Raw genomic sequence first — 72,089 nt, 5'->3', positions numbered from 1 at the left:
AGGAATAAAAAAATTTACCTCAACTATTGATCCATGTGGTTGTACATAGTGACTCTCCTCCACATGAGTGTTATGAGGTGGAGGTAGAGGTGGAGGAGACTAAACCATGGAAGCATGCACTAGAGGAGGTTTCTCTGGCTGGTCAAATGTCCCCTCAGATGACCTCAAAAGCTCATCTATGTAGTTGGGTTGTGTATGCATGTTATCATGAACTTATTATTATAAATGCAATCTGATACGAAACTATTTATATAAATAATGTATAATTTGATGATAAGAGTAAAAAATTTTGTGTATATGTACCTAGTTAGTGTCACATGGGTCATGCACCCTCCAAGTGTTATAAATGGTATCGCAACATATACGTGCATATGACAAAAGTTGGTCACGCTCTAGACTCTCGATATATGAATCATCATGTAATGGAACTCGTGGGTCATGAGGAAATGGAGTTGGTTAGATCATCTCTCCATGCTATGCAACATGTGACATGACCCATGTCCTTTGCATGTTATCTACAATGGTATGTCTAGCATCAACACTGATCTGCGATGATTTCTCGAGCTCCATCAGAAATGCCACGCTCTAATATGGTTGTGGCAACAATCTCGAAGGTGGTGCTACATGCATAGGGTCCCTACAAGCCCCAGCACGATCATAGCTATGTCCCAAGTTGGGTCCATAAAACTTAGATCCGGTGCTGGTGTAATTCAGCCTCATATGTAGCACAATCTTCACATATATATGCTTTGCAAAATAAATGGGGACCTAGTCATGGTGGGGGAACTGGCCCCAAGCTCTAATGAATCAATCATAAACAAAAGGGGTCACATCAACATTCTTAAAATATTTTAGCGGGATTGGACCAGCATGTCTAGCAGAACAATTCGGAGGGATGTCAAACAACTCCCCAAAAAAATCAATGTTCTTGGTTGCATCTTTCACCACCTTCCAAGTATGTGGGCCTCTAACCTCCAACCTCCTAACCCTATTTATGGGATATAGGAAGTGGATTTGTGGGCCTGGCCTCTAGTATGTCTCGATCAACCTATTGATGATATCTAGCATCAAAGACAAATTATGCTTAGTAGGCGAACTAGCAGAGACTTTATTGAGCTCTAGTGTGATCCATGTATGTTAGGCCCTAACATCCTCAATTGTGATATTGTCTATAGTGTCGTTCCACGTAGGGATCAACATTGCACTATGATCCTCATCTTCACCCTACTGAGAGTTTGCAAATCATAAACATAATTTAACATATATAATAAATTAGAAGCATAATAACATATACATTAAATTCAAACACATCAATTGAGGACAATTTAATAATTAAAGACAATTTCAAGACATAAACATATAAATTTTAAAGAGGATTTAAAATGCAAGAGGTGTACCTGCAACAAGTGAAGAAGGTCCACTATTGGTAGCAAAATCATCAACATAGACAGAAACACTTCCTTTGACACTCCAACAAGTGCCAGAGGGAGGATCTATCAGTGGACCACACACTTTAGTTGGGCTACGTGATCTATCATGAGCCCAACCATGTATAGCAGATCCCCCAACACTCTGACGGGTTGCAGTTGGGGGGGTATATGGGAGATGGCTGTGCAAACTGCATATAATACATATAAATTAATCCAAGAAAAAAATGTTGATATAGAAATAATGTTGACAAGAAAACCATTTATAAATTCAAGTAGAATAATCTAGGTTAAAGTTCTAAACTTTAGAGTCTCCTTTTTGATAAATTATCAACCAAAGTATTGAGTTCCATGTAAACACAATCGAAAGAAGTAATCAAATCTAACTTACACTTTTTTCCATTTCTAAATAATGCATTTTATTCATAGAGCATAAATATGTAAATATATGTAAAAAATTGAAATAAACCTATTTGCAAAACTAATAAAATTTCATGCCAACCAAATACTCCATAAGGCAAGTTCTTATAATGTTTGACTTTGACACATGACATGTACTAGGTGCAAGCACATGAAGACAATGTTTCTAGTACAACACAACATAATGAAACAATATGGTATAAATTAGAAAATAGTAACAATGTTTATATTCACTTTAAATGCATTTTTCATCATGGATTTAATGTATGTATCAATGATGCATTGTTGAAACATGAACATATATGTATGTATGTATGTTATGTTATAGTTATGCTATGTTACGTTATATAGTTAAATAAAGATATAGATAGTGTAAGTTACAACATCATTACTCAACTAATAAATTTAATAAGGGTGGGAACTAATAGATATATAGTTTTCATATCATTAGATTAAAATAATTCTACAAATATGATTAGTGGAAATTTTAAGGAAAAATACAGTGTATAAATAAACTCAAGTCTTAAAAATTTGTTGAGCATCACCAATCTTATGATATTATAAAGAGCACGTTATTTTAAATAATTATAAAACTATGTTAAATATATAATAGTTATAGTTATGTTATGTAGTATGTTATATATAGTTATGTTAAATGTTATAATATATATATATATATATATATTAAAATTTAATTAAATAAAAAATATATATATTCTTTTGGGCTTTTAATTTAGTTAATATTTTATTGAAGTAAAATTAATTTTTTAAATCAATTTATTATATTTATTATAAAAATTATATTTAAAATATAAATTAATTTAAATTTAAAATAAAAAAATGAAATAATTTTTTTTATTTGATTTAATAGAGGTTTAACATGAGAAACCATATTAATCATGTTAATCTAAAACTCCTAATTTATTGGTTATAGTTTAGTTGTTTTCTGTTTTGGAACTCTTTTGGCATATTTCTGGTCAAATTTGTACGAATTTTGAAATACATTTTAAATAACAAGAAACCATTTTTTTAATTTATTTCACTAAATTCCTAAAAAAAAAACTTTAAAACATAAAATAATAAAAAATAAAATAAAAATAAAAATAAAAATAAAAATAAAATAAAAATTAAAAAATAAAAATAAAAATTACCATAAAAAAATATTCATAATAATATCCATTGCAGATAACTTATACAATGAAAAAAAAAATCTAAATTATAGTTTTTTTAGGTGGTTTTCAAGGGTTTTTTTGTGGTTTTCTAGATTTTTTGTGGTTTTCAAGTTTTTTCTTGGTGTTTTTCATGGTGGTTTTCGTGGGTTTTTTTTGTAGTTTTCATATGGTATGTATTTTTTTCCAAATTAATTTATTTATTTTGCAAGAAAAATTAAATAAAAGAAACAAAAAAGACTGAAAACCTACCTTGGCTTAAACCTCTCGGTCATTGGCGGGGTTGATGGGCAGCTCGATTGAGTTCCTCCATCTCAGTCAAGCTTAGAAATCTTTCATTGATCTGGGAAATTTTTGTGAGTGCTTTCAAACAAAAATCCCCATTATATAGGACCTTTCACTTACACTTACATTTGCTTTGTGAAATCATGAGCAATGCATATTCTAACAACTTTTTAGCAAACCATCAACATGGAACAAGAAACAAATAATCATGAACAACCATAACACAATTATATGATAACGGAATTCACTCAATGTGGGTTACGTCTCCAGGCCCAGTGTCAAGAGGGGGCAGGTCGCTTCATTAGTTGTTGCAAGAAGATGATGAGTACATGGTGTAATCTCTATCAACACAAGGATGAACCCCCTTATCTAGATTGGCATGTCTCTCCATGAGACATTCTCCTATAAGAACTCTCACTCATAAAAGCTCTCCTCTAGCATGGCAAAGTAACAATCTCTCACATAAAGTGGCATACAATGATTCTCTCACAAACTGGCATACATGGATCTCAAATTCAAATCATCATCTCAGCAAAAACCAAATGAACACATAGAAATAACGCACCTTATGCCTCCAAGTCTAGGGATGACCTAAAAATTTGATACTTGGATGAAGAAATAGCATGTGCCATCGTGTTCCCTGCGAACTATGAAATCTGAATATAAACTCGACCCGTTTCTGTCTCATTCAAATTTGGGCTCCCCGGGAATCTCAAAGATTCCTCAAAGATTCTATTTTGCGGGTTGACTAAAATTTGGTTGCTCAGATGAAGAAACTAATCACACCATTATGTTCCTTGCAAAAAATCAATTCAGATGAGTATAAAGTTGGTCTGGTTTTGAAACTGTCAATTTTGGGCCTCCAAGGAATCTTTCAAATTCCATGCAGATTCATGTGTCAAGGTTCCACCTTCATGGTTCCGCCCTCAACATTCTACTTCAGAAAAAATCACTGCTCAGATCAGAAAATCAATCACACCATCAAAATCCTGGTGAAATTATGGTTAATCCGAGTATAAACTTGGCAGAATTTTGTCTCTATCAAAAATCAGCACCAAGAGAATCTTAAAGATTCCCCAACATTCTACAAAGGGAATATTATGTGTAATATTCTAGGGAATATTCCCCTAGAATATACTCCTCTCAAAATGAGTGCCCACTCCTAGTTCTTTCGTGTGGTTCTCGGCTTCGCCTCCGTTCGAATGGCAAAGATTTAAAATTTAATAGCCCTTGTGGGTGGATTTTACAAAAGCCCAATGGGTTGGCATGTTGCTTAACAGGGTAAGAATAGGGCGCTTGTGGTTCCTATGGGTTAAAAGTTCAATACCCGCCCATGTCAATCCTTTGGTGTTTTGTGTTTTTGCATTTATTTAATTCGGGGGTGGCCCGTTGGGTCTAGCCGTTGGGTTGTATCATATATATATATGTGTGTGTGTGTGTGTGTGTGTGTGGAGGATTGGCCGGGGTGGTGGCCTGCCACCCTTGTTTGTATTTTTTTTACTCATTTTTATTTAAAAAAAACAAATCAACAAAACCATTTTGCTATATTTTTAGGGGTAATCGGAAAATTAAGTATCCGACAATTTCGCCATTTCTAACCGTTGATAAGTGCCAAATTTTCGCTCCGTTCATGGCCTCCAAATTTAGTCGTACATCCAGATTTAGCGAACCTCCACATTTAGTTATCGACCTGCTAAATTTAGCCAATGAGGCCTAGTTTGACCTCTAAAAATTAAAAGACTATAAATTAATAACTAACCACTAATAATTAATAAAGATATAATAGTTTATAAACCTTAAGACTTAAGAATATCATTAATAAAATATTTTAATAATTATTAATAAGGAAAATTATATATTTTTATAATTCTCAATTCTATTCTAACATAATTAAAAATTAATGATTTTATTCAATTGAAAATTTGATTCAATTTAATCAATTTTGAAATTAATAAAAATGCCCATAAGATTAAGAAAATTTATAAGCATTATTAAATATTAAGTTTTAATAATTATTTATTATTTTTAATCATCCAACATTTTAAATGTTTTGAAATTAATAAAAAATAAAAATTAATTAGTAATGTTTATAAGATTAGGTTAGTTTATGATCATTATTAAATATTACGTTTTAGTTATTATTTAATTTTTAATCATGCGACATTTTTTTGTCAATACTAAAATTTAATCATTAAAATTTTGAAATTAACAAATATTATTAATTATGCAGAAAATAATTAGTTAGTTCATAATCATTAGTAATATTAGGTTATAATCAATATTTAGTTTTAATCATTCAAAAAACTAAAAATATATTTGTCAAAAAAATTAATATTATAAGAAATCTAAAACTGAAAATCATTAACAAAATTAATAATTAAAACTAAATCTGAATCATATTATTATTAAACATGTCGGCTCTTTTCATTCCCTTCCCAACCCTCTCCTCTATTTATTAATCCCATTAAGTTTTGACTTATTCACTCATCTGATCCTGATGATGAACCACAGTGGGTTCGAAACATCGATTCCAAATAACATGAATGCGATCACTCCGGAAGATATCACCACACAAAATATAGATCACAGAAGCCTCAAATATATAATTTTTAATTGTATTTTATTTTTATTTTGGTTGTTATGTAATTTGAACAAGTCAAAATGTTTACATAACATAACATAACCTTACAACATCTCTTCCATACTAAGTTGAAGAGTGTCTCTTAGCGCAAATACATTTTGTCAAATAAGTAAGTCAATCAACAAAGGCCTTTCTCTAGAATGCCTACCAGAGTTTGTCCATTTTGTCAAGCATTTAATTTAATTTTTTATTTATATGGTTTTTGGGTGTTTCTATGTTCATTTCATAGCCAAATTTGATTATAAAAGAAGCATGATGATTATGATTCAGTGGTGAGCATTTTTGAAGGCATGAAAATCCTTAATCATATATTTTTTATGTCCAAGACCAATGTAATGTGTTTTGGGGGCTTATGAGAAATTTGCAGTTGTTATTGTGTATATGGCTATAACAAGTTTTGAGAACGGTTTTATGTGACCAAATTAATGAATAGGTTGTAACAAGGTATGAAAAAGATATGGCAGGTTGATAACAACAGTATGACAAGAGTAGCATGATCAGTTTTGAAGACCTATATTGAAGAACAAGTGGATCCAGTTTGAAATATTGTGAAAAGTGGTCCACATTGAGTTGAAGGAGGTGGGTGCCTCCACTGAGGTTGGTGCCTCAATCAAGTTGAAGCCTACAACAAGTCAAATCTTGCTCATTTTTGAGGTTGGTGCCTCAATCAAGTTGTAGCCTATTGCAAGTGGTTTCTTGCACATTTTCAAGGTTGGTGCCTCAATCAGGTTGTATCTTATCACAAGTAGTTGCTTGCACAAACTAGGGGTGGGTTCCTCTAATAGGTTGGTGCATACAAATCTATGTAATGAATTGAAGAAGAACAAAAAAAAATGGTTTTCTCCCACAAGGGTTTCCAAGTAAAATCTTATGTTCTCTTATGTTAATGTGATGATGGCTTCTTGATACATGATTGTATTTATTTGTTATGTTGCAAATGGTTATGGTACATTACTACATATTTGTTTATTTATGAAGTGTTTTGAAATAACAATTTTTCCACTACATTGATTGACCGTCCCCCCTACTCCTCTCAATGTGAGATTTGGTCTAAAACCTCCACCATATGAGCCTCCTATGATAATGGATCAAGATGAGAATGTTCAAGTTCCTTTTGTTGATAATTTTTCTCTTGAATATCTCAATGAGTTGTAGGAAGATGTTATTCTTGATAGGAAGGTGATGATTTTTCAAAGAGGTAATATGGAATATCCTCATGTGGGTCTAAAAGGAATGCATCCAAGTAAAGCATGATGTATGGAAATTAGAAAATTGAGTGAGGTGTACCCTCACTTGTTGAATAAAAAGAAACTTTTGGTGGTCCAAAAGCTTCTTAATAGTGAGTATTGCTCCAAAACGATTCCCACAACTAATCCAAATTGATGGTCTCAAATAATGATGAAAAGGTCTCCATGTCAAAGAGCTCGTCGAGATATTTCAAAGACAATTTGAAAGGGATCAAATGAACACCATATGCAAAAGTTATGGCCTTCGGAAGTTGAATAAATGACATAAAAAAGGAAGACACGTGTCACATCAGATGTTGACATGGCATGATGATAGGGTAACACGTGGCATGGCATAGTTTGACATGGCTCAATGGAAGGATGACAAGTGGGACCATGTGGACCAACCAGATACTACCACTTGGACCCTCTAGAAGGTCTACATGGACTAGATGTGTGGTGGGTCAAATTTTCATTTCAAGAATATAGCAATGGAAAGAATTAAACCCCTGACCTACTTAGGACAATTGTTGTGCCTTACCACAAGGCTAAGATATGCAACATGGTAAATTAGGGGAATATTTTATTATTTATGTCATTTATTGCAAAGTAAATCCCATAAAATTCAAACCATTGACCTCTTGTGTATTGGCCACTAGTCGCTACCACTACACCACAAACTGTAGACATATTAAGCTATCCACCGATTTGTTTAGAAAAAGAAGTAACAAAGGAAGTTAAACTTGCAACCTCAAGGATATAAGTTGTATGCCTTACCATTACACCATATCTTGAAGTTTTGATGTCTTATGTGCATAATTTATTTTAAGGTGTAATTTCCAGTAGAGTTTTGAAGAATAAAGGCCATTATCCTTTTTTTTAAATGAAACAGATGGGAAATGTGTTCCAACATTCCTATTGTCTTCCTAGAAGGGTCTTAAATGCATTTTTATTGTAAGTTAGAAATCAATGTTGATGTAAGAAAGCATTTGAAGTGTTTTGCATCATTTTAATGGATTGGTTGCTCATTTGAAGTGGACCTAGAGATGTAGCCTAGGAAGGGTGAACTCCATTATCAACTTGCTCTTATTAGTCTTTCTTATTGATGTTTATTCTACAACTACATCTTCTTAATTGTTCATTAAACTTTATTAATAAAATTGAAAGAAGCTACAATTAGCATACAAAAGTATATCAAGCATTAATTTAAGATGACGCTCATACATCATCCAATCTCTATCAATTTTGAATTTTTCATTACTTTCCATTAGACTTACATCCTGCTATATTTATAGGCACAAAAAATCCTAATTCCTAGTTTTTTGAATCTGTATAGGTGGTTGAAGATCACAAGCCAAGGTCTCAAGGATCTCAAGATTCCAAACTATTTTCTAACTAATTTTGACTATATTTTATTTTCCTCCAACCACCAATCTCATTCAACTTCATGTGTGCACCCAATTAAAATCCCTCCCACTACTCTAGTAGATTATCAGCTTCCATCAATTGCTCTACTATCCATTGAATTTAAGTGAGATAACTACTCTTGAATTGATCATTGACCTATTGAATCAACCATCGACATATCAACTCGACCATCAACTTGTTTTCTAATTAACATGACTTTAACCTTCCAGTCAACTTGATGTCCTAGTCGATTATCCCTGACTAGACTTATTTAGGTTCATTCTCAGTCATCTTGCTTGACTAGTTAGTCAACCACTTGAACTCCAATTGAATGATATTACCTGCAAAGACTACAACACCTCAATATTCACCCACTTGTTTTCTTCTTTGCATGAACTATTAATATCATGCTTCTCCTAGGGCACATAACCCCAACCCAATCCTACACATTGAGAATTTACTAATCTCACCGACTTTATCAGAAATTTTGTAACATTGTTCACCATGTCCACTATTACCAATACAAATTTATTGTTTTCCACCATGTCTCACGAACGTCTCTTTTTGAGAGGTCTACATCCATTATGTGGCATAGGGGTTATGTCACGTACAAAACTTAATAGCATGCTACTTCTACAAATGGTTCATAATTTGGGCTCTTTGTTAGAAAGATTGCACTCTAGCTATCACAACCTATCCTTATTGATTGTTGAGCAAACCCTATCTCTGAACTCAACTACAATAACCTAATTTCTTTCTTGCTAGCATGAGTGGTTAACAACGTAAACTTTGAAACGATAACTAATATGATTTCCCATTTTTTTGAGGTAGAAAAAAAATCATTTGATTTTGAAAAGCATTGATTCATAATACACTTTTTTTTTGGAGCATATTTGTGACACTTTAAATTTTCTTATGTATCAATATTAATATTTGTTTTTAAATGTTAGTGATTTTTATGTTGATTTTGAAACGTGTTGATGCAGCATCAACCCCTTTGTTTAGAGGGCTTATTTTTTACACTTTAAATTTTCTAGTGTATTAAGTGTGGATATTGTAGGAATTTAACTATTTCCTATGTGTCAGAATATCCTAACATCACCCCTTAAGAACAACTTAGGATAGGATTGAAGGATGTACAAAGACGACACAATAGGAGAAGGAAGGAGGCATTAGAGCCTATCCCCCCTTAGTGACAACTTCCTGAACTCCAACCATAAATCGAAGCTTAGTAAACTTTGCCTCTATGAGAGCCTTTGTAAAGATGTCTGCAACTTGATCATCGGTTGAACAATATTGCACTTCAAGGACATGGTCATGAATGAGGTTTCTGATGAAGTGCATGTGTAGTTCAATGTGTTTATTGCACTGATTTTGGACTGAATCTTTGCATAGTTGAATGGAACTTTGATTATCACACCAAAGTGTAGTCGGATGTTGTTGCTGGAAGCCAAACTCTGACAGGATCTGACGAAGCCACATGGCTTCCTTACTAACTTCTACAGTGCCACGATACTATACTTCTGCTGAAGAAAGATAAATGGCACTTTGTTTCTTGCAAGCCCATGTAATAGGTCCAGAACCAAAATTGAAGATATATCTTGCAATAGACTTTTGATCATCGGGGTCACCAGCCCAGTCGGAATCAGTGAAACCAACCAATAGAGGAGATGCTTATGCACTATAATGAATCCCAAACTGAACTGTAACTCGAACATAACGAAGTATTCTTTTAGTTTCTTTCCAATGAATTTCATGTGGGTTTTTCATAAACCGAGCAATAAGGCCAACAGTAAAGGAAAGGTCAAGACGGGTATGGGTCAAATACAAAAGTTTTCCTACAAGATGACGGTATAAGGTATCATCAACTTCAGGGGAAGTACAAGTGGTTGAAATTTTGGCTCCAGGCTTACAGTCTTCCATGTGAAAGTGGCGTAGAAGATCATAGGCATACTTGGACTGGGAAAGGGAAATATCTTCCTTGGATTGCAAGACTTGAAGACCAAGAAAATAATGCAAGTGTCCAAAGTTTGTCATTTCAAACTGCTTTTTATGGTTGGAGTTCACATGGTTTATAAGGTTGGGATCACTACCATGTAAGGATAAGATCATCAACACAAAGAACAAGAATGATAAGAAACTTACCCACTTTCTTGGTGTAGACACTATTTTCAGAATGACGCCCAGAAAAGCCACTATCTAAAAGAAAGTTATCCATTTTGGCATACCAAGCCCGAGGGGCTTGCTTGAGACCATAAAGGGATTTCTTAAGCCGGCATACAAGGCCGGAGTCTGTTTGTATAAAGCTAGGAGGTTGTTCCATATAGATTTCTTCATGCAATAAGGTAGATTTAACATCCATCTGATGCACTGCCCATTTGAAAGAGGCAGCAAGGGAAAGAACAAGGTAGATAGAATTCATTTTGGCAACAGGGGAGAAGGTTTTAGTATAGTCAATGCCTTCAACTTGTGAAAATCCCTTAGCAACAAGACAAGCTTTATGTTTATCAACTTTTCCATCTGGTCCAAACTTGGTTCTGTAAACCCATTTACATCTAACAATTTTTCTTCCCTTTGGAAGAGGAACAAGATCCCATGTATCATTTTCCAATAATGAATGATATTCTTCATTCATAGTTGTGTCCCAATCTAGATTTCCTGAAGCTTCTACAAAGGTGTCAGGATCATAATTCATTTAAGCTTGAGCCAGTAAAGAAGAGGCTCTATCGAACTAAGAACATGTACGTTGCTAATCTGTAGGATCACCTGCAAGAGAACATGTTGCATCCTGAGTAGCATGGACCCATTTTGGAAGCTGAGGAGCTGAAGCAGGATCCTAAGAAGGTGGGGGAGGATTTTCATCCTCGCTGTCATCATTTGAAGAAGAAATATTTTCAGAAGTAGAAGGGATAGAGAGAGGTGGCACATCTATTGAACTAGGTTCATAGGCCGATATATTTTCAGCAAACTTTACATCTCTTCTAATGATAGAATTTTTGGATTTAGGTGAAAGAAGTCTATATCCTTTGACATCTTCAGAATATCAAACAAAAATACATTTTTCACTCTTAGGTTCTAAGGCTTTATGTTTCTCAACGAAAATATGGGCCCATGCTTCACTTCAAAAAACACGAAAGTGACTTACATCTAATTTAATTGAGTTCCATGCTTCTTCTGGAGTGATATTCTTTAAAACCTTAGTAGGAGTATGATTTACTATGTAATTTGCACAGTTAATTGCTTCTACCCAAAAATAACACTAAGTCCTTCAGATTGAAGCATACAATTAGTCATTTCCTTTAAGGTGTGATTCTTCCTTTCAGCTACACCATTTTGTTGTGGAGTATATGGAACAGTATGTTGCATTTGAATTCCATGCTCAATGCAAAAGTTGATGAATTTGTTGTTAACATATTCTCCGCCATTATCAGATCTTAGCTTAAGAATTTGATGTCCAGATTGTTTCTCAACAAAGGCCTTAAAGGAAAAGAACATGTTAAATGCTTCACTTTTGAGTTTTAAGAAGTATACCCAAGTGCGTTTGGAGAAATCATCAATGAAATTTAAGAAATACTTGTAGCCAGAGAATGAAACAACTAGAAGTGGACCACATAAATCACTATGCACAAGCTGTAAAGGGGTTGAGGCATGCCAAGAGGCACATTTTTCAAAACTATCCCAATGATGTTTTCCGAGTACACATCCGGAACAAACACCATCTCTGCAAGATACCGTAGGAAGACCTGTCACCATATTTCCTTGACATAGATTTTGAAGGGAGCGATTGTTTAAGTGACCAAATCGCTCATGCCAATGTTTGCTCACTTCATCATTATGAGCAACAAATATCGAGGGAAGAGTTGATGACCCAAATTTGTTAAACTTATACAACCTTGTAGAATCATCAGCAATGCTAGTAGCTAAAATATGTCTAGGATCTCTTAGGTCCTTAATTACAACATCATGAGGCGAAAATTCAACGATATTACCTTCACCTGAATGAGTTATCTGATATACAGATAGAAGGTTGCATGATAAGGTTGGAACACATAATACATCATTAAATTGACCATTGTCTAGATGAATAGTTCCAGTCCCTACAACACTAAGAGATCTATCATCGCCAACATATATATTTTTGGTGTTACAATCATTTAAAGAAGAAAACATGGCTTTGTTTTTTGTCATGTGATGAGAAGCTCCAGAATAAATGAGCCACTCATGAGAATGAGAAGAAGAAGATACATTTATTGCATAAGCAGACCAAGATGCTTGACAACCACATGCAGAAAGTGTTATTCCTGAAGATGAAGTTGAATTTGAAGAGTGCTCCAAATGGATGTTATGTTTCTTCATTGATGCTTCCAAGGCTTCCATCTTCTTAAAGCATTTGGATTTTAAGTGGCCATCTCAATTACAAAAGTTGCAATGTCTATCAGTATTCTTCCCTTTGATTTTATTTGCCTTATCATTTTGTTGAATTGATTTTTCATTTTGAAACTGAAAATGCTTAGGACCCTTGGTTGGTTTAGGACCATTCTTTTTAGAATGTTGCTTCTTAGGATTCTTTGAACTTGGTTGTTGCTAGGTGGCTAAGGCTTTCTTAGAAGAGTTTCCAAGATTAAGAAGACTAAGATGTAAGAATTTTTCTTGTTCTCTTATTAAGGAATCACAAAAGGCATCAAAAGAGGGGGACTTGTAGGCTTGTTCTTGAGAAATAAAGGCTTCTCTAGTAGAATGGAAAATGGAAACAAACACAGAATACGCTGGTCCTAACTTAGTAAGAATGGAATAGATAAGGCTACCATCTTATTTCTTAACCTTAACACCTTCCAAGAGAAGTATAAGGGTCTTGAACTTGGACAAAAAATCTTCAATGGAAGAAAAATTATTGGAGTCCAACGTAAGAAACTCATTTTCGAGTTGATGGGCTCTAATTTCATTTTTAATTCCAAAAGCTTTATTGAGTTGTTTCATTGCTTCATCAGGGGTATCAAGTTCTACGATATGAAATCTAAGGTCCGGAGAAATAGACATCCCTATCAACCCAAGTGCTTGATCTAGTTTCTTTTCCCATTTTATTGTCTTATCTTCATCTTGAGGCTTAGATTCTTGGCTTGAGGCTATTCTATAAAGACCTTTACTTCTAAGTAAATCCTCCATGTAGGACACCCATTGGAAGTAGTTGGTGCTGTCAAGAATAACTTGGCATGGACTTTCTATTTTAACAAAAACTGAAGTTTTAGATGCTGAAACTAAATGTTTCAATGGAAAGATCTCGAAAAATTAGGCCGATTCAAAAAAATGTCTCTCAAAACGGCTTCCGGATGAAGAAGTTATGGCTTTTTGAAGAAAAGTTGTTGAAGATGCTGACTAAGTATGTGAATGTGCGGAAGTGAATGACAATGTTATATTTAAAAAAAAAATCCCCCCGCTTTTCAAACTTAATCTAATTAGCTCACTTTAAAGTCACTTTTACAATGGTACTTTATGAGCTACCCACTAAATTGTAACTTAAATAAAAGATAAAGAGGCTTGGAATTATAAGTGACTCACTTTTTATAATAGGTGAGAACACTTTTACATAAAGTAACTATAAAACATAAGTTACATGCGTTTTTTGAAAAAGTAACTCGACAAAAAGAAAGACTTGAACCCAAGACCTCTATTCTCATAAAGTAACTTTGGACCAAGTGAGCTAGTTTAAAAAGTTGGTAATTTTTAGAAAAGATGAAGTGTTTTTTTTAGTCACTGAAGCTTTGGAGTGCGTGCTTACTTGGAAAAACCCTTTTTGCGTACAAAACAAAAAAACACACAACCCAACACGGACATGCAAAAAAAACCAAACATTGTGCCTTGAAGTTAGCTTTCGCCGGAAACTAAATATTTTACTCAATGTTTCTGATTTTCTAAGATCACAATAACGTGTAGCATAAAAGAGAATACGCATGAGAAAAATCCTTCATTTATGTTTCCGATTTGCCTAGATCGCACAGAGTCGTGAGGCGAAGAGCATATGCAGAAATGGAAGGTATAGATCTGGTAATAAAAGCAGAGAGCTAAATAAACCAAAATAAACAGAGAGATGAATAACTAAAACTGCAAATAAAGACTATATACCTCCAGATCTTAAAAATGATGTAGCTAGGGCTACCAGAAACCTTTTCGCGTGAAACGAAAGGGGTTCCTCACTAGAACAGATGCTCCTAACACAATAGAGTAGTCCTCTCAGCCCGAAAGCAGTCAGAAACAGTAGATCTAGGAAATGACAGTCAGATGCAGTTGTACTGGCTTCGGATTTGGATCACCAACAGATGCGGCTCTCAAATAACTCTGATACAATGTAGGAATTTACAGGGTAGGTTCCTTAGATATAACACCAAAGGACACCGCTCACAAACAAATCACAGATCAATACACCAGTATTCTTGACTTGATTAAAACCCTCAAAGAGGGAAATAGTCCACGGCCTGAGCCAACGAGACCACTTCAAGCAATTTACTAATATAAAAGAAAGAAAATTTACATAAGCTTCTCTCATGAACGGTCACCTTACAAATGACCCTTCATTCTCTTTAAATAGAGATCATGGACCAATCGAGTTTTAACCACGTCAAGAATATTGGCGTATTGATCTGTGATCTGTTTGTGAGTGGTGTCCTTTGGTGTTCTATCTGAAGAACTTACCCTGTAAATTCCTACAGATATTTTTTTAAATGTTGGGCATTTTCATGCGGATTTTGAAAAACATCAACATTTTTTTAAAAGACATTTTTGACGCTTTAAAAAAATTTATGTCCTAATTATGCACAATTGTTTCTTAAAGGTTTAATACTTAACAAATTTTCTAATTTCCTTATTTCTCTTTTTTTAAATGTTGATTACTTAAAATATATATATATATATATATATATATGACCAAAAAAAAACATAAAAAATTAAACAAAAACAAAATTTTCTCGTACTAAAAAATAAATAAATAAATAAACAAAAATTAAAAAAAAAACTATAAAAATACAAAAATTTAATACATATATATATATATATATATATAACAGAGAGTAACCTCATTTAAAAAAGATTAACAAAAAAATTAAAACAATTTTAAATAATTAAAAAAAAATAAAACAAACCAAAAAAAACTAAAAACTATTAAAATTAAATTAAAAACATTAAAAAAATAAAAACCATAATTTTTAAAAAAAATTGAAAACATTAAAATTAAAAATATACTTAAAAAAAATTATTAAAAATATTTTTGAAAAAAAAATAAAAATAAATAAAAATCGAAGGCCCTAGGCTTGGTAGGTTGATTCTCGGAATCGGCCTCTGCCAAGCCCACAACAAGTCAGCCCAACGGTCGAGCCGCCCTGGGCATGCCTAGCCGATTCCTGAAATCAACCAAGACGGCCGACGACGGCCAAGTCGTGGGCTAGCCTACCAAGCCAAAGACCTCTGATTTTTAATTTATTTTTTTTATAAAGTCTTTTTAGTAAAAAAAAATTAGAAGTATGATTTTAATTTTAATGTTTTGTAATTTTTTAATTAATTATGGTTTTATTTAATTTGATTTTTTTTTTGTTATTTTTTAATATAATGTTTTGTGTTGCTTTTTAATGTTTTTATTTTAGTTTTAATGGTTTTTAATTTTTTTTTAATTATTTAAAATTGGTTTTATTTTTTTTATTTTTTTTTGTTAATCTCCTAATTTTTTATTTTTTTTAAATTAGGTTTGTTTTTAAATATATATTTTTTGTGTTTTCTTATAGCTTTCTTAATATTTTGTTTTTTCAATTTTTTTACTTAAATTTTTTCCGAGGCATTTTTTTATGTTTGATTTATTTTTTGTCTTTTTATATTTGAGTTTTTTTTTCCATGTTTTTTACATTCGTTTTTTTACCATGTTTTTATTGTTATAATATATATTGTTATTTGCTTATTATTATTTTTTCTAAATTTTGTTTTTATTTTTATGTTTCTCAATGTTTTATTTTTTCTTTTTTCTTTTTTGTCATGTTTTTTTTTTAAGATGTATATTTTTATTTACTTATTATTATATTTTTAACTTTTTATGTTTTTTTTTCTAATTTATTTTCAATGTTTTAATTTTTGTTTTCTTTTGTATTTTTCATTTTTATTTATTTATTATATTGTTTTATTTATTTTTCCTACAGGGTCCATGTTGATCCTCAACTAGCGACCTGATCTCATTCTGTGTCAATTTGATTGTTGCTTTTAAAGTTTTTGTTATACAGTATCGAGTCTGCCCTCACAATGTGTCAATTTCATGGTTTATATTTAAGTTTTCATTACAGTGGATTGATTTTGCCTACACTATGTCAATTTTATGCGTTGATTTTTAAACTTTTTTTGCAATGTGTTAAGTTGTCTTAGGCTAAGATTTTAAAGTCGTCATATTTTTAACATTTAAAAAGTAAACTACCCTTGGTATAATGACTATTTCATTCAGGTGTTCATTTTTAAATTTTTTTAGACACAAAATTTTTCCATAATGTCATGATTGAAAAATTGTCAAAATTGTAAGGTTTCACAGCATTTCAGTGTTCCAGCATCAACATTTTTCGTTTTTACGTTGTTTTTTTTTTTTTTTTTTTTGGCTAGAGTTCTTGTTTTGAGGTTATAGTTCTCGTTTCAAAGTTTATGTTGTTGTTTGACATGTATTTATCTTTTGTCATTAATAGTGCCATGACTAACTACCACTTACTCATCCAACTAATATCTTTGTCAAACAACTTGAATACATATCTTCTAGTCAACCTCCTTCTATTTAGAGTCAACATCGACAAGTCCCCATAAAATTACTTCACTATAATCCTCGGATATTCCATGGTAGCAAATCACATGCTCAGTTCCGCCACACAATTACCTAAATACTCTTTTCACAGCATAATAGTGCTCCTTACCATGTGTTTTCATGTACTAGTTCAATACTCTCTTTGCATCAGCAATATCCAGTGGACAAGACAAGTCTTATTGCAGTTACTTAAAACACATTTCCATAATATTATTTGTTGATTAACAAAAGAAAAAAGCATTGACTTGTCACAATTGAAATGTTCATGAAAAAGTATAATGTTTTTATGCATAGATAAATCTAATAATTTATTTTAATGTGTCATTCTAATTGAAGCATAGGAACAAGAATATATATGTCGATACAAATTTTGAAAAGAACTATCCCATAAGTAAAAGGAGAATTATTGCAATTAAAAAAGGTATACATAGATTGTATTGCATCTCAATCCTAAAGTACTTTAGTATTTGACTTGATACAAGAAACATTAAACAAATTTTAAATACAACACAAAAGAGATTGCATTGTCTTGCAACAAGAAGGCCATTAAATCTGTTGGTTAAAACTTAGAGGTAGAATGTATCAAAGAGGGTGAAAATGATGTTGTAAATATCTAACAAGAGAATAGACCACCACAACAATGTGTTGAACACTTCTATATGGAAAATAAAAGAGCACATGTTAGAAGAAATATGGAAATATCAAGTTTTAATCAACAAGCAACTTACTAAGAATTTCTTAGTATATAACGAACGGATTCAATACACAAGCATTAGAGGAAATTTTAGCCTAAAACTACCAATGAAATTTTCACGTAATTTCCATGTCATAATATGTAAATCAATCAAAATCCTTTAAATTTAAAAAGAGGTACATTTAAATATTTTGGATGGAAAAGAAGAAAAACTTCTTATTTTAATTGTATTTTTGGCTTATCTCCTTAAAGATTTACTCAAATTTCAAGTGTAGACAATCATTGGATGCATAATTTAATTCTGCATCCAACGAGCATCTACACTTCAAATTCGAGTAAAACTATAAGGAGATAGCCAGAAATACCATTAAAAAAAATAGTTTTATTCTTTTCTCTCCAAAATACATTACTCTTATTTGATTATTTTAACTATTATTTTATTATTTTTCCTTAAGAAGCCACTTTTAGACTGAAATTTCCTCCAATAAATATTTTGAAGAAAAATCTCTTCTTAATATTTATGTAAATTCAATTAAATCTATCACCATATAGATTAATAATAGTATATATTCAACAAATATAATCCTAAAACATACTTATAAATTGTGAAGCAATAAACCCCTCATTAACAAATGAGAATTAAAAATTAAATAAATATTTTAACTAATCAATTACATAAACCCAATAGAAAAATTACTTCTAATAAAAAAATATAATAATAATAAAACCTTACTACAAAGTGTGTGCGTGGGAAGTATTTAAACTAATGTCTACCAGAGGATTTACTAATAACTTTATATAAAAAAATATTAAAATAACACCACTTATTCATCCATAACCCAAATAAAACAATGCTACAATAATGTATCTTAAATAGTAACAACCTTTGATTTAAACAATTTGAAATGCTTTTTAGAGTTAGAAAACGTGTTCCCTATAAAACAAAATCAACCCAATAAGATAATTTTTTAATTTAACACTTTATAATAAATAATAAAAAAAATCACAATTAAATAATTTAAAGAGAAAAAACATAGACGATTTCATGCTCCAAATTAATGATATTTTTAAAGTGTAAATACAATTTAAATAAATTGGTGTTATTGTTCAATATAGCTAAACATGTGCTCTGTATAAATAGCTATTTTAAGTTTTATATTGAAAATCCAATATCTACATTGAAAATGTGAAAAATACATATTATTAAAATATATATATATATTTATTTAATTAATAAAATTCAATAAAAATACATTTTTTAATAAATTTACATTAATTTGTTGATTTTTTATAATAAAAATTATACATATATATTATTTAAATAGAATTATTTTTCTCTATTTTTTAAATTTCTTTAAACTTTCAAACCATATATATAATTTATTGTGTATTATAAATTTAAAAATATCTAAATATTTTTAGAATTAATGAATAATAATAATATTAAATCACACTTTTTAAAATTAAACAATAAAAATACAATTTATTATTTTTCTATAAAGCTAATATTAATTTATAAACTAATATTAAAAGAAACATTATAAAAACATACAACACATAATATTTTTATAAAAACGTACAATGTAAATATTTATTATTTTAAGGAAAACATTATAAAAACATACAATATATCATCTTTCCATATACTAAGACGCTATACTAACACATTGAATGTAATAAACATTTAAATATTACTACAATGATAATATTTTTTTATTAGGAATGAAATCCTCCCCTACAAGGTCAATAATTGAAAGTGATATGATAAATGTTGACAATATTAACAGTATCTCTATATTCTTTGTATGGAATAACAATATTTTTTTTTATTTCTAAATTATTATAATAATGTTTAAAATGTATAATGTTTATAAAATTATTATGTCATTGTTTTAGATATAGGATCCACGGTGTGGTATTAGTTTGTCTATACCTGCAAATTTTTTTGTGTTATAACAAAGTTAACCTTAGTTTTTTATATGTAATTGTGTCCGTGACTCCATTGCCCGATGACTTTTGTCACCTGCTTTCTATTGTGTACAAGAGATTTGTAGAATTAAACACATTATGAACATTGGTTGGTTACAGTTTGTGCGTGGAATTATAAACGCAAACGTTGGATCTTCTGAACCCCTAGCCAATCCGAGTGAAAATAGGGACATATCCACATCATAAACTCTCCAAAATCTCATAATTCTATAGGCTCTGCAATGATGGACGTATCCTTCGAAAGTGGTGGTCCTTGTGGGAAATCTTCCAAATAGGGAAGGTTAATGCCATCACTAATCTACCATCAACACACACAAACAAACAAAAACACCCTGATAGAAAAGAAAAATGTTGGAGAATTTAAATTTTTGTACAAAAAAAAAAATTGTTCATGCCTTTGATCTGTTAGACCTTGCCTAACCTCCCTTGTATTTTGTGCACACAAAGTAAGTATGTCGTGGCTTTGAAAGTTCTCTTCAAGAACCAACTCCAACAATCTCAGCTAGAGCACTAGTTGTGAAGAGCAATTGAAATCCAGAGTCATCTTTGGCATCCCAATATACTCGTATTGTTTATCCCCAATGGGGGTGGTATTAAGGTTAACAGTTTGATTCAAGAAACATGATTAACATGTCGATCATAGGAATGGCGCACAGGTTGGCGGAACTAGGATCAAGAATTATGCTCTCCACCTATCATCGCTTGGCCCTTGCGTGGCACCCACATTGTACACAAGCCTCAGATCACCTACCCCGTATTGTCGGCTTAAATGCGGGCTGGTGGTCGCATATGGATCTGAGTATGAAATTCCTTTTGACACCAAGTTCCATCACTTAGCAACTACAATGGGTAGGCTCTCTCATGGCAGATTGGTCGCGAGTGGGGGATATCTTGACACACAAGTTGTAGATCCCATTCATGAGTGTATGATTTTTGGATTTATTAGGCTTGTTAAAGGGCATGCCCCTTTGTACACCTATCTTGCCATGGATTTCGCACACACTAATTATTTCACTCAATGGTTCTGTCCTCTCATGTCTATGCCCTGTTATACATGCATGGGTAATCTCTCAAGGTGGCATCATTTCTATGTTTTTGGTTCTGTTTCTGAAGGGTTACATTCGTTGTGTTGCTCTTGGATGAGTAGGGTAGTCTCTTTTGGCCCTATGGGAGGTTTGTTTTCTTTTCATTCTCCCTCATATTCTTATTGTTGTTCATCGGCTAATCACTCAATGGTCGGGTACCTTCTCTATAGCTCTGTGACACAGGGGTCAATGTTTTATGTGCTCTTTCTCCATAATGTGGTGTCAAGTCCTTCTTTCAAACTAGTGGTCTTGTTTCCCACCTCGTCGCCTCAAGTCTCTGATTTTGTCAGAATTTCTTTCAGTTGTCTAATGTTGGTATGTCGATTTTGGTACCTTGGTGTCTTTTCCATTTGGTTTTGATATTGGCCATTGTTCACTTAATTTTACAGTAGCCCTAAAGTCTTTGGCCTCACTTTCTCTCTGTCCCTCGAAAATTCTGGTTTTTTGGGAGTTAGGCCAACCTTTGTTTTCAAGTTCCGTGGATTCGTTTTTCCCCTACATTAGAGAATTTTTTAGGTTTAAAATGGGTATCCTAAGGAATATTATAAAATAATAGTGAAATTGATAAAACAATATTATATTACATCATCAAATTTTAGAGGAAAAAAGGAAAATTTATTTTTTCAACTCATAGTTTCAACTTATCTCCATGCGTTTTTACTCAAATTTCAAGTGGGAGCACTCATTCGATGCGAAATTTAACTATTACAAGGAGTACCCATATTGAATAATTTTGATAGACCTCTGCTACAAAAAATGAGAAATAAATGAAAAACGTGACCGTAATCGTGTTTTTCATGTATTTCTCATTTTTTGTGTAGCAGGGTCCATTGAAAGTACACAACATGGATACTCCTTGGATGAGAAATTAAATTCTACATCCAACTAGTCTTCCTGCTCAAAATTTGAGTAAAATCGTAGGGAGAAAAAATTAAAATATGAGTTGAAAAAGTAGCTTTTTTATTTTTTAATCTTTTTTACTTTTTTACTCCAAAAACGATGAATCATCCCCCATATTTGACATCATCATCTTGAATCCTACTGGTTTTTATAAAGTTGATTTTGGTTGTACGGTTTTATTTTGAGGCCCATTTTGACCTCAAAATTTCTCTAATGCCACACAGTTCACTCTTCCTTTTTCCCATTGTTAGTGATGTTTTCCTTGCTCATAGTTCCTACACACCCTTGACATTGTGTGTCCCTATCTATTTGCTATCAGCCACGTCTTTTTCTTCCACTTCCCTAGTTTATATGTAACCATGGCCCCTCTGTAGAGATTGCCTAATCGTCATTGTGGATCACCAGGTTCATCTTCTTCTCGTCGACGGCACTTGTTTGGATGGGAGTCGTTGGCCAACCACTTCAACTCAATTCCTCCTGAAGTGAGGAAGGAAATTCTTCACCTAGAGGCAAAGGAGTTTGGAGATCGTATTTATTTTTTTTTATTCTAATATTGGAGGCAATCGCCTCAAGTGGGTTCTTGATCCAAGGAAATTCTGGAAGCGAAGGCTTCACTTCCTTCATTCTATTTATTTGCATCGTCGGTTGGAAACACTGCTAAGTATGGTCATTCGTGACAAGCAAGTCGACAATTACAAATTGTTTTTAGTTCGGGAGGAAATCAAGAGAATTCTACAGGATATTCGCTACAATTTGGATGACATCATGGCCAAGCTAATTAGGGTGGAGTATTTTGTGGTATCTAACTCAGAGACTGACTTGAATGAGCAGCATGAGATTCATGTAGTTATTAACGCTCCTACTGGGATCTCTCCTTAGAAAAACTCTTCTTCCCTCTCTCTGGTCATCATTTCAAACTAGAAATCCACCAAGGGTATCACACTTGTCTCTATAGTTGGTTATCCTTTGTTTTTGTACTAAGTTTTTACAGTGGGTTGACAATTTTTACTATGGATTGGCGGTATTCTATTGTGGAACACATTTTTTTTCCTTTTGTCTGGGTTTGTTTAGAGTAGAAAGAAGGAAACTTGATTATTAACATTTTTTTTGTACTTACCACCATGTTTTGCATAGCTCCATCATATCAATGTTATTTTCCTTATAGTGTAACAGCCTCGAGGTAGTCTAACATGGTACTTTTGGACCTCTGGTAGTAATGGTGTTTATGTGGTCACCTTTGATTGAAGAAATGGCCTCCAAGGGTGTTTTTTCTATGTATCAGGAGTTATCATTGTAATATTTTTTATCATTAATGGAAATCTATTGACGCAGATTACAAAAAAAAATTACTCTAATTGTTTGATTATTTGTATGACCAAGTTTGGCCTCTATCAGATACACAAATCCGCAAGATGTGATTCTTGCGCTTAAATTTTCCTGCTAATTTGTATTCATTTTTGTGATTTTTATTTATGTTCGGAGCCATGACTATATGTTTCTTGAATAAGTTGTAAAAGATGAGTTGTACAAAGAGCTTCAATGTTGTAAATGCTTCAACTAAAAGCGTGTGGCCACTGTAAGTGTTGTAGTTTGTGGCATCTTATTTTATTAGTTTCTATTTGGTAACTATTCTACTATTTAATCTAGTATTCTTTGGTTCCATTTGGTAATTGGTAACTCTATTTTACTATGCAGTGTATTGCATCATTGGAACGAGCCTTGATCTATTGTCATGAAAAACATGTGATACATTGGGACATCAAGCCAGAGAACTTGTTGGTTGGAATACAGGTATTTGTCTAGTATAGAACAAATTTAATATCCATATCGAATATGTTAGTAATGATATCTGACTCTGAAAATTACTCATCAGGGTGAACTCAAAATTGCAGATTTTGGATGGTTTGTGCACCAACCATGTGTGGAACCTTGGACTACTTACCTCCTGAAATGGGTATGTTCAAAATCAATGATTTTCATTTCATAATCTTACATAGTGTTCCTCTTTTAATCTATACACTATACATAATGAAGCTTCAATTTTCCTTTTTCTGCAATGTGTCTATTCCAGTGGAGAATGTTGTATCTTTGAAGACAGCTCTAGGTTGGGGAACTTTGTCAAAGCATATAAGTGAGGGATTTAATTTAAATGGATGACAAATGATTCAAACCATTTACACTTGTACAATCCAAAAACTTTTAAGATTTTGAAAGTGTTGATTTTCACTACTAACAACATATAATCCTTCAGTTGATTATGACAGAGGAAATACGAAGATATATGATAATTAAACATTCATACTTAATACTTAATTTATCATATATAGTAGAAGAATGTAGAGAAGTTTCTACAACCAACTTTCAAGAGATGACAGAAGGCAACAATTAAATGATGTAGAGGTACTAATTTAAATAACATGTTAATTAGCTACTTTCAGTGATGATTATAACTTTGCATTGGGTTGCCAAGGAATTTAATACTTAACTTAGCCTTACCCTAACTCTTATGTTACTTTGAACATTTCATGGAAAAACATAAATGAATACACCAGAAAAACTCACATGAACATTGTTGTCACTCACTGCATTGTGGGTTTCAATTGGTCAAGGTTGCCCGAGAGAAGTGAAGTTAAAGTCATTTGTATCTAGAAGTCATTAGAGCTTAACCAAACCCTCCCCATTTCCAAGTGCTCATAAAAATATTTCTAATAGTATATGGAAGTCCAAAAATGGACTCCTCGAGCAGAAGATAAAGCATTTTGAAGATTACCTTGGAAAAGCCCAGCTGATAGAGAAAAATGACTAAGTGTAGAAGACAAATCGCAATCAGAGGTCTGAGGCTGATCGCAATCACAAATCAGGCTTGCTGGTGGGTAAGGAGCACTGGCAGAAATATAAATAGCGATCCATCGATCGTCGATATTGCATATCGACAGTCGGCGGATCAAGGCTCAGTATTCATCGGTGATCGACAGGGTTTTAAGTCCCAAAACTGCGCCAGGGAGTCGATATTGCGATGCAGTGTTAAAGTTCTGAGGAAAGGCTGAAATTTTTTAAAAATGAAATGCTCGACAAAACCAAGGCAGGCAGCCCCTTTTCTCTCTCCTCCACGTGGCATCGGCAAGCAGCGATCGACAGATCAATGGGATTTCAACTTAAAAAGACCTACAAACCATCGATATTGCAAAAAAGCAGTGCATCGTCCAGGGGGGAGAAAACCGAATACAAAGGAAAGCATGAAAAAACAAGGCTTGGCGGGCCTCTTTCTCTCTCCTCCAGGGGGCCATGTGGCGGCCTCTGATTGGTCCACCAAGCTAACATGGTAGTTGATGTCAGCGATGACGTGGAAAGTATGGATGATAACACGGTGGATACGTGTCACTCGTTTTTGGCATTTTCAGGGGTCCAATGGGGCTTTTTCCAGGTCCCACGTGGCACCACTCACAAGGTGACATGTGGTAGTGATGACGTCACCCATCATAATTGGCGATCGCATAACGTAAAGCTTTCTCTTCCGCTGAATCTCCTTCTCGGCTACGATTGCGATAAGAAAAAGGCCCCCTCGAATGCGATGTTCCATAGGCTATATTCCATAAAGATCTCGTGTCCAGACTATCGTTCGGCACTAAGGAAAAAGGTAAAGGGGTCTCCCTCTCCGTGGTTGTGATTGCGATAATAAAGGAATAAGGCCCCCACGTAGATGTTGAGAGCCTTAGCGCTCAGAGGACTAAGCCCTTGGTTCCAGCCATTGGTCATATGCAGAAAGTTACAAAAGGGGCTGAAAGAATAGGGGCTAAGGGGAAAATTAAAAGTGCCTGCCTGTTTCGTCCATTTTTAGTGTTTAAGGGCCCGCGGCTAAGAGATTTGGTTGTCACACTTTAACGAGGCACTGATAGTGCAGGACAGAGAGAAAAAGGGCGTGATGGGTTGGCAGTTAAGACAAACCGTGACCAGGAACCGACCAAGAGAGGATTAACCATGAATTAGCATGAACACACCAGGACCAAAGGCAAGCAAAGAAGAGTGGCATGAAGATATTTCCAGAAACCATCATTTCAATTTCAATGGATTAATTATGTTTTTTTGTTTTGATCATTGTATTGTTATTTTGTTTCGCTTTCAAGAAAGGAATATCCTTGCTGTAATAGTTAGAGGATTCACGCTGAGACACCCATCCATACAGAAAACTGTAGCTTCAGCCTGAAAGATATTTTCAGTAACTGATTTTCTTTCCCTCCCTCTCATTATAAAATGGAGGAAGAAACATTGAAGAAAATTTCTGAATTCTAGGAAAAAATTGCATGTGCTTCTAAAGTTGTATGGATTCAAAATCTACATCTTTCTGAATATGAATGAAACAGTGGCGATTCCCATGTTCGATTATTACAGTATGTTGTTTCTTTGTTAAACTTACATTATGTTTGCACTTCCTCTCTGATTTCAAGCAATTTTAGCTACCATAAATATCTCTTATATTCTTACAAATTCATTCATATTAACTAGTTAATACATATGCCTATATGCAAGTTTGAGATTATATCTTTAAATATGCACTTCCTAAAATCATAGCATTCACTCTTCTTACATCCACTTATCTATATTTAGCTCAGATAAGTATAGAACTCTTGATATTTCAAGCTCTATGTGATGATCTAGTATTCTCCTTCTCTTCTTTCATTATTCTATAAAATATAATTAAATTGTAAGTCCTTGATTACTCGGCCTCCACTAGTTTTGTACCTTATTCTTGTGAGTTGTATATGTGAAAGGATACCAGAAATATATGGCTTATGTCCTTGGAGGAAGGAACCAACCCATGTTGTTATATGTATAGTTGTATATTTGTAATTACTATGTGTAGAATATGCATATGATGCCTCCAGTTTCTTGAGGATCATATGAGACACACTGAATTTTGATGTGCCTAGGCATTGGTCTTGTAAGGAATACAAGGGTGTCTCTGGGAGAGACAACATATTTTGGTGTCGTTGTCGGGGAACGGATTAGAATATTTTTCCCTGGGTATGACAAAATTTTACATTTCCCCTGTTAGGTGAGCTATGGAAGTGTGGGTTGAAGATCTCTTACCTTGGCAATTCCACTAATTAATTTTATGGTAAACATCCTAGCGACTCCATTGCCTAAATATTAATTGTAAACATTTTGGCGACTACATTTGTCAAGAAATGGAAGAGACGATGGAAGAGAAGGTTAGCTTAATAAAGAACTCCTTATATAGACTGATGAAACTAGAGTTAGAAAACAGAAGCCTTCGATGACAGTATTCCTCTTTCTCTGACAAAGAACAAGAAGCCAAGACGCATGAGGAAGAGGAGGATGAGCTTGATGCAAAGCTAAATGATGATGAGATCGATGATTGTTGCAAGAAGTTGTCTGATTTCATGATGGCTCGGTTGCACAAGAGAAGTGCTCTTCGGTTATCTAGAAAGACGTCAATGGGACATGACCCAAACGAAGGCACTTCCTCCGAGGAGCCTCCCAGGCTAGCTGACAAGGGAAAGGGACTTCTAGAATCAAATTTCCTTAAGCCCAAAGTCCTCAAAGAAGAGAAGTCACCCTCCCCTTCCTGGCCCATCTATGAAGAAGGAAAAGAGCCAAGTAGTGTTTGTGGCTACCATGGCCAACAGGATATTAGCCAGCAGGTTGTTCATGAAAAGGAGGCAGCTGCGGATTTTCTTTGTCAATACCATGACCCTGTGGCTGAGTACATGGGAATATTCTTTGATCAGCAATAGAGGTTATTTCAAGAGCATGTATCAGGTTCCTTGTTTGAAAAATTTTCATGGTGCGTGCTCATTTTAATTTTAATTTTTCATCGGTATGAAGGCAAGTGGTCCAGTACTCTGATGCGGGCCTGGCTCTATTGGAGATTTGAACATACTCAGCTAAATTAAGTATTGTGCATAAGTAGGATTGTACATATATAAGCTCACCAGTTGAGCATTTACTTTTCAATTGTTAGAGTTTTTATTTTCTACATGTAGATGGATAAAGAAAGGTCCCATAGAGATTTTGTTGATTATAAAGTACATATATTACTGACTCCATGCCCAATGGTGAAGGATGTTGTTTTGCAGGTTCTCAGCACCTTGCCAACAAGGCACTGTCCCCAGTAGGAGCCAATGTTGTAACTCACTACTTCTTCAGCCACCAGTGGCTTTAGAAGCCAAATAGCAGTGATTTCAGAGTCAAACCAAACCCTCTCCAATGCGTAGTGATCGGAAAGAGATTTTTGGTGGTATATAGAAGTCCAAAAAAGGGTTCATGTATCAAAAGTTAGGCCATGTTGAAGAATCCCTTTAGAAAGCTAAACCCAAAAAAATGGCTAAGTGTTGAAGAAAAATCGCAATCGGGACTTGGGACAGTTCGTCGCAATCACATATCGGTGTCGGTGGGTCTGGGTGCATCCCATATATCTCATTTTCGCATACCGGCGGGGTCCCGAGTCTAGGTAGAACAGATTATCGGCGCTGAAGGCCGATATTATGGTCCTACAACCCCGCATTATCACATTTCAGTCAGGTGGTGTATTTATCGCAATCGGCGGGTCAAGGCCCAACACTTATCGGCGATTGTGATGGTTTAAGTCCCAAAACAGGAAAGGGGGTTGATTTGCGATATAACACTAAAGTTCCGGAAAGGGGCCGATTCCAATTTACAAAGGAAAAGGCTGCCAAACCAAGGGTCAGGCCGCTCTTTCTCTCTCCTCCACGTGGTGCAATCCCGCATTATCGCATATCGGCAAGGTTTGAGTCCCGAAATAGCGAAGGGGGGCCAATATTGCAATATGGACCAAAATCGCCGGGGAGGGCCGATTTTTAAATACAAAGGAAAAGCATGCAAAACCAAGGCTCAGTTGGCCTCTTTCTCTCTCCTCCAGGGGGCCACGTGGTGGCTTCTGATTGGTCCTCATAGTTGATGTGGAGGATGATGTCAGCAATGATGTGGCAAGTACAGATGATGATGTGGAAAGTATGGATGATGATGTGGCAGTGAAAACATGTCACTGATTTTTGGCATTTTCAGGGGTCCAATGGGGTTGTTTATGGGTGCCACGTGGCACCACTCACAGTGTGACACATGGCAGTGATGATGTCAGCAATGACGTCAATAGGTTATCGGCGATCAGCGGTTCCTGGTTTTGGGCTTATCGGCGATTGCGATGCGATAAGGAAGGGCCCTGGATGCGATATTTCATAAGCTGCGATTTACAAATATTTTGGGTCTAGGAAATCGGCCGATGAGGGACTTATGCATTATAAAGAAAAAGGCCCCCGCACTGCAAGTCAAGGAGTTAAGCACCTTTAAGATAAGCCCCCGATATCTGCCTATGGCCCTATGAGGAAATTCATAAAAGGGGTTGTAATAAAGGGGGCCTAAGAGTTAATTAAACGCCCGCCTATTCGACTGTTTTAAATGAATTGAAATCATGCGTCATGATGCATTGATAGCGTTGTTGTAGAGATTAAATGGGCGGATGGGTCGGCAGCGATGATATTAAATAAGGCATGGCGCGACTACAGATCGGTATGGGGAGGATTCAGGAAGTCTTAATGGCATGGCATGGTGCTCCACTCCATCACTTCTCCACTGAACAGCTCACTCAGGCAGTTAAGGCAAAATGGACAGAAATGGGTTGAGCAGCAGTGAACCACCTCAATGGCATTGAGAAGCATGATGACAATAGGGATGTGGCTATATTAGGGGCTTCCACTGAAATAGCAAGGGGACACCTCCTCCTTCCCCTTTCCATTTTATTTCTCTGTGCATTTATCTCTGTTTATTTCCAAGAAAGGGATTCGATCCCGATTGTAATCTTTTTGGGGAAACAGAGCCTAACACTGACCGAGACAGCTAGTCTAGCATGACAACTGGGGCTCAAGCTCAGATATTTTGTAGACTGTAATTCTAGCTCCCCCTCCTCTTATAAATAGAGGGGAGTAATATTATACAGAGGTTCCATAATTTCTCACCCAAGTGGTCTGAACACTATGATACCAATTTGGCTCATAACTCTGTAAGTGAATGACTGTTATTTGAGATAGTATTTCTTTACCCATGTATTTCTTAGTATTACAATATGGTTTTCCTTCTGTTAATTCCATTATGTTTCATATTCCTCTCTGCATTGATGCTACAATAGCTGCTAGAAATTATTTCATGCTTCCTTATAGATCCATGTGTGTTGATTTATTAATGCATAATGCATGTATGAAGGGATGAAGTATATCTTTAAACTGCTCTATAATAATCATAGCACCCATCTTCTCTCCATTCCATTACTTCTGCTTGTAACTCAAACAAGTTTAGAATTTCCCATTGCTTGCAGCTCTATGTGTTTGTTGTGGCCACCAACAACCCCCCTCCTTATTTAGTATTAGCAATAAGACTATGTAAGTGGGGACCCTTAGTGAAAAAATTCAAAAAATCAATTAGTACTCATATATGTTACTCCTTAAGAAACATCGTATCGCGCAGAGAAAAATAGGGTATTTCCTTATGAGTCAAAATGATGAAATGCGAGATTGTGACGCGAACTCCATCGCATCGCATGCATTAAGAAAAACTCACGTTGGAAAACCTTAAAAAATCACCGATATGCGATATCACATATCGCATCTCGCAAACTTGCATAAAAGACACATAATGATTTAACGATTAAGCGATCTGTGATCTGCGCTCTTGCGATAGCGCGGTCAAGCAACCTTGCGATAGACGATGAAATTGCGGTAATGCGATACTGCGATGCAGATCGCAGAAACATTCCATCGCAGATTCTCTTGGCTCAATATTCAAGAAAAAATTTTCCATAAACTAAGAACTGGTTACGCGGTTTAAATGATAATTAATGTATTATATGTCAGTTGTTAATAAAATATGGTTTTGTGTTGTTCAAAGAGCCAGTTCACGTCAGGTGGCGTGTTTTTGCATATCCATAGCATTTAAAAATTTCCTGTCGTTATTTATTATCATTACTCTCTCCTCACCTGTGAATTGCAGGAACGAAAAACAAAAGTTGTACAAAGAAATGTGCAGGAAGCTATGAGGAAAAAGGGTAAAGCTCCAATGTTCAAAGACAGAGAAAAGACGCCCTCATAAACAAATACCGCATGAAACAGAGCCACAGATTCACAGAATGCTGCTGAGCCATCCATTACAGATCTTTCATATACAGCCATGGTTGAATAAGTACTGAAGTATGCTGATATCAACAGGCAGTTTAATGCTCAGGGTCAAGAGCTCACAAGGTCATTATTTTTACAAATTTTGAAGCTTTATACCCGATAAAGATGAAGAGGCGCAAAAGGAGAAAAACGCATCAGAGAAGCCTGGATCAAAGAACCGAGGCAGTTTCCGATGTTGAGAAAATTGTTCGAGAAGGAAACCCTCTAACTGCTCAGTCACCTATAAGCCCGAGAAGTGCAAGAAAGCAATGGTAAAAAACAAACTAGAAATAGAAAGTTAAAGAAAAGGGAGAAGCAATCCAAAGGGTTAATCAAGTGAAATGAGATTATTACTGGGCATACGCAGTAAATCCACATATTCAGAGGATGACTCTTGAGTATATCATCGACTTTGCTGAGAAGATGGTGCCAGCTCTTACCAATTCTGTTTTCTTAGCTCAATCAAAAGCGGAAGACAGTCAGCCGACTCTACCCAGGCAAATACTGAATGCTTGCAACATTAAGGAGCAAATGCAGAAATAGTTAGACATTAGATTTAATTTTTAGAAATAGTTTTGTTTTATTTTTGCTTATAAAAAGGGCAGTCATTTAAACCGTATCCTGAATCTGTGTAATTAAGTTATTTAGTTAGTAGTATTTAAACCCTTCTCATGCATTTAGAGAAGGGTCCAGAAATTTATCAAAAACTTTTCCTCAGAACATGCACTTTTGCACCCTCAGAGGAGGTTTTGGTGAATGAATGGATCAAGATTTGTTGATGTTTGCATTTGATGTCTGCTACTGATGTTGCACTTCTGTACTCTTAGTGGATGTTAGAGCAAGGAGAGATAAATCATTGTCGCTTGAAGCTTATGAGTAGGACTAGTCATAAATGGTACTTTTATTTCTTGACCATTTCTGCTTATATGTTAAAGTGATATACAGTTTTTAGTTGTTTATGTATTATTGCATGAATGCCTGAGTTATCATTTGGCATTTTTGTACGGTGATAGCTATTTATTTATGCTTAATGTATGAATAGCTTATTATGCGATATGTTTTTCACAACTGTTTCGTCTAACTTTTTATGCGAAGTGGTTCATCCTTATTGATTTCCTTTCTTATAATAGCTGAATGATATTTATTACCAGTTGTTATTTGAAATCTTTTTAGATCGCATAATAGAAGAATTACATCCCGGGTTAGTATAGACTTAGATGTTGCTGCTTATTAGATTACAATAGCATAGCATTAGATTACAATTAGAATTAGAATATCTTAAATTAGGAACTGTTAGACCAGGAACATCAAATTCTACACACACACACTCATAGATTGGGAAACTAGTCCCATATCCCTAGTCGGACCCGCTATACCAAACGGATAAGGAGCTGCCAACCAAGGTCCGGACCGGGCGGGTATCCCCCTTGTTGTAGACCCGATTTTCGGGGCTTCAACATATTTGGCGCTAGAAGGAGGGCCTGAACTATGAATGGAAAGTAAATCTAAATTTGAATACCATTCTGAGAGTAAATCGCCCTCACCATCTCCCCCGACTTCTCCATTACACTTAAATCCAGAGTTAGAAGTCGCTCGAGTATCAACCGCTGCTACAAACCCTGACATTTTAGAACAATCTACAGTTGAACTTCCTGAAGTCGAATCTCTGATTCACAAACTTCAGCGATTTTCCATTTCTCCTCAAAGTTCTGATAAATATCAAGGCAGCGTGACTTCGCATTATAACCATGCTCATCCCCTGACCAGGCTAAAGAGTGAAAAGTTTGGCATTCAGCCAACTGAATTACCTCTTCCCACCAGGAAAAGAGCAAGAACATTACCTAAAAAGTCCGACAGTGAGACTCTTTCGTCAACATCATCCATCTCAACTTCTTCACCGCGAAGTCAACCATCCACTCCACCACTTCAGATCATCATCCATCCATCCACTGGAACCCCCACAACTCTTCCTCAGTCATCTACAATCGTAGTATCCTCATCTTCCCAGCCACAGGGATCATCTTCTGCACTTTCCACTGTTAGTAGCACAGAAATGGCCCAGTCTCCATGGAATAACCCTGGGGCAGTCTTAATGCCTGCACCCTTGAGTCAAATACCGGCCCATCCTGAGAAATGGTTGCCTAAATTTAATCCCGAGGCAGGCATGCTAGCAGAGGAGCACATAAACAACTTTATGCTATCCATTAATCTCAATGGGGTTACTAATGAAGATGTTGTTGTTCGACTCTTTCCTTATACTTTGCAAGGAACAGTCGGATCATGGTATTTTTCATTACCCTCCGGATCTATCACTAGTTGGGATATCTTCCAGGAGCAATTCCTGACCAAGTTTGGTGATGATAGGTCTACGGCAACGTTAATCAACGACCTATCCAACCTTAGGGCCGAATCTAGAGAGCCTATCAAAGATTTCAATTTACGTTTCAATAAAATCCTAAACAAAATTCCTACTGCTTCCCAGCCCAGCGAAGAAGTACGAAGTGAATGGTATATCACCGCTCTACCATCAAACATAGCAATCTTCGTGGACAGGGCTAATAAAACAACCTTAGCCGAAAACATGAAATAAGCAATAGCAATAGAGAAACGTATAATAGCCCTAGAAAAGAAATCCGCGATAAAGGAACGTAAATCCAAGAAAGTCACCTTCAAGGAAGACTCCAAGAAGAAACAAGCAAAAGATCCATTCGATTTGGAAGGATTGCAGAAAGTTCTAAAGACCATGTCCAATGAAATGGTCGACATCAAAAAGCAAGTAGCAGAAACTTCTTCAAAAAAGCCCTACAGAGCTTTTAAAAGAGGCCCTTCAACAGATTCAAAGCCACCCAATGCTATTTCAAATGCTGAATCCGAAGAAGAGGAAGAGGAAATTGCCATTGAAGGGAAAACTGATGAAGAAGAGGTTGTGGAATTACAAGGAATGTGGGATTTCATCCTCCCACAAGAAGAAGATCAAGAAGTATTCCCAGTTAGCACACGAAGCAAAAATCAACTTGATCCTCCCCAAACTATCCCTAAGCCAAAGAGCGCAAGCTCGCAATAAAGGATAAAATCGTAACAAAGAAAACGACATCAAAAGCGACTCAAACCAGCCCAGTCCAAATAGATGAATCAACTCCATCTAAAACATTGATCATGTCGGATGAAATGGAGTACAATATTATAGAAGATATGAAAAAGACTAGGGCCAACATCACCCTTTACGAACTGAGCAAGTTAAAGCATCAACAGAAGATAATGATGAAAGAATTACATGCCGTGCCAGTTGCACCTTTGCCTGCCGCTGTACTTTCTCAAGCTTCTCATAACATGGGAAGACCTCCAACTAACGCGATCAATAAGATTGATTCAAAGGACATCGCTCTAATTGGAGGAAGATTGAGATCTCATACTCCCCCGTTTCTCCTTACTTATGAAATTTTCAATAAAAATGTGCACAATTGTTTGGTATATTCTGGTGCTTCATCCAATATTTTACCAAAGTCCATATGTGCCAAGCTAAACGTTCAGCCGTAGAAATTCGTTGTGCGCATAGTTCAGCTAGATCGATCTCAAGTTGAAGTGATTGGAAAACTAAATCAAGTAACCATAAGGTTGTCATCCAACCCAAAGGTATGTCAAGTTATTGACATTCTAGTTGCTGATATTCCATAATTCTATGGCTTAATTCTTAGCAGGGATTGGTCAGAAAAACTTCATGGGTACTTCACAACTGACTGGTCACACATGTGGCTGCCCTACAACGGTAAACCGAATCAAATAAAAGTTGAACGAGAACTACACCAAAAATACATAGTAACGGAGCTAGAGGGGGAAAATGAACCAGTAGCATACAACAGTAGCATTATTGGCAATTACTCAGTAGATTCTTTCCTCGGCAATTTCAATGCTCATGCATCACCCTATTTAGAACACTCTGTTTTGTCCCAAGTCGAAAATTTTTCTCGAACTGATAGTTCGAAATGTATCAATTTTTTAGATAGTCCTGTAAATAAATCTTTGTTTTGGAAATTATTTTTTGATGGTTCTAGATCTAACGAAGGAGCAGGAGCAGGATGCGTTCTGATTAGTCCAGAAGGAGATAAAATCATGCTAACATGCAGACTTGAATTTGATTGCACCAACAATACAGCAGAATATGAGGCTTTGGTCCAAGGGTTGTATAAAGCAATCGGGTTAGACATCAAGTATCTTCAAGTTTTCGAAGACTCTGAGATTGTGGTTAAACAGGTACGTAACACTATACATTGCTTATCAGGTCATTTAAAACATTATCAATCCTTAGTTCAAGATCTGACTGAGCATTTCATAGTATTTAATATCTCTTCAATTCCCAGACTCCAAAACGCAAGTGCAGACCTTTTGGCTAACGTAGCTTCTAAGCTTATTCCTTCAGAAGATTTTAGTCCAGATAGATTCTCAATAGAATTAATCTTTAGGCCATCCATTCCTGATAACAACACAAATTGGAGAGTATTCAATGATGATCCTGATATTGTAAATTTCCTCACATCTGAAGGATCCTACTCCAATCAAATAATTGACGAAGACCAACATGATCGACAATTGCAACAAGATAGCACTAACAATGCTATACCTAAGTCGGTAGTCAAGTTAGAAGACTTGTACGATTTGAAGGATCGGTTTAAAAGGTCTACCAATTCAAAACTCCAAAGTTCAACCTTGAACTACGAATTAGTAAACCTAGGAACCGATGCCAAACCACAAAACATTAATCTAGGTCTCGACCTAGCCCCTGAAGAAAAACTAGCGTATATTCGTCTTTTGAGACAATATAAAAATGTTTTTGCCTGAAATTATGATGAACTGAAAACATACGACACTTCCATCATCTAGCATACTATTCCCATGATCGATAATGAAAAACCTGTCCAACAAAAGCTGAGAAAGATCCATCCCAATTTAGAAAATCAGATAAAAACTGAGCTTAATAAGTTATTGAAAGCCAGAATAATCTTTCCCGTCAGACATTCCAAATGGGTCTCCAATATGGTACCTGTTAGAAAGAAAAACAGAGATATTAGGATCTGCATTGACTTTCGAAACCTTAACAAGGCCTGCCAAAAAGATAATTTTAATTTACCACCTATGGAACAGATATTGCAAGCAGTGGCGGGCTCAAAATTAATGTCTTTCTTGGATGGATTTTCAGGATATAATCAAGTGTTGGTACATCCTGATGATCAATTGAAAACCAAATTTAGAACTAAATGGGGCACATACGCATATCGAAAGATGCCATTTGGTTTGATTAATGCTAGTGCCACATTTCAGAGAGCCATGGACATCGCATTCAAACGTTTGGTCAATAAATCTGTAGTAATTTATTTGGATGATATAACAGTGTATTCAAAGAAACGAAGCGACCATCTTAGAGACTTGAAACAAATCTTCCAACGGTGTTTAAGGTATGGAATTTCACTTAATCCAAAGAAATCTTTTTTCGCATTAAGTGAAGGGAAACTTCTAGGATTCATAGTGTCAAAATCCGGTATTCACATCGATTCCGACAGAATCAAAGAGATTTCTGAAATATCCTTACCTCATAACAAAAAATCCATGCAATCTTTCCTTGGTCAAATCAACTTTGTAAAGAGATTCGTTCCAGATTTTTCACGAATCGTCTCTCATTTGCAAGCCATGATTAAAAAGGATTCAAATTTTAAATGGGGCTAAGATGAACACGAAGCATTCAACCTGATCAAACAAGCTATTATTAATGCTCCATCGTTAGCAACTCCGAATTTTTCAGAACCTTTTATTTTATATACATTTGCCTCAGATAGGTCATATGCTGCGATACTCACTCAAGCAAATCAAGAAAAAGCAGAAGCCCCAATTGTGTTTTTCAGTTCAAATTTACAGGGTGCTGAATTAAATTATTCAGACGTGGAGAAACAGGCTTATGTTGTTTTCAAAGCGGTCAAATACTTCAGACCTTTCTTACTCAAAACCCATACTAAAATTATAGTACCGTTTCCAGCGGTAAGAAACCTTCTAGTACAGAAGGATGTGGGTGAGAAAAGGGCCAATTGGGTTACTGCCTTACAGGAATATGACATTGAGATTAAACCAACAAACATTGTAAGAGGTCAAGGCTTCTGCAAAATGCTGGCTGGAGCATCGCAAATTTCTGAAATTCCATCTGCAGAGGTACAAATATGCGAGGTAAGCCTAAACGATGCAGAGTCATTATACGCTGATATCATTTATTATCTTAAGAACAAGTATGCTCCTTCACACCTCAATCATACTAAGAAAAGAGCTCTAAGGTTGAAAGCCAAACAATATCAGCTCATAAATGATATTCTTTTTAGAATAAATTATGATTCTGTTCTTCTTAGGTGTCTTGAGAAATCTGAAGCTGAAAAAGTTTTGCAGGAACTCCACGATGGGCCAGCAGGCGGACACTATGTTGGAGATGCTACTGCACATAAAATCTTGCGCGCAGGATATTACTGGCCCACGTTATTTAAAGACTCGCACAGTTACGTGAGGAGATGTCAAGTCTGCCAAACTACTGCTGGAAGACAAAAGAAGCCATCCTTGCCACTACAGCCGGTTAACATTGACCAACCTTTCAGTCAGTGGGGATTGGACATAATAGGTGAGATCGTTCCTCACTCTTCTAAGCAGCATAGATACATCCTCACAGCAACAGATTATTTTACTAAGTGGGTAGAAGCAGTTCCACTCAAGACGGCTAATGCTGAAAATATCATTGAGTTCATAGATCAATTTATAATCACCAAGTTTGGATTGCCTTCCGCTTTAATGTTTGATAATGCATCATACTTTTCTGGAAATGCAATGACTGAATTTTCACTTAAAAGAGGATTCAAACTTAAATATTCGGCCAATTATTACCCACAAGGAAATGGGTTAGCTGAGTCCACAAATAAAAACCTACTCAGGATTATCAAAAGAACAGTTGACCAAAATCATAAGAATTGGCATAAGGCTTTGATATATGCTTTATGGGCAGACCGAATAACGCAAAAAGCTTCTATCGGCACTTCTCCCTTTAATTTAGTTTATGGGAAAGAAGTGGTTCTTCCGACTCATTTATCAATTCCCTCTTTGTCTCTAGTTCAATACATTGATGAAGTACCCACTTCCTCCTTACGGCTGAGACAAATGGAAATAATCAAATTAGAAGAACAACGAGAACAGGCTAGGAAAACGCATGCTCATCATCAAGCACTAGTAAAATCCTCTTTTGATTCAAACATAATGACCAGAAAATATTTTCAGATGGGAGACTTAGTTTTAAAATGGGACAAGGCTCATGAAAATAAAGGAAAACATACAACGTTTCAAAGAATGTGGCTTGGTCCTTTATTGTAGAAGTCATAGGTCCATCATCGTTTGTGTTACAGGATTTAGCAGGTAAGAGAGACTCTTTGCCTGTTAACGGACAAATTCTCAAGAAATATTTTCCATAGAAGATTATTCTTCTATTTTTTGTAGAGTAGTTGTTGTCTTTTCATAATAAAACCAGTTGTGAGTAGTTACATTAGGCATTTACGAAAAAGACACCAATTCTCTTTCAGATTTTGAACTTTTCGCTTGTATAAATAGCAAATCTTTTGGAAAATTGATCTTTATTATTGATAGATACAGTTAAAAACTCTAGCTTAGAGATGATACTAGTTTCAACTTCAAAAAAGTTTGATGAAAACAACCTTTAGTGAATAAATTGTTTTATCTCAGTACAATAAAAGGTATCAATAACAAAATAAAGATTCTTTGTAGAACAGCTGTTTCCAAAAACTCTATTATTGTCGTCCAGAGATATCTTAAGGGAACAATGACTTCCTCCCTGCTAAGGAAATCACAACTTTCAAAGGAACAACCCAAGGATACACTTTACCTTGAAGAATAAGAGGTCTCTTCACGAGCCGACTTATCATAATCACATATATTATAACTTGCTGACTTTGCCAATACTGTACATCACAACAGGGCAATGACTGAAGATTGTTGCAATCAAAAGACAAGGGTATCATCACGAGCCAGCTTGTTCAGTAAAGTTATAAATCAAGTGAATGACTGTGTCATAATTTGGATACCAAACCAAGACATTGTTCTTTAAGAGTAAAAAAGAAAATCAAAGCAATAAGTGTGGATATGGATTTTTCTCTGAAAGTTGTAGGCTGCCTTATGTAGGATACAGGATCATTTCTGGGTAACAGGTAACCCTGTCGAGGCTATAAACGCTTGTTGGCAACATAGGCTCTACCTACGACAAATGAGCATATTTAAAACTGTTTTACAGAGAAGACTTTGTTTTATCTTTACAAGACCAAGTAATGACTGATGTAAATACAAGGACTAGCCTGAGGAAGCAAATAATCAAAGTGGAAAATAGTTGAAACAAAATATCATTGACAGGTTAGAGCATAATGTACTTTATCTTTCCATAATAAAGTTTAATTTTCTGAAAAAAAAATTTGTTTTGGAAGTTTAGAAAATTCAATAGAAAAACAGAGATAACTGGTTCTTCCAAGTGAATCGTCAATTGTTGTGGCCACCAACAACCCCCTCCTTATTTAGTATTAGCAATAAGACTATGTAAGTGGGGACCCTAAGTAAAAAAATTCAAAAAATCAATTAGTACTCATATATGTTACTCCTTAAGAAACATCGCATCGCACAGAGAAAAATAGGATATTTCCTTATAAGTCAAAATGATGAAATGCGATATTGCGACGTGAACTCCATCGCATCACATGCATTAAGAAAAACTCACGTTGGAAAACCTTAAAAAATCGTCGATATGCGATATCGCATATCGCATCTCGCAAACTTGCATAAAAGACACATAACGATTTAACGATTAAGCGATCTGCGATCTTGCGATAGCGCGATCAAGCAACCTTGCGATAGACGATGAAATTGTGGTAATGCGATACAGTGAAATGTGATACTGCGATGCAGATCGCAGAAACATTCCATCGCAGATTTTCCTGGCTCAATATTCAAAAAAAAGATTTCCATAAACTAAGAACTGGTTACGCGCTTTAATGATAATTAATGTATTATATGCCAGTTGTTAATAAAATATGGTTTTGTGTTGTTCAAAGAGCCAGTTCACGTCAGGTGGCGTGTTTTTGCATATCCGTAGCATTTAAAACTTTCCTGTCGTTATTTATTATCATTACTCTCTCCTCACTTGTGAACTGTAGGAACGAAAAACAAAAGTTGCACAAAGCAATGTGCAGGAAGCTATGAGGAAAAAGGGTAAAGCTCCAATGTTCAAAGACAGAGAAAAGGCGCCCTCATAAAACAAATACCGCATGAAACAGAGCCGCAGATTCACAGAATGCTGCTGAGCCATCCATTACAGATCTTTCATATGTAGCCATGGTTGAATAAGTACTGAAGGATGCTGATATCAACAGGCAGTTTAATGCTCAGGGTCAAGAGCTCACAAGGTCATTATTTTTACAAATTTTGAAGCTTTATACCCGATAAAGATGAAGAGGCGCAAAAGGAGAAAAACGCATCAGAGAAGCCTGGATCAAAGAACGGAGGCAGTTTCCGATGCTGAGAAAATTGTTCGAGAAGGAAACCCTCTAACTGCTCAGTCACCTGTAAGCCCGAGAAGTGCAAGAAAGCAATGGTAAAAAACAAACTGGAAATAGAAAGTTAAAGAAAAGGCAGAAGCAATCCAAAGGGTTAATCAAGTGAACTGAGATTATTACTGGGCATACGCAGTAAATCCACATAGTCAGAGGATGACTCTCGAGTATATCATCGACTTTGCTGAGAAGATGGTGCCAGCTCTTACCAATTCTATTTGCTTAGCTCAATCAAAAGCGGAAGACAGTCAGCCGACTCTACCCAGGCAAATACTGAATGCTTGCAACATTAAGGAGCAAATGCAGAAATAGTTAGATATTAGATTTAATTTTTAGAAATAGTTTTGTTTTATTTTTGCTTAGAAAAAGGGCGGTCATTTAAACCGTATCTTGAATCTGTGTAATTAAGTTATTTAGTTAGTAGTATTTAAACCCTTCTCATGCATTTAGAGAAGGGTCCAGAAATTTATCAAAAACTTGTCCTCAGAACATGAACTTTTGCACCCTCAGAGGAGGCTTTGGTGAATGAATGGATCAAGATTTGTTGATGTTTGCATTTGATGTCTGCTACTGATGTTGCACTTCTGTACTCTTAGTGGATGTTAGAGCAAGGAGAGATAAATCATTGTCGCTTGAAGCTTATGAGTAGGACTAGTCATAAATGGTACTTTTATCTCTTGACCATTTCTGCTTATATGTTAAAGTGATATACAGTTTTTAGTTGTTTATGTATTATTGCATGAATGCCTGAGTTATCATTTGGCACTTTTGTACGGTGATAGCTATTTATTTATGCTTAATGTATGAATAGCTTATTATGCGATATGTTTTTCACAACTGTTTCGTCTAACTTTTTATGCGAAGTGGTTCAACCTTATTGATTTCCTTTCTTATAATAATTGAATGATCTTTATTACCAGTTGTTATTTGAAATCTTTTTAGATCGCATAATAGAAGAATTACATCCCGGGTTAGTATAGACTTAGATGTTGCTGCTTATTAGATTACAATAGCATAGCATTAGATTAAAATTAGAATTAGAATATCTTAAATTAGGAACTGTTAGACCAGGAACATCAAATTCTACACACACACACTCATAGATTGGGAAACTGGTCCCATATCCCCAGTCGGACCCGCTATACCAAACGGATAAGGAGCTGCCAACCAAGGTCCGGACCGGGCGGGTATCCCCCTTGTTGTAGACCCGATTTTCGGGGCTTCAACAATGTTCAATATAGAGTTCTTGTTGAAAATGCAACAAGATGATGGAGCTTAGTGGAAAGGAGTCGCCTTCACTAAGTGGGCCCGCAAGCTATTTTTGGCGCAAAGTCTATTTTTAGACTATGTCTATTTTTAGACATATGGATCATGGTCTATGAGTTGCAGGATGCTATTTGTGGATGATTGGTCATGTTGGTAAAAATAGATGGACTTCTATTTTTAGACATATGGGCGGTTTCTATTTTTAGACTGTCAGTCTAAAAATAGAACAGTCGAATATTATTAGCTCTTAATAATATTTGGACTATAAACATTATCTTATCCTCTTGGAGCACTTCAGTTTGAGCTACGGATGTGGCACATGCATCTGTCAGAAGGAAATACGCTTTTATTGACCCAAGCTATTGCATGCAGGACTTCAGTTAGAACTCATGTGGTTGAGTTTGGTGGAGTTGATTGAGGAGTTGATGGAGTTGTGTTTAGTTTGACTTGGTAGAACTAGTTGTATTTAGTCTAACTAAAGAATACACTAGTGATGAGTGATGTTAATTCACTAATTATTCGCATAAAGCAACTATAGAATACATCAGTTAACTCAGTGCATGGACAGTTCAGTGGAGACAAGTGTCAGAGGTGGGTGAAAGGTTGAGATTTCTATCAGTTGTGACTATAGTTGTGCATGAGATCTTGCACAATCAATGGGATTGAGTATTTCCAATGAGGATTGCGTGGTTCAGCCAAGGAAATACGAGTTTGGATCAGCCATTCATCAATATTCTCTTGCAGGATTGCGCAATGGAGGCAGGCAAACAGTGGAGGAGATTTGAGGCATCAAATCTGAGCTAGTTTGTGTGTAACAGGTGGAGATAGTACTGAGTACTTGCGAGGAGTAGTGTACTATGTATTGTTACATGTTCTCAATCAATACAATATATAGATAGTTAGGGGTTTTTAGATGTATGCTTTCCCCGTGATATATTGTGTTAATATGTGTTATTGATGTGTTTCAATGTGCGCATGTGAATGTTTTGATTCTGCAAATTGATGATCAATGTAGAGGAGGTTATGTATTGTGCATGTATTCCGCAATAGTGTATAATCGGGATAATCTCTATGAATAAGTGTCATATTATTCAAAATTTCTATAGTTTTGGATGTGTTGGGCTCTATATGATGAGTTATGATTTCTCCTAATCCTCTCTCATTTACTCAACAAAGCCTATTAAGTTGTAAACCCCTTTGAACTAATCATCATTTGTTGCCGTATGTGATACTCTTGGGAACTGTGTGTGTGAGGGAATACCTAAAATAAATAGCTCATACCGTTGGAGGAATGAACCAGTCCCTCCTATTTCCTTTTATTTTCTGTTTTTTACATGACAATTAGAGTGCTGCAACCCCCTCACATATAACCTTACAAGCACTCCTCTATTTAAGATGTCCTACGCACTGGTCTAAAATCAACCCATAGGTTGTCTCTAGGGATATTTGTTATCTCCTACTGCACTTGTGTTGCAGGTGCAATATTTAGCCACAACTTCTTTCTGGCATTGTTGTCGAGGAACTTATTGAATGGTTTTTCCCCCAGGATACGACAAATTGAACACCCTTCATGTAGGTGAGCGAAGTTTGTTTTGATTGCATTCATATCACCTTGGCGAATCCACACCCCCCTCATTATCATTCATAACCCTGGCTTTTAAAAGGCCTCATACTTGCTCAGATACATCCCAAAAGAAAGCCCCATTTGTATCTGATCCAGAAAAGTTAATTTCCAAGGAAGTCGGGAAAGAGAAATTCCCCCTGCTTGTACTACCATCTCATCATTCCTTTGCCATCTCTGCCTCCAATTCTCAGCCCACTGTTGCTCACTACTCAAGACTCACTCCTAAGGCCCTGACATACCCTGCTTCTCCTCCAACCATTGTGGTCTTGACCCCAGTTCCTCAAGAAAATTTTAATTCCCTCCACCAATCCATATGGCTCTCCCAGGATTTTTTCTAAATAAGTATGCACCTCTTAATTTACCTCAGCCTCTGAGTGCAATGCCCCAGAACCACCTAAAGCAGCTGCCTAGGTTCAATGGGGAAGATGATAACACGGCAAAGAGTCACATTGAAGCCTTCAGTTCTTTTGCTCACATCCTAGATGTGGATCAACTGGATGTGGTCATGAGACTTTTTGTACAAAGTCTTGAGGGAGAAGCCAGAAAATGGTTCAAAGATCTACCCAATGCCTCCATCACTACCTAGGAAGAGCTAGAAAATGATTTCACCCAAAAATGGGGAGAAAAGAGGGATCATGAGTACCTCCTCATTGAGTTTAATGCCCTAAGAAAAAAGGCAAAGGAGGATACTTTAGAATTTATCAAAATATTCAATAAGCAGTAAAATAACCTGCCTGTTGACATAAAACCTCCTCCAATTATGGCTCATGTGGTTTTCCTGGGAGATTTTGAGTCCGATGTTGGTTTTTCCCTAAGAGAAAGAAATTCTCTCACTCTAGACCAACTTCAGACTGATTCTCTTGAAGTGGAAGCCAATATGGTCTCGGCAAGAAAGTCAAAGGTAAAGCAAGAAACTACTGAACCCAAAAGATGGAAAGTGGAGGCATCCTCCTCTGGTGAAGATAAAGAATCATCAGACTCGAAGTGGGACAAGCTGGAGAAACTCATCAGGAGTTTAACACAAAAGGGTGTAAAGCATGAAAGTGAGAATAAGAAACTTTCCAGACAGAATGCTCAAGTCAACAATCGGAGCTATAACCCTCAATATAGAAGGCCTCCACTGCAACTACTTCCAAGGGAAATAAAAGAACAGCTTGATCAGATCCCTCATCCTTTATACTTGGAAGATGGTCCTGATGAACAATCATTGGATACACAAGAGATGCATCGAAATATGTATTATGCTTTTACCGAAGAAGAATATGAGAATATGGCTCACCAGGAGGCTAGCCATGATAGAGAAGGAACAACAAAAGAGGAAGATATGGATTATTATTGCAAACAGTTTGTAGAGTTCATGCAAGCACAACCACAATGTAAGTATGATCTAAGATCTTCAAAGAAGAGGACTAGAGAACCAGAACAACAAAGGGAAGTTGCTCCCCAAGTTTTTCCCCCAATACTGAATAAAGGGAAGGGTAAGCTAAATCCTGACCCTTCCAAGATAAAAGTCTCCTCTAATGAGGAAAGAACTAGTTCAGAGGGACACATAGAAAAAGAGACACCTATTTTGTCGAAAACTGCCAGTGGCAAGGAAGAAGGAACAAAGCCAAGAGGTACAGAAAAGGTCCAACTTGCATTCAATCTCCAAAAGGAGCTTGAGAAGGTAAAAATTCTTGTTCCCCTGACTGAGCTTCTAAAGCAACTTATTTATAAATCTCGGGCCTCTCGATTTATGCATCCCTCTATCTCAGCACCATCCCATGATAGTTTAAACCTCCGAGAGGAAAGGCAAACAGTGATTTTTGGGCCGCATGTGGAAGAGTTGGATCCTTCTACTGTGCCTTTTTATGTGACTTTGGTGATCCATGACCTTTTGCTACATAATTTCATGCTGGATTCAAGAGCTTCCCACAACCTCATGCCATTATCAGTAATGGAACAGTTGGGTTTGGAGATCACCAGACCATACAAAGACTTGTACTCCTTTGACTCCAAGAGAGTCAAGTGCTTAGGCATGATAAAGGATCTGGTGGTAAACTTGGCTCAGATCCCGGTGAAAAGTGTGGTAATGGATATAGTGGTGGCTGATATACCTCCTCATTTTGGAATGCTCTTATCCAGATCTTGGGGTTCCAAGGTGGGTGGCTCTATTAAGCTACATCCGACTTATGCAACCATTCCGACTTTTGGAGGTGAACAAATAAGGTTGTACAGAGAATCTCAGTTTGTGAAAACTGTGACCCCAACTAAAGGCTCAGAAAACTCCCCAGTACATGGGAAAGACAGTGACATCACCTGCCTATTCTTAGAAGAAGCATCAGTGCACCTAACAAGGCAGTTGAAATACCAACATTTAAATGAAAATGAAGTATGGAAATTGTACTTCGATGGAGCAAACTCAAAAGAGGGAAATGGAGTTGGAATATTGTTGGTATCCCCGGAAGGAAGCATGATACCCCTCTCATTCAAGCTTGAATTTGAGGCGACCAACAATGTAGCAGAGTATGAGGCATTTCTCCTGGGGTTACAAACAGCAAAAAAGATGAATATCGAATGCCTAGCAGTCTATGGAGATTCTAAATTGGTCATAAGGCAAATCAGAAATCAATGCCAGGCCAAACACCCCAGGCTGAGGACGTACCGAAATGAAGTGTGGGACTTAATCGACAATTTCTTCCTGGCCTTTAACATCCAATTTTTTCCCAAGGAAGAAAAAAGGATGGCTGACTCTCTTGTAGTAGATGCAAGCACTTTCAAGCCCCCATAGAATCCACTCCTCAGATATGAGATAGAAGTCAGACACAAGCCTTCAATACCTGATAATTTCAAACACTTGCAGGTATTTGAAGATGACGAGCATGTCAAAAGATTCATAGAATTCGTTGGGGAGTTTTCCCACTCCACCATCGATCAAGAAGAAGAAGAAGCAGAACAAAAAGCAACTTTGTGGAAAGACATAGTGGCTGGGCAAAAAAAATTGCAACTAAAAGGGAACACCATCCCTCGTGGACTTGTTCCACTTGAAAGACTTTTCAATAAAGATGACATAGCGTCCAAAAAAATGGCCCCAGAGAAGGATGAGAAAGTAGAGGACTGCAACATTGGATCAAAGGAGGAACCCCAGATGATCAAGTTGTCCAAAGAAATCCCCTTGCAATACAGACAAAGGTATTTAGATCTATTCAAAACTTACAAAGATGTATTTGCTTGGTCTTATAATGATTTGAAATTGTTTGATACAAATATTATTCAGCATAAAATTCCTTTGAAGGGTGGGATAAAGCCATGCAAACAAAAACTCAAACAAATAAGCCCACATTTACTCCCCTTCATTGAAAAGGAGTTAAGGAAGTTGTTGCAAGCCAAGATCATAGTCCCTCTAAGATACTCTGAGTGGGTAGCTAATCTAGTCCCTGTTTGTAAAAAGAGCGGAGAGATAAGGCTATGCGTGGACTTCTGGAATTTAAACAGGGCATCTCTAAAAGATAACTACCCTCTTCCCAAGATGGATAATATATTACAGAAGGTAGTAGGTGCAGCTAGGATGTCCATGATGGATGAATTCTCAGGATATAAACAAGTGGCGGTCCACCCCGAAGACCAGAGAAAGACTACTTTCACCACCCCGTGGAGAACCTTCATGTACGCACGCATGTCATTCAGGTTGATAAATGCAGGGGCCACATTTCAGAGAGAAATGGACATAGATTTCGTGGGCGAGCAAGATAAATTTGTGGTAGTCTACTTAGACGACATCACAGTCTTTTCTAAGACTGATGAAGAGCATATCCTCCATTTAAAACTCACTTTCAAGAAGTGCAGAACGTATGGCCTCTCTCCGAATTCGAAGAAATATCAGTTCACCCTAAGTGAGGGGAAGCTGCTTGGACACATAGTAGCACATGAAGGAGTAAAGATTGATCATGAACGAGTCAAAGCCATCAGCCTTATTCCCCTACCCAGAAACAAGAAAGAAGTCCAAGCCTTTTTGAGGGGGATAAATTTACTAAGGCGATTCATACCCAACTATGTTTAGATAGCTAAAGGTATCACAAATATGCTTAAGAAGGAGAACGAAGTTAATTGGAGCTCTGTCCCCTATGATTCTTTCACAAGGATCAAAGAACCTTTGGCTGAGGCCCCAGTGCTAGTCATCCCCGATTATTAATGCCCTTCCACATACTTTCTTTCGCCCCTCCACATACCATTGTTGTTGTGTTGATACAGAAAAATAAAGAAGGTTACGAGCAGCCCATTGCCTTTTTCATCCAATTCCTAAGGGACGTTGAGCTGAAGTATGATATATTGGAGAAACAGGCTTATGCACTAGTCAAGGCGCTGAATTCATTCCATATGTATGTACTGCAATCCGAAATCACAACGTTTGTCCCAACGACTGCAGTCAAAGACATTTTGGTGCAGGGAGACAGCGAAGGAAAGAGGGGCAGATGGATAGCTAAAATACAGGAATATGAGCTAGAAATCAAGCCTACCAAGCTCATCAAAGGCCAGGGGTTGGCCAAGATTTTGTCTAAATCCAACTGCCAAGCTCTAGGGATAAGCTTGATCACAGAGGAGGGTAGTCCAAAGGATGAATAGAGTAGAATTAAAATGGATGAACATAACATCTATGCCAAGTATGAGGGATCGCCCAAGTATAAGAACATTGTTCATTACCTCTTGTTTCTAAGATGCCCAATGGGACTGGATAGATCAAAATACCAGAGTTTGAGATTACAGGCACAAAAATACATTATATCCAACGAACTGCTCTACTGGAAGGACCCGATGGGGGTATTACTGTTGTGTTTGGTTAAGGGGGAAACCCATGAAGTGATTGAGGATTTCATGGGGGATTTTGTGAAGGGCACTATAGTTGGAAGGAAACAACACACAAAATCCTCAAGGCAGGATTTTATTGGCCCATGTTGTTTGGAGATGTTTATTCTAAGGTCGGGTCATGCCAAAAATGTCAATTGTTTGTTGAAAGACAAAATTTTTCTCCTCTCCCCCTGATTCCTGTGCATATAAAGGAGCCCTTTAGACAGTGAGGATTGGACTTCATTGTAGAAATCAACCCACCTTCTAGCGGCCAACACAAATGGATTTTAACAGCCACTGACTATTTCACCAAGTGGGTAGAGCCTATCCCAACTAGGAATGCTACTGATTCAGTGGTGATAAAATTCATGGAGGAGAACATATTGTCCCGCTTTGGGTATCCTTTTAAAATCATCGTTGATAATGCACAGGTCTTTAAATCTGCCAAGTTCACCAACTTCTGACACAAATTCAACATCATTTTTGGACACTCCACTAAATACTACCCTCAAGGGAATGGCTTGGCTAAGGCTTCTAATAAAATTGTGGTGAGAGTTCTAAAGAAGACTATCAATGAAAATCAAAGGAACTGGGAATCTCAACTAAATTTTTCTTTATGGGCTAACCATGTAACACCCAAAATATCCACTGGGAAATCTCCTTTTGAGATAGTATATGGAAAGGTTGTTGTCTTCCCTATCCAATTAGCAATGCTAGTAGCTAAGTTGTTGCAAGAAGCCAAGGAAGAGCCTAGCGCCTTGACTAGAAGAATAAATCTGTTGGTGGAGCTTCACGAGAATAGAGAGCAGGTGGAGGCCAAACTATTAAACTACCAACAAAGGATGAAATCTCTATTTGACAAGAAGGCTAAGGACAGACCTCTTTAGCAAGGAGATTTAGTTCTCAGGTGGGATGTCAGACGAGAAGACAAAGGAAAACATGGGAAGTTTGATCCACTATGGTTCGACCCCTTCAAGATTGTAGAAGAAAGGGGAAATAACACTTACATGCTCGAAAACTTGGATGGTGAACTGTTGGAACTGCCTGTAAATGGTCAGTTCCTAAAATTTTATTTTCAGAATTAGAGATATATGTCTCATGCTCATTGTAAATATCTGGTGTGTGCGTTAAAATTGTTATTTGAATTTTTCATTTTATTTTCAGAAAAGTACTTTTCACATAATTATATTTTGTTTAAGAATAACTCCACACCCAATGGAAGGAAAGGCTATTGATCTACAGGTCCTCAGCACCTTGCTAGCAAGGCACTATCCCTAGTTGGAGCCAATGTTTTTACTCACTGCATTGTGGGTTTCAATTGGTCAAGGTTGCCCGAGAGCAGTGAAATTAAAGCCATTTGTATTTATAAGTCATCAGAGCTTAACCAAACCCTCCCCATTACCAAGTGCTCAAAAAAATATTTCCAATAGTATATGGAAGTCCAAAAATGGACTCCTAGAGCAGAAGATAAAGAATTTTGAAGATTACTTTAGAAAAACCCAGTCGATAGAGAAAAATGACTAAGTGTAGAAGACAAATCGCAATTGGAGGTTTCAGGTTCATCACAATCGCAATTCGGGCTTGCTAGCAAGTAAGGATCACTAGTGGAAGTAGAAATAGCGATCTGTCGATCATCGATATTGCATATCGGCAGTCAGCATCGATATTGCATATCGGCAGTCGGTGGATTAGGGCTCAATATTCATCGGCGATCGGCGGCTTTTAAGTCCCAAAAATGCGCAGGGGATCGATATTGTGATGCAATGTTAAAGTTTCGAGGAAGGGATGAAAAATTTAACAAAGGAAATGCTTGAAAAAACCAAGGCGAGCAGCCCCTTTTTTCTCTCCTCCATGTGGCATCGGTGATCGACGATCGGCGGATCAACGGGGTTTCAACTTAAAAATACCTACAAACCATCGATATTACAATAAAGCGGTGCATCGCCAAGGGGCCGAGAAAACCGAATACAAAGGAAAGCATGAAAAAAAAGGGCTCGGCGGGCCTCTTTCTCTCTCCTCCATGGGGCCATGTGGCAGCCTCTGATTGGTCCACTGAGCTGACATGGCAGTTGACGTCAACGATGACATGGCAAGTACAGATGATGACATGGCGGTGGACATGTGTCACTTGTTTTTGGCGTTTTCAGGGGTCCAATGGGGTTGTTTCCGGGTGACACATGGTAGTGATGATGTCAGCAATGACATCACCCAATGCAATCAGCGATCGCGCAATGTAAAGCTTTCTCTTCCGCTGAATCTCCTTCCCGGTTGTGATTGCGATAAGAAAAAGGCCCCCTCAGATGCGATGTTCCATAGGCTATATTCCATAAAGATCTCGTGTTCGGACTATCGGCTCGTGCTAAGGAAAAAGGTAAATGGGTCTCCCTCTCCGTGGTTGCAATTGCGATAAAAAGGGAATAAGGCCCCCACCCAGTTGTTGAGAGCCTTAGCGCTCAGAGGACTAAGCCCTTGGTTCCAGCCCTCAGTCATATGCAGAAAGTTACAAAAGGGGCTGAAAGCATAGGGGCTAAGGGGAAAATTAAAAGCACCCGCCTGTTTCATCCATTTTTAGTGTTTAAGGGCCCACGGCTGAGAGATTTTGATGTCACACTTAAGCAAGGCACCAATAGTGCAAGATAGAGAGAAAAAGGGCATGATGGGTTGGCAGTTAAGGCAGACAATGACCAGGAACCGGCCAAGAGAGGATTAACCATGACTTAGCAGGAACACGCTAGGACCAAAGGCCAGCAAAGAAGAGTGGCATGAATATATTTCCAGAAACCATCATTTCAGTTTCGATGGATTAATTTTGTTTTGTTGTTTTGATCATTGTATTTTTATTCTATTTTGCTTTCAAGAAAGGAATCTACCTGCTATAATAATTAGAGGATTCACGCTGAGACACCCATCCATACACACAGTTGTAACTTCAGCATGAAAGATATTTTCTTTAATTGATTTTCTTTCCCTCTCTCTCATTATAAAAGGGAGGAAGAAACATTGAAGAAAGGTTATGAATTCTAGGAAAAAATTGCATGTGCTTCAGAAGTTGTATGGATTCCAGATCTACATCTTTCTGAATATGAATGAAACAGTGGTGATTCCCATGTTCAAGTATTACAGTATGTTGTTTCTTTGTTAAACTTCCATTATGTTTACACTTCCTCTCTGATTTCAAGCAATTGTAGCTGCCAGAAATATCTCTTATATTCTTACAGATTCATTGGTGTTAACTAGTTAATACATATGCCTGTATGCAAGTATGAGATTATATCTTTAAATGTGTGCTTCCTGAAATCATAGCATTCACTCTTCTTACATCCACTTGTCTATCTTTAGCTCAGATAAGTATAGAACTCTTGATGTTTCAAGCTCTATGTGATGAGCTAGTATTCTCCTTCTCTTCTTTCATTATTCTGCAAAATCTGATTAAACTGTAAGTCCTTGATTACTCGGCCTCCACTAGTTTTTACCTTATTCTTGTGAGTTGTATATGTGAAAGGATACCATAAATACATGGCTTATATCCTTGGATGAAGGAACCAACCCATGTTGTTATATGTATAGTTGTATATTTGTAATTACTATGTGTAGAAGATGCATATGATGCCTTCAATTTCTTGAGGATCATATAAGACACACTGAATTTAGATGTGCCCAGGCACTGATCTTGTAAGCAATCCAAGGTTGTCTCTAGGAGAGACAACAAACACAATTACTATTAAAACTAAAGTCAGATTCCTTTGATTATCTTCAAAAACTTCCATAAAAGTATAATGATGTTTCTTGGCCCTCTAAAAGGTTCACCCTTCTTACTTTGAATTACAATGTATATATAGAGTGTAATTCAAAAATATTTAACTTAATACAATATTTTACAAAAAAAAAATATCCAAAATGATTTAGATATATCTAATTAATACAATTCAAAATAGGAGTTCAAAAACTGATTCTGTAGAAACAACACACTATTTAAGGATGTTGTTTGCAACTGCTGCCTTAAAATCAACTCCTGCTCTTTGTCATCCTATTTTTACTATACTGACACTTGAAAGGTTGCATTCTATTCCTTCTTTTCTGTGTTGTTACCTGAAATCCTGCTTTCAGTTCACTCAAGAAGTTCGAGGAACTTATCCCATTTTTCATCATCTAGACATGAAAAATTAATTACCCTCCTCTAGGCTTCATCCACTTCAGTGTACTTCTCAAAAGTTGGCTTAGTGATAAACAAATGATGGACCTCATGCAAAATAAATAAATCATTCTCCAAACCTTCCAGAAAATTTTACCACTAATGATCCCTTTTACCTTAGCAAACTTTGATTTGTCTGTTGCTATGTCATGTAACTTGTACTGGTAATTTTCTAGTGGAATCAATTGGACACGAGATTATCTTAGGGATGCGAGTCCTTTTTGTTGGAAGAAAACTTCTTGATTTGAGATTCTAACTTTTGGCATTTGTTTTCCAGTTGCAGCATTAAATTTCTTTTTGTTAGTACCTTTATAACTTCTATGATTGTGTTTGTCTTGTCTTCAATTCCCAAGTCTTCAAGTTCATATTTAGTTTTTGAGTTTAGCATTTTGATGATCCTTGTTGCTTCTCCTAGTTTTTGATCCATCTCTTATTTGATTTCTGTTATGGATGATTTTTCTTTTTGTACCAGTTGTTCATGTTCACAAATTATTTCAATAGATGTTCACATCTAGAAATGGTTGAATTGATGTCAATCCATATTTTCTCTTTTGCTTCAAATAATGTTTGTGTACTGGTTGATTCATCTATGTACTTTTCAAGTTGTTTAATCTAAAACTTGAACATGTAAGAGACATGCTCTCACTTGGTCTCTTTAATTATTTTTCCTTTAATCTTAGATTCTCTAGAGTTATCTGACTGGAAATTTGTTCCTCAACCTCTTGCAAAGTATTTTCCTCCCATACTTCTTGATTTTCATACTACTCAATTTCTGGTTTTGATATGTGAGTATAAGGAGCTAACTTTTGTTCAATTCTCATGGATGAAATTACTCCTAGAGGGTCATAAGGCTAGCTGAAACTTAGCTTGAATTTCATTTGTCTCAATAAATTCCCAACTTCCTTTTATGTTGCTCTGGTATTGACTATGAATGGGCCAACTTGTGCTTTCAACTTAAATTGGGCTTTTGTTTCCTAGACACAAAATGAATTTCATCCATGTTCATCCTTTGCCTAATGAACTCTAGAGAAAAAATCCTCATGGGCACGAAAACTGGTAGTTTATATGGGGGCAATTCACAACCATAAACTCTAATTTCTGTAAAATTCTGATAAAGGTACCAATCTCCCACTTTTGATTGTTCACTGAGATGCAAGATTCTTTTGATTTCTGTAGATATTCTTGGAACTACATCATTGCTAAGGAGACACAATGACAGGTATAAAAATTGATCCACAAAATCACTAAAAGAATACTCTTCTGAATTTTTCCTGACCAAAGAAGTCCAATGGATGACAGACTGTGGTCTTCCCTGTGAATCAAGCTTTTGCAGTGGGATTTTGAATCTTTCTGACTGGTGGTACAAGAATAAATATACCAATATTGATTGATGCTTAAAAGATCCTTCAGCACTGAATTTTAAAAATTGTTCATGGATGATAACTGATATAAACTGGCTAAAATTAAAAAGGATTGAGGGTTTTTTTCTAGATGAAAACACTAACAAAAATCCTAGAATTACTTCATCAACCCACTGATCATTTTGGTAACCTAAAAGACAACAGACCATAAAGATAACATGTATGGACATTTCTGGAAAGATAGCAGAGGAATATGGTGGATTGGTTCGAGGCAATTCTAAATTTTTAGGTAAAAATGACTCGAAAATATGAGCTCGCTACTATAAGGTAAGTTTTTGATATATTGCCATAAGGGAATCAACTGAAAAAAGGATGAAGAGAATTTTGAGGGTTTATCTACAAATCTTGAAAAAATGATTCTGGGGTTATGAAAAACAAAATATCATTATTTCGGGAAACTATGGCTCTTTAACTTTGTAAGTAGCGGCTTTCACACCATTTTACGAATTTAGGGAAATTATGAGTTTGGGAGAAAATGAATTGGGGTAACAGGGATTCCCTGAAACTGAATTCATCGTTGGCATCTTCAAACTTATGAAATTCCCAATTATGTAGCTCATACAGGTCAAATTCACACTGGGTCTCTATGATTTTAAATTGAGTATCGACCAAAGGGAACTCGTCTAAATTAGTCACAGGAAGTAGGATTGGGCTTTCAATGGTAACCTTAGATTTTCCCTTTTGAGTGGCCAAATCAAAAATAAAAAGAACAGAGAATATTTGAAAGAGAATACTCAATGAACTAGTGACTGTTCACACTGGTTATTCGCTGCTATCTGGAGATTTGGTGTCACTGAGTACTCCGACGATCATTAACGAACTAAAGAACAATGCACTCAACAGGAATGAATTCGAATTTATAAATGAGTTTGAATAGTTGTTATTCGAATAGTCGTTATTAGTGCATCATTAAATGATAATCAGGACATTGGAGGGAGGGATTTAATAATTTAACGGTCAAATAGTTAAATTATCGGGACATATATTGGAGGTCAATTTGGCAAAAATGATGGCAGTATGACAAAATGGAAGGAGTGATGGTGGAGGGTGGAAGCAGTTTGTGGTTGGGGGGGTGTAGTTGGGGTAAGTGGTTTAAGAGAGAGAGGGGTCCTAAAATTCTTAAAAAGTGGATATGTCACATTGAGTTGTAAGTGAAAAACCATTTTGCAGACCCCCCCCCCCCCCTTCGTTAATAGTCAGGAGTGTGGGGGGTCCCGCAATTATTTATTACCTGTTGATCAGAGTGAAGGTGATCCAGAGTGTCCAAAGATGCTCGAACAATAACTTCTTCGGCGACACTTTATTTATATTTAACAAAAAAACATTTAAATAGAATATTTGTGCATATATCAAAATTTAAAGCAGAATTTTAATATATGCTCGTCTTTATTACAAAGTGCATGACAAAAATAAACTCTTTTTTTAACTATAAAATTTAAAAGATAAATTGCATATGTAAAAATAAGTTACAACATCGAATCCATATGGGGACTAATTCCCCCTACGGGATGAAGAGAACATGCAGATCCATGTGCCTTCTCCTCGGGCTATGGAGTCATTATTGTAGAAAAATCATACTTGCTCTTGGAAATATAAATGAAACCGAACATATACAATGATTATAAAAAAAACTCACTCAGTATTGGATATAGTGCTTTAAATATTTCCCATTGACTGGAAATGGGAAATATTCTCCCTCCAAATTCTGAAGAATGAAGGTATTATTTCCTTTGACTTTTGCAATACTGAAAGGTCCCAACCAGAGATTGTCAAACTTTCCATGCTTTCCTTTTTCTTCTCTTCTTGCATCCCATCTTAGAACCAAGTCTCCTTGTCTGAAATCTCTTTCTCTAGCTTTTCTTTCAAACAAACTTTTCATCTTGTCTTGATATTGTAGGAGTTTGTGTTGTACTTCTTCTCTGTCTTGATTTAGTTCAATGATTTGATTTATCCTTTTTGAGAAATCATCAATCTCCTCATATGAATCCTGCAAAAGTTTCATGACTGGAAATGCTAATTGAGTAGGGAAAATAACTTATGTTCCATAAACAAGTTGAAAAGGAGATTTACCAGTAGACCTCTTGGGTGAAACTCTATTTTCCCATACTGCATATTTCAAATGATTGTCCCAGTTTCTTTTATGATCTGCTAAAATTTTCTTGATGACTTTAATCATACTTTTGTTTGATGATTTTGCTAGCCCATTCCCTTATGGATAATAAGGTGTAGAGTGATGTAATGAAATTTGATATTTTTGACAAAACTCAATCATTTTAATGGAACTAAAAGCTTTAAGATTATATGTAACTATTTGTCTTGGACAACCAAATCTAGACAGAATGTTTTCCTCAATAAATTTCATGACCACAGAATCAGTTGCATTCCTTACAGGAATATCCTCTACCCACTTTGTGAAGTAATTAGTTGTTGTAAGTATCCACCTGTTTCACTAATAAGCTCTAGTCCCCATTGTAAGAAGGGAGCTTCAACTGAAACTAGAATAAGAGGGAGGGCAGCTAATCTTTGTTTTCCTGCAAAAATCTGACAAGGAATACAACTTCATACCTTTGAACCAACTTGTGCAAACAACTTTGGCCAATAAAATCATGCTATGAGTATTTTGTGTGTTGTTTCTTTCCAAGCATAGTGGCCTCCACACACTCCTTCATGAAATTGTTCAATCACCCCTTCTGTTTCACTTTCAGTCAAACACAATAAAAGAATGTTCAATGGGTCCTTCCAATATAGATTTGCATTTACTATACAATATTTCATTGCTTTGAGTTTAAGAGATCTGCATTGATTCCTTGTGAATTCAAGAGGATATTCAAAATCTCGCAGAAAATGTACAATGTCTTTATACCAATCTGATAATAAAAAAAATTCATCAATATGCAAAGGAAGTGGTACAGGTACTGAGTTGGGAGAAGGTTCTTGTGTATTCTTCTCCTCTGAAGCAAAAGAAGGTTCTTGTGGATTCTTCTCCTGTGAAGGATCTGAAACCTGCATGATTGAATTGATGCCCAAAATTTTACAATTTGATTCTACCAATAGTTTAGCTAGACCTTGTCCATTAACCAACTTTGTTGGTTTGATATCTAAATCAAACTCCAGGATCTTAGCAATCCATATCCCCCTCTTCCCATCTATATAATGTTGAGTTAACATTGTTTTTACTACATTCATAAGCAATTATAGGAGAAAGCATTACATTGATTCTAAAATATTTTAGGGCTTGAACTAAAGAATATTTATATTTTTCAAGTATGTCCTACCCCAGTTTTTCATCCCTCATAACTTTTCTAAAGAAAGCAATTGGCTTCTTATAATAGTCTTCATTTTTCTGCAATAAAACTGTTGTTATTGTGGCGTATGAAGCGAAAGAAAAAAAAAAAAAAAGCTAAAAAAATTTGAATAATCAAGACTGTAAAGCATTGGTGCCTCTGAAATTGCTTTCTTAATCTGATAAAATAAAAATCTAGCTTGTGCACTCCATTTGAATTCTTGATTTTTCTTAAGCATGTCAATGATATCCTTGATAATCTCAGTGTAATTCGGTATGAACCTTCTAAAAAAAATTGTTTTCCCTAAAAATCACTGAATTTCTTTCTTTGTTCGGGGGAAGCTGATTAACTAAATTGTTGGGACTCTTTTAGGGGAAATTGTGACTCCTTGCTTTGAAATTATATGTCCTAGAAATTTCCCTTCCATCATGGCAAATACTATTTTTTTTTGGATTATGAGAAATCCCAAATTTTTTGCATCTGTGAAAAACTTTCTTCAAGTGTTTGATATGTTTTGCATCGGATTCTGAAAATACAATTAAATCATCAAGGTAAATTACTATGAATTTATTTACATTTCCAACAAATGCCAAGTTCATGGCTCTTTGAAATATTGCACCAGCATTGATTAAACCAAAATTTATTTTAACATACATGAAGGTACCCCATTGCGTTGTGAAAGTTGTCGTTTCTTTGTCTTCTTGACTGACTAAAATCTGATTGTATCTAGAAAAACCATCTAACATTGAAATCTTGTCAGAACATGTTACTCTTTGAAGCAATTGATCCATTTTTGGCAGTGGATAATTATATTTCAATGACAACATGTTCAGGTTTCTAAAATCAACACACGGTCTTATTTCTCCATTCTTTTTCCTAACAGGAACCAAATTAGCTATCAACCTATAATATCTTAAAGGAACAATGATTTTTGCATCTAGCAATTTCCTTACTTCTTTCTCAATAATTGGCAACAGGATAGGATTAATTCTTCTCAATTTTTGTTGAAATGGTTTAGCTCTTGGTTTCAAAGGAATTTTGTGCTCAATAATAGTTGTATCATAAGTCTTCAAATCTTCATATGACCATGCAAATACATCTTTGTATTCTTTGAACAAATTGATATATTTATCTTTGATATCATGTGGCAATATTGTTGAGATTTTGATATTTCTTACTTCTTTTGTAGTACCAATATTGCAATCATGTATATTTTCTTGTTGTGAATTTGACAATGAAGATCTTGGTACATCATTTTGATCAAACAATTTTTCAAGAGGAACTAGTCCTTTAGGAATGTAATTATTAGGAAACTGTATAATATCATGATCAGCTATTTTTTGTTTCAGATTTATATCTGGATCACCAACGTTTTCTTTTATCACATCATTATTTTCTTCTTCAATATGTGAACAAGAAAACTCCTCCATAGTTTACAAAAATTCCTTTAATTTCTCATCATCCTCAAAAATTGCATGTCTTAAGTTATCAGGGATAGAATGTTTGTACTTAACTTCAATTTGATATTGCAGCTATAGTGAATCTGGAGTTTTGAAAGTGCTTGCAGAAACTCCCTAGGAATCTGCATGTATGTTATTTCTCTTGGAGTAGTTGAGATGTTAAAAGCTTGAAAATAATTCTCCACGTAGTGCCATACCTCATTTATGTAAGCCTTTAATCTAGAATGTTTTATTTGACAAATATTTCTAACATGTTTCGCTATCATTATGAATCACCTAATCCTGTCAAATTTTGCACCTTCATCTTCTTAGTCAAATCTAATCCCAATATTAAAGATTCATATTCTGCCACATTATTAGTAACTTCAAAATCTAACTTGAAAGATTGAGTGATGTTTTTCTTTTCAAGTGAAATCAAAACAATCTCAACTCCATCTCCATCTCTAGAAAAGGCTCCATAAAATTACATTTTCCATACATCATTCTTTGAAGACTAAGGAACATTTATAGTATCTTCAATTCTGTTTGGTGCATTACACTCATCATTTGCAGCCAAAATAAAACACCCTAAATCTTGATCGATGGCATATATTGGGTGATTTATTGTTTGATTATCATTACGCATAGTATTTATAAACCTCACTTCTCTATACAATCTTAGATATTCTCCTCCATAAACAGGGATGGTAGCATAAGACATATCCATTTGTAAGCTTCTTCCAAGCTTAGCACAACAGGATATTGATAATAACATACCAAATTTAGGAGGGATATTTGTTACTACTATATCCATTACTATGTTCTTTATAGGAATCTGAGCAAGGGTGACAACTTGATTAACCCCAAGCATGATACTTTTTTTTTAATCAAAAGTTTACAAATTACGATAGGGCCTAGTGATTTGCAACTGAAGCGTATCCATAACTTTAACCATTAAATTGTGAGAAGCACCAGAATCTAGCATACAGTTGTACAAAAGAAAATCATGAACTTTTAATGTGACATAGAAGGGTGGAACATTTTCATCCATCATATCTAAACTAGGACCAAAAACCACAAAAGGTTTCTCATCTTGTAGGCTAATCACATCTCATTTAGCTTCTGCACTTGAAACTTGTATCCATTTGGAAATTTGTTGCTTATAACCTAGATTTCTTGAAAGTTTAGATAAAGGAATTGGAATTTTAACCCTTTCAAATTCTTTTTCCACATTGAAAACATGTGACATAGGTTTTTCTGTAGTTAATTGATCTTGTGGTTGGCTTTGAGGCTGAACAAATGAAGTTTTAGTGGCTTTATCTTGTGGGACATCAAAGGTAACCTTTTTTATAGGTCTACTTGGGCCTTGTCTAGGTCTCAAATCATATCTTCTATTTAGCTCAGCAATAAGAAATTCGAAAAAAAAAAAAAACAAACAAACAAAAACAAACAAAAAAACAAAAAAACAAAAAACAAAAAAACAAAAAACAAAAAAACAAAAACAAAAAACAAAAAAACAAAAAACAAAAAAACAAAAACAAAAAAACAAAAACAAAAACAAAAACAAAAAAACAAAACAAAAAACAAGACAAAACAAAAACAAAAACAAAAACAAAAACAAAAAAACAAAAAACAAAACAAAACAAAAAAAACAAAACGAAAAAAAAAAAAAACAAAAAACAAAAAAACAAAAACTTGATATTTATAAATTTCATAAGATTCTTTATTTTTAATAGGAGGATAAATTTGATTGAGAGGGACAATAGAATTTTCAAATAGTTGATCAACAAAATAATTGATATCATTGGTCAGAACTAGTATTGCTTCTTTAGGGTTGTGATTATCAATCATCAATGGAGGTTGAATTTGTTGAAAGACCAAACAATGATCAACAAATTCAACCTCCATTGATAATAACATACCAAATTTAGGAGGGATATTTGTTACTACTATATCCATTACTATGTTCTTTACAGGAATATGAGCAAGCGTGACAACTAAATATTGATTAACCCCAAGCATGATACCTTTTTTAATCAAAAGTATACAAATCATGATAGGGCCTAGTGTTTTGCAACTGAAGTGTATCCATAACTTTAGCCATTAAATTGTGAGAAACACCAGAATCTAGCATACAGTTGTACAAAAGAAAATCATGAACTTTTAATGTGACATAGAAGGGTGGAACATTTTCATCCATCATATCTAAACTAGGACCAAAAACCACAAATGGTTTCTCATCTTGTAGGCTAATCACATCTCCTTCAGCGTCTACACTTGAAAATTGTATCCATTTGGAAATTTTTTGCTTATAACCTAGATTTCTTGAAAGTTCAAATAAAGGAATTGGAATTTTATCCCTTTCTAATTCTTTTTCCACATTGAAAATAGGTGACAGGGTTTTTTGTAGTTAATTGATCTTGTGGTTGGCTTTGAGGCTGAACAAATGAAGTTTTAGTGGCTTTATCTTGTGGGACATCAAAGGTAACTTTTTTACAGGTCTACCTGGGCCTTGTCTAGGTCTCAAGTCATATCTTCTATTTAGCTCAGTTAAAAAATAAATAAATAAATAAAAAATAAATAAATAAAATTAAAAAAAAAAAACTAAAAAAACTTTATATTTAGAAATTTCAAAATATTCTTTGTTTTTAATAAGAGGATAAATTTGATTGAGAGGGAAAATATCATTTTCATATGGTTGATCAACAAAATAATTGATATCATTGGTCACAATTGGTATTACTTCTTTAGGGTCCTGATCATCAATCATCAATGGAGGTTAAATTTGTTGATCATTGTTTGGTCTTTCTCTCTCTAAAATTTGTGGTTGAAAAGGTCTTTTATATTGTCCTAGAGGCCTATTTACAATTTGTTGCGTTACTCTTGGTTGAATTTCCATCCTTGAAATTCGATTAGACAAATTTATTAATAATGGAGTAATCTCCTCAATTTGTGTTCCTCTTCTTTATATCTTTCATGATGAACCGCTTTCTTCTTTAACTTTCAATTTTATCACTGTTTTCTCTGCTTTTTCCTTCAATTTACCTGATGTTTCCCTATTAGCTTCTACCTCAATTGATTAGTTCGCATATCTGCTAAGGTTTCATCTTTTCTTTCTCTTAACATTAAAGCAAAATCATCATCGAATCCTTTAGAGAATCTAACTTTAGCTGTAACAACTAGAGTTTTACAATATTGTGGCATCTTATTGTAAATCTTATTAAACATTTTAATGAATTCTGCAACAAGTTCACCAGGATTCCTTCTTAGGTCTTCAAATTCTGTCAAATAATAAACAGGATCATTTTTTATTCCCCATTGATTTATGAAGATATTTGTTAATTATGTCCATGAATTCATAGAATTTGCACGTAATTGTCTGAACCAAATCTTGACATTTCCTTCTAATGATTGAACAAACGGTCTCATATAAACATTTTCATGTTCTATGTTCATATTATCTGCAAAGTCAAGGAATACAGAAAAATGATCCTTTCTTGATGGTCTTGTTTCTCCATTAAATCTGGGAAATCTGGGTAGATGTTTCGAATATCACTAATGAATTTGATTTGTTAGAGGAACTGCTAGTGCTGAATACCGAGATGTCACAATTGGTCTAAATCCAGCCATTTGTTGTTGTGGTAAAATTGTTTGTCTAGGAGATAAATCTTTACTAGAATATGATTGGTCTGAAACTATAGGCTTCTTTGGAAACTGAGGATGAACAATTAACTTTTGAACTTCAGGAATAATATTTTTTTGATCTTCAAAAGCTAAAGGATTTGTGTAAATTTTAAGTTCCTCTTCAGGCTTGGCAGAAGTAGAAGGATAAGTGTGTATGACAAAGGATATAAAATCACCAGGTTTAAGTTCAGGCAACTGAAGTTCAAGCTCTGCTTCTGTATCAGATGATTCTGAAAGGGAGATAGGAAGCTCAAAGGATTCAAGTTGATGAACTAATAAAGAATATTGTAGATCTACTCCCTTAGAAAGAAGTTCTAAGACTTTAGGTGGTAAATCTGATAATTCAACAGGGATAGGAATTGATTCAAAGTGTTGAAACTGTGAGATTGTTTCGGGCAGAAGAGAAGTAGAAGCTTCAAGTCTACGTCTAAGGGAAGCAATTCGCACAAGTCTCTCTAGATCTGATAATGGAGTGGAAAGTTGAGGATCAGAGTGAGATCTGGTATGCCTGCATGAAGCCAGATTTAATTTATGAAGTCGTCAAGTGAAGAATTTTAGCTTGCTAACCTCTTATTCACCATTAAGAGGTAAGTCTTATCGTTGTCCCAAGGAAAATGAACTTCAAACTTTGTTCCCCGGCAACGACGCCAATTTGATGTTGTATCTTTGAAGACATTTCTACGCTAGAGAACTATGCCAAAGCATCTAAGTGAGGGATTTAATTTAAATGGATGACCAATGATTCAAACCATTTACACTTGAATAATCCAAAAACTCCTGAGATTTTCAAAGTGTTGATTTTCATTATTAACATCATATAATCCTTCAGTTGATTATGACAGAGGAAAGAAGAAGATATATGATAATTAAACATTCATCCTGAATACTTAATTTATCATATATAGTAGAAGCGTGTAGAGAAATTTCTACAGCCAACACATATACATTCAAGAGATGATAGAAGGCAATAATTAAATGATGCAAAGGTACTAATTTAAACAACTTATTTAATTAGTTATTCCCAGACCTTTTGTGCATAATTGTCTCAACCTTACGCTATGTGATGTTGATTCACCAACAGGGCTGCTATATCCAAGTGATAATTATAACTTTGTAGTGGGTTGTCAGGGAAGTTAATACTTAACTTAGCCTTACCCTAAATCCTATGTTACCATGAACATATTGTGAAAAAACATAAATGAACATACCAAAAAAACTCACATGAACACAATTGTTGTTAAAACTGAAGTCAAAATCCTATGAATATTTTTAAAAACTTCTAGAAAAGTACAATGATGTTTCTTGGCCCTCTCAAAGGTTCAACTCTTATTACTTCGAATTACAATGTATATATAGATTTTAATTCAAAGATATCTAACTTAATACAATCTTTTACAAAAATAAAGTTCTATCCAAAATGATTTGGATATATCTAATTAATGCAATTCAAATTAGGAATTCTTAAACTGATTTTGTAGAAACAACACACTATTCGAGGATGTTGTTTGCAACTGTTGCCTTAAAATTTGTCCCTACTCTTTGTGCTCTTTTTTTTACTGTACAGACACTTGAAAGGTTGTATTTTGATCCTACTTTTCTGTGTTGCTACCTGAAATCTTGCTTTTAGTTCACTCAAGAAATTCAACTTTCCCATTTTTCATCATCTAGACATGAAAATTTAAATACCCTCTTGTAGGCTTCATCCACTTCAGTGCACTTCTCAAAATTTGGCTTAGCGATAAACAGATGATAGACCTCATGAAAAATAAATAAATCATTATCTAAACCTTCCATAAACGTTTTACCACTAATGATCCACTTTACTTTAGCAAACTTTGATTTGTATGTTGCTATGTCATGTAACTTGTACTAGTAATTTTCTAGTGAAATCAATTGACCAGGAGAATCTCTTAGGGATGGAAGTCCTTTTTGCTAGAGAATAGAAAAATTTATGCGGAACTTCTTTATTTGAGCTTTTAATTTTTTCCATTTGTTTTCCATCTACAACATTAAAATTATTTTTGTTAATACTTTCTAACTTCTAGGGTTGTGTCTGTTCTGTCTTCAATTCCCAAGTCTTCATATATTTCATTTGTTTTCAAGTTCATCTATATTTTTTGAGTTTAGCACTTTGATGATCCTTATTGCTTCTCTTGTTTTGTGATCTAACTCTTCTTTCATTTCTGTTATGGTAGCTTTTTCTTTGTGTGCCATTTGTCACTGTTCAAAATTTATTTCGATAGATGTCCACAGCTCTGAAATGGTTGAATTGATGTCAATCCATATTTTCTCTTTTGCTTCAGATAATGTTTGTGCACTGGTTGATTTATCTTTGTACTTTTCAAATTGTTTAGTTAGCTTCAAATTCTTCTGCACTTTTGAGATATATGCATTATTTGCCTTCAGTTTATTCTCTTCCATTATTTGCAATAATCCCTTTAATTTCTTTATTTCAACATTTCTTAAACACAAGTCTCCCATAGCCTTTGACAGCTTTTCAATAGCTTCTTCATTGATTGATTATGTTTGTATTGTCGCAATCGTTGTGCTCATTTGTTGTACCTTTTCTTTTAAGAGTTTTTCCATATCTACTTCCATCTTTTGAATTTGAATATTCTGTTCAACAATCATATGCAACATATTTTCCTTTTGTTTCTCTAATTGCATGACTCGCTGAGTTTGAGGATGCTCTATTGTATGTAATTTCAGTTTTTTTTCTTAATGCTTGAATATCTGCATTTATTCTCTTAATAATTTCTTTAGCAGCATTAACATCATTAGGATCTAATCCTAATTTGATTACCAGATCTTCCAATCCTTTTATCCTTGTATCTTTAACTAATGAGGACATATTTTCTAGCTTAAGCTAAGAATGGATATTGTTTAGAGAAGCTTGCAACTTTGAAGTTTCCATGGCAGAACTTGTCAAGGAGGAATAAATCATCTCACCTGCCTATTTATGTAGATCAATTTGTTCTATTGGATGAATCTGCTTTGTATCAAAAAAAATATATAAGTCTTGTTAATTCTCTGTACTTTTAGGAATTGTAACATTTGGCTCAAGAAATTTCAATTGAAATTGTCTTCTGTCAGGGTCAAATGCAGGCAAAAATCTGATTTGAGTGGTAGAAGATTGTTTCAAAAACTCAAAATAGGTAAAAGTCTTCAGTGCTTCATTTCTATGAATCTTGTGAAAATATTTTGTTGTCCTAAAGAAGAGGAAGTAGGGTGGGTTAGGGTTTGTTTATTCAGCTTTATGTATTGAATACACAGGCTCGTTTGATAGTATAACTGTAGTAGATTTCTTTGGATTTTGATCTTCGATGATTCTTCTTCTACATTCATTATTTTTCTCCTTTTAAAAACTTTAAATTATGTTAGTCTAAAACCCGAACCTGTAGGAGACATACTCTCACTTGGTCTTTTTAATTCTTTTTCCTTTAATCTTGGAGTCTCTAGAGATGTCTAGTTAGAAATTTGTTCCTCAACCTATTGCAAAGTATTTTCCCCCCATACTTCTTTATTTGCATACTACTCAATTTTTGGTTTTGATATGTGAGTATAAGGAGTTGACTTTTGTTCAATTCTCATGGATAAAATTACTCCTAAAGGGTCATAAGGTCAGCTGAAACTTAGCTTGAATTTCATCTGTCTCAATAAATTCCCAACTTCCTTTTCTACTACTCTGGTATTGACTATGAATGGGTCAACTTGTGCTTTCAACTTAAATTGGGCCTTTTGTTTCCTAGACACAAAATGAATTTCATCCATGTTCATCATCTATCTAATAAACTCTAGAGAAAATCTTCATGGGCACGAAAACTGGCAGTTTATATGGGGGCAATTCACAACCATAAACTTTGATTTCTGTAAAATTTTGATAAAGGTACCAATCTCCCACTTTTGATTGTTCACTGAGATGTAAAATTCTTTTGATTTCTATTGATATTCTTGAGACGCATGACTACTAAGGAGACAGAAAGACGGATAAAAATTGATCCACAAAATCACTGAAAGAATACTCTTCTAATCTTTTCCTGACCAAAGAAGTTCAATGGATGACAGACTGTGGTCTTCCCTATGAATCAAGCTTTTGCAGTGGAATTTTGAATCTTTCTGATTGGTGGTACAAGAATAAATATATCAATATTGATTGATGCTTAAAAGATCCTTCAACACTGAATTTTAAAAATTGTTCATGGATGATTATTTGATATAAACTGGTTAAAATTAAATAGGATTAAGGTTTTTTACTAGATGAAAACACTGACAAAAATCCTAGAATTACCTCATTAGCCCTTTGATAATTTTGGTAACCTAAAAGACAACAGACCATAGAGATAACATGTATGGACATTTCTAGAAAGATAACATAGGAATATGGTGGATTGGTTCGAGGCAATTCTGAATTTTTAGGTAAAAATGACTCAAAAATATGAGCTCGTTGTTGAAAGGTAAGTTTTTTATAATTTCCATAAGGGAATCAACTGAAAAAGGATGAAGAAAATTTTGAGGGTTTATCTACAAAGTCTGGCAAATTGATTCTGGGTTTATGGAAAACAAAATCTCATTATTTCGGGTAACTATGGCTCTTTGACATGGTAAGTCACGGCTTTCACATCAGAGCACGAATTCAGGGAAATAATGAGTTTGGGGGAAAATGAATTGGGGTAACAGAGATTCCTAGAAATTGAATTCATCGTTGGCATCTTCAAACTTCTGAAATGCCCAATTATGTAGCTCATATAGGTCAAATTCACAATGGGTCTATGATTTTAAATTGAGTATCAACCAAAGGGAATTAGTCTAAATTAGACACGGGAAGTAGGATTAGGCTTTCAATGGTAACCTTATATTTGCCCTTTTCACTGGCCATTTTGAAAATAAAAAGAACAGAGAATGTTTGAAAGAGAATACCCGGTGAACTGACGACTCGTAAAACTGGTTATTTGTTGCAATCTAGATATTTGGTGTTATTGAGTACTCTAGCGATCATTAGTGAACTGAAAAACAACGCACTTGATGGGAATGAATTCAAATTTAGAAATGAGTTTGAATAGTCGTTATTTGAATAGTGATTATTAGTGAATCATTAACTCACAATCAGGACGTTGGCGAAAGGGATTTAATAATTTAACGGTCAAATAGTTCAATTATCAGGACATATAGTGGAGATCAATTTGGCAGAAATGATGGCAGTATGACAAAATGGTGTGATTGATGGGGGAGGGTAGAAGCGCCCAATTATGTAGCTCACACAGGGCAAATTCACAATGGGTATCTATGATTTTAAATTGAGTATCAACCAAAGGGAATTTGTCTAAATTAGACACGGGAAGTAAGATTGGGCTTTCAATGGTAACCTTAGATTTGCCCTTTTGACTGGCCATTTTGAAAATGGAAAGAACAGAGAATGTTTGAACGAGAATACCCGATGAACTAACGACTGGTAAAACTGGTTATTTGTTGCAATCTGGAGATTTGGTGTTATAACAACATCTTTCAAAAAATATCACATAAGAGATATTCTCGTCGACGCATTTCGAACCGACGAGTGTCATTCATCTTCAAGACAAGATGAACCACACTTGTTGGCTCGAAACGCATTGACGAGAATCCCTCTCATGTGATTTTTTCCGAAAGATGTCGTTATAATTATTATGGATCACAGAAGTCTTAACTCAAAGATTTGGTGTCACTGAGTACTCTAGCGATCATGAGTGAACTGAAGAACAATGCACTTGATAGGAATGAATTCAAATTTAGAAATGAAATGAGTTTGTATAGTCGTTATTTGAATAGCCATTATTAGTGCATCATTAACTGACAATCAAGACGTTGGCGAGAAGGATTCAAGGATTTAATAATTTAACAATCAAATAGTTCAATTATCAGGACATATAGTGGAGATCAATTTGGCAGAAATGGTGGTGGTATGACAAAATGGTGCGATTGATGGGGGAGGGTAGAAGCGCTTTGCGAGGGGGATAGCAGCGGTAAGTGGTTTCAGAGGGGCGAGTCCCACAATTATTAAAAAGTGGACATCTCACGTCTGGTGGTAAGTGCAAAATCGTTTTGCGAACACACCACCTCCCCGGCCCTTCGTTGAATGTCGGGAGTGCGGTGAGTCCTGCAATTATTTATCACCTGTTGATCGGAGCAGCGGTGATCGAGAGCATCCAACGCTGCTCGAACGATAACTTCGTCGGCAACGTTTTATTTATATTTAAAAATATATAACAAATAAATAACATTTAAATAGACACCTCTTTATTACAAAGTGCGTGATAATTTTTTTTATTTTTTTGAAAAACTATACAACTTAAAAGATAAATTGCATATGTGAAGATCAGTGACAACAAAGAACAAGGAGCATGATATTGGGGCAAACATTTGGAACTTGGTAGTTTTGTGTTATAAGTTTCTTTATGGGTTTCCTCCTTTTGAAGCTAAGAAGCATTCAAACACTTACAAAAGGTTTGCCTTATGAAACTTTCCTTAGTATAGAAGATCTACAGATTTCAAATTGGATTCTTAGTTTGATTATTTTGAATCCTGAAATGGATTCAAATGAATGTAATAGACTAAATTTTTGTGCACGATTGTCCAAGTTGATTTGAAATTTCCTCCCAGGCCTTTCGTCTCTGATGCAGCGAAAGACCTCCTTGTCAAATTAGTGTGCATTGCACTAGATTTTTGTAAATATCTTAGGATATCTTATTAATCATGGGTTTATGATATCTTGCTAATTATGATACTTTCTCCTTCAGCTTTTGGTAAAAGACTCTCTACAAAGACTGCCCCTATATAAAGTTCTTCAACATCCCTGGATTTTTCAAAACGTTGATCCTGATGGCATTTACAAGGCAATACATTGAATAATGTCGTGATTATTGCTACATAAAGTTCTCTAACATCTTTGGGTTGTTCAAACTATTGACCCTGACGGTGTTTACAAGCCACTATTGTATTGAATAACGTACCGAGTGTTCTACATAAAGTTCTCCAACAACTCTAAATTGTTCAAAATGCTCATCCCCATGATAGTGTTTACGAGGCACTGTATTGAATAACGTACTAATCATTGCCTTTATATCTTACAGAAAGTATTGAATAACGCACTAATTGTTACCTTTATATCTTAAAAGAAACAAAAGTGTTATTAGACTATTTAGGTAGGCATTAGCTTGCACTAGGTGGATGTTTAATTGCTCATGTTGTTGAAGAGTGCTTCCAAGTGGGTTACTAGGCATTCTGATAATATGCAAACATTGTAAATTCCTTTCTTGTATTTTATCTTTTCAAATTCATTGAGGAACGTTTTTCCTTCACTATCCTCCGAACCAGAGATAGGAGGCTTCAGTGTATGAGTAGCACTTGGCGATTTTATTGTTCTTTGAAAAATGCATACAGGAAGATCTTGCAACTTCAGCATTGTGCAATTTTAGAAATGTTAAGATGACTTAATGCATGAGTGTATCTGTTATAATCTGATTCTTGTACGTTGTTTGCTTGATCCTTTCAATGGAATTCAAGACCACTATCTCTGCAAGCTATATGGACACCAGGATGAAGTTGTTCCCATGCTTGCAAATTATTTTCTTGCTGAAATATAATGTTCAAAGTAAAACAACCTCCCCTTATAAATGGAACCGATGGAGTCTATCTATTTACATCTTCCTCCCTTTTTTATATGGAACCGATGGAGTCTATCTATTTACATCTTCCTCCCTTTTACAATACACAATTGGAGGGATGGAACCGATGGAGTCTATCTATTTACATCTTCCTCCCTTTTACAATACACAATTGGAGGGATCAAGGTGGAAAGTAACTTTTGTGCTATGAATATCAGAACAATTCTAGTCCATTTTATTTGAATTTGACTAATAACGTTATTCTATGAAAATATATAAGATTTGAATTGTATTCTATTTTGCCTAGGACATTCTTCTCCAAGAAAATATAGTGTTGCCAGGCACTTTTCACAATACTTTTACAAAAACCTTTTGGTGTTTGCAAATACCATTTAAGTTTTCAAGTTTTTAAAGAAATCTTCGAGGGAAAAAATTGTTAACCCTTTTGAAGCACTTTTCCAAAATATTTTTGATGGATAGTGACTTAGATAGATAGGCATTTTGATGTTTTAAAGGATTTTTTAGGAAAAAGTTTGAGAAATTATTGAGTTTTTAAATCTTTGATGTAAAAGTTTGTCAAATTATAAAAACCTTTCTTTTAAATTATCTTAATTGTATATTGAATACATATAAGATGAACCACATTAGATGGTTCAAAACATCGACCAAATTTTAATGATGTGATTAATCTGAAAGACAATCTCACTACATATATTCTTAATAGGAATAATACATGTTGCTCTTGGTTAATATTTTTAAATCACTCTAAGCTACTAAAAATGGCCCCTTAAAATTCCTACCATTTTCCATGAACCACACTACATATATTCTTAATAGGAATAATACATGTTGCTCTTGGTTAATATTTTTAAATCACTCTAAGCTACTAAAAATGGCCCCTTAAAATTCCTACCATTTTCCATGAACCACACTACATATATTCTTAATAGGAATAATACATGTTGCTCTTGGTTAATATTTTTAAATCACTCTAAGCTACTAAAAATGGCCCCTTAAAATTCTTACCATTTTCCATGAACCACATTAGATGGTTCAGAACATCGACCAAATTTTAATGATGTGATTAATCTGAAAGACAATCTCACTACATATATTCTTAATAGGAATAATACATGTTGCTCTTGGTTAATATTTTTAAATCACTCTAAGCTACTAAAAATGGCCCCTTTAAATCTTTGATATAAAAGTTTGTCAAATTATAAAAACCTTTCTTTTAAATTATCTTAATTGTATATTGAATACATATAAGATGAACCACATTAGATGGTTCAGAACATCGACCAAATTTTAATGATGTGATTAATCTGAAAGACAATCTCACTACATATATTCTTAATAAGAATAATACATGTTACTCTTGGTTAATATTTTTAAATCACTCTAAGCTACTAAAAATGGCCCCTTAAAATTCCTACCATTTTCCAACAACACCATAATCATCCTCCAATATTGAAAACAAGTTTTACTACAAACATGTCTAAATATGTATTGTTATTCTCTTTAGTTTTACAAAGAATTATAAATTTAGTAATTAATAATTCTAGCTTATTTTTAAATCTTTCGGCTGTTATTAACAAAAAAATTTAGTAATTAGTAATGAAGTTAAATTTCTAGCTTATTTTTCTTTATCCATTGTAAATCTTTCAGCTGTTATTAACAAAGAGTATCTAATAGTCCTTAGCCAGAAATACCAAAAACTTGTGATTTAACAAAAGTCAAAGCATTCCAACCTCACTCTAGTGGGACCTATCCCAAGAGTCACCTACTCTTCAAAGCCTATCACAATGGGCCAAACTGATCAAGAAATCCACCAGCCAAAAATACTCAG

At 35.1% G+C, this 72,089-nt stretch overlaps 1 pseudogene; it reads left to right on the top strand.

Annotated features, from left to right (window-relative positions):
- The first annotated feature begins 20,718 nt into the window (after positions 1-20,718).
- On the top strand, positions 20,719-69,748 carry LOC149196658 (serine/threonine-protein kinase Aurora-2-like; annotated as a pseudogene).
- The last annotated feature ends 2,341 nt before the right edge of the window (positions 69,749-72,089 follow it).

Source organism: Pinus tabuliformis, chromosome 2_2 (assembly GCF_031772625.1).
Source record: "Pinus tabuliformis cultivar Carrire ecotype Pingquan chromosome 2_2, CPIR1, whole genome shotgun sequence".
Lineage (NCBI taxonomy): Eukaryota > Viridiplantae > Streptophyta > Pinopsida > Pinales > Pinaceae > Pinus > Pinus tabuliformis.
The sequence above is the reverse complement of the archived record's forward strand: the minus strand, read 5'-3'. Positions and strand labels throughout refer to the sequence as shown.